The sequence below is a fragment of the Ceratosolen solmsi genome, unplaced genomic scaffold (assembly GCF_000503995.2).
Source record: "Ceratosolen solmsi marchali unplaced genomic scaffold, CerSol_1.0 scaffold27, whole genome shotgun sequence".
NCBI lineage: Eukaryota > Metazoa > Arthropoda > Insecta > Hymenoptera > Agaonidae > Ceratosolen > Ceratosolen solmsi.
The window spans coordinates 5,353,911-5,425,999 of NW_011948426.1; the positions used below are offsets into that span (position 1 = coordinate 5,353,911).

The 72,089-nt window shown below is 23.2% G+C and overlaps 3 protein-coding genes across 3 annotated transcripts; 2 read left to right on the plus strand and 1 right to left on the minus strand.

Annotated features, from left to right (window-relative positions):
* Positions 1 to 10,421: 10,421 nt before the first annotated feature.
* On the plus strand, positions 10,422 to 27,197 carry Pde6 (phosphodiesterase 6). Its single transcript, XM_011500868.1, is given in 11 exon segments — positions 10,422 to 10,752; positions 13,441 to 13,674; positions 17,969 to 18,326; positions 20,129 to 20,521; positions 21,707 to 21,781; positions 21,865 to 21,903; positions 22,326 to 22,514; positions 23,304 to 23,770; positions 24,242 to 24,678; positions 25,239 to 25,708; positions 26,803 to 27,197. Coding segments are annotated over 11 exon segments (3,249 nt in total). The 5' UTR covers positions 10,422 to 10,423; the 3' UTR covers positions 27,061 to 27,197.
* Positions 27,198 to 32,888: 5,691 nt separating this feature from the next.
* LOC105363236 (golgin subfamily A member 7) lies at positions 32,889 to 34,359 on the minus strand. Its single transcript, XM_011500869.1, has 3 exons — positions 34,271 to 34,359; positions 33,758 to 33,913; positions 32,889 to 33,458 (listed from the first exon to the last, which is right to left on the minus strand). The coding sequence occupies exons 1-3, from the start codon at positions 34,277 to 34,279 to the stop codon at positions 33,168 to 33,170; spliced, it is 456 nt and encodes a 151-aa protein (XP_011499171.1). The 5' UTR covers positions 34,280 to 34,359; the 3' UTR covers positions 32,889 to 33,167.
* Positions 34,360 to 36,443: 2,084 nt separating this feature from the next.
* Positions 36,444 to 42,670, plus strand: rad50 (DNA repair protein rad50). The gene is made up of 18 exons (XM_011500870.1): positions 36,444 to 36,801; positions 37,223 to 37,375; positions 37,445 to 37,886; positions 37,966 to 38,120; positions 38,189 to 38,387; positions 38,478 to 38,701; positions 38,806 to 39,171; positions 39,251 to 39,371; positions 39,448 to 39,823; positions 40,014 to 40,219; positions 40,294 to 40,631; positions 40,709 to 41,128; positions 41,210 to 41,335; positions 41,416 to 41,691; positions 41,759 to 41,892; positions 41,969 to 42,100; positions 42,235 to 42,494; positions 42,591 to 42,670. Exons 1-17 carry the CDS (start codon positions 36,571 to 36,573, stop codon positions 42,443 to 42,445), a joined length of 4,110 nt encoding a protein of 1,369 aa, XP_011499172.1. The 5' UTR covers positions 36,444 to 36,570; the 3' UTR covers positions 42,446 to 42,494; positions 42,591 to 42,670.
* Positions 42,671 to 72,089: the final 29,419 nt, after the last annotated feature.

The window sequence follows — 72,089 nt, forward strand, 5'->3', positions numbered from 1 at the left end:
ATAAGATATATTTATAGAAAAAAAATTGAGAAATGTCCAAAATCTAAAGATTTTATCGAAAAAATATAGAATAAATTTCAAGTACTTTGTATTTACGAAATATATTAATAATACTCAGAATTTAAAACATTTTATTAGCTAATTTATAATTTTCTTTTTATTTCTGAAGTGTAATCGAATTTTATTCTCATTATTGTATACATTTGGTTTATAATTAAACTTTTAATTAAACGAACTTGTTAACTACGTAAATATTAGATATACGAATAGTGCCTTTAGATTTATCTATAACAAGAAAAATGTATTATAACACAGACAAAATATTAAAAAAGTTTCATGTGATTTTATTTGCAATCGTTTCTAATTAAACTGTAAATGAATATAAGGATCCACACAAAATAGCATACATCAACTTTTCGATCATTGGATAATAAAAAGTAAATATAAGTATTGAAGAAGGGAATGCAAAAAATAGAAGACCAAGAGGAAGAAAAATGATGTGAGAGATTAAAAAGGTAATTTTTCATGACCTAAGCAATTACCAATGCATTTCCCGAAAGGCTGTTTCGCTGCTAAGTATTATCTAGCATATCTTCGACTTTACTTACTACGCACAGCAAAGAAAATCGAATTCCCATGTAGATGTGAAGAAAGACAACCAACCATAGTACTTTCTTTTCCTGTATCCAAGAAATATGATATTCATAGCTCATCCATTGGGATTACCCCATAAGGTAGGGTACCCCCCTGCCTTAACTCTTTATGTACTTTCGTATTTATACGAGTGAAGATTTACATTTATTCGTATATGTGACTAGTAAGAAATTAAATTTTTTTTTCAATAATTCTAAAAATTTGTACAATTAAATAATAAAAAAATGAACAACTCGACTATCAAAAAAAAAAAAAAAAAAAAAAAAAAAAAAAAAAAATTATTGTATCATTGTAAAATGTAGTATCTGCATTGCAGATAAAAAGTAATGAAATGTATATACAACATATGCATCCTTACATTAGAGAAGTAAATAAAATTTTTTATAAATCATAGGCTTAGAAAATATTATATTGAAAATAAACCCATAACGCTTACTATCAATGTTAAGAGATACTATATAGTAATAACAATTATTATAGTTTTATTAATCTTACAGAGGTTTAATAATACGAAAAAAACAAGAAATTTTTTTATAAAATTTAATGCTAAATTATCTGTATTATATTATTCTTATTATATTATTACATAAAGTTCTTATTTATAAAACGAAAGTCTAGTAATACGTAAATATAAAATGAAATTATGTACTCAGTTCATTTTACGAATACAAAGTCAGGATAATAAAAAAGATATCTGATTATCCATTATAAAAAATTTCACATAAATTAAAATTCATAAAGGATTATTAAAGTACATTTCAATCTCCACTTCAACTGTAGTATAAGCTATATAAATAGCACAATTAATCATATAAAATAGTTGAATGTTTATTTCATAATAATAAAGTACGAACTAAAATTTAATAAAAATTTACTTTTAAAAGTATAAAATTTAGAAAATAAATGTATTTATTGAATGTTTTAATGTTTTATAGTAAAAAATAAAGCTCATACGTTTTAGTTATGAAATTATTTTTAAGAATAATAATTTTTAAATATAATAATTTTTGTAATAATTTAAGTAATTAATTACATTAATAAGAATTACAATATTTCAGTGTTCTCTATTTGCATATTAAATTTTTTTTTAACTTCTTTTGTAATAAAAAAAAAGTAGAGGGTATAATATACAGTTTTATCATAAATTACTACTTTAAATATGTATTTATAATTTTATTAAATGAGTTTTGAAGATAAAAAATAATATTCCATAATATCTATATATAAATAAATATATTATTATGTAATATTTCATTAATAAATTGATAAACGAAGATATATATTATTCAGATCGAACTGAAGAATGTTGTAGAATAAATATATTACCATAGAATTATTATAAATTATTATGTTTAGAAATAAAATAAGAAATTCAATTTTATAACAAGGATTTATAAATACTATCTTTAAAATAAAAAAAAGGAGAATTAGATGAGAGTCTCAGAGCAGTTTGTAATCGATTTATGTAAAAAGTTCATATATCATATATAATTGAATATTCATAAAACTACGATACCAGTGACAATAAATAATAAATAAGCAAATGAATAAATTGTAGATGTCAAATTTTTATAAATGTTAATTAATAGTAATAAATCCTATTCGTATTATGAAACCAAAAAAAATAAATAAATAAACAATCGTAGTTAATAAAGAACTTACTTCCAGCAGAAGAGAATACAATTTAACGAAAAAATCCATGTATGCAAAAGATTATTTAAAAATTAAAATAGAAACATGTAACTATACAAACTTTATGATGGAATGAAAAATAAAGATCGGATAACGCTGGACTTTATATAATTATTTTACCTACTTAATGAAAAGAAAAATGCTTATTATTTTACATAGGTGTTAGATATACAAATAAAAATACTCAAACAGAATAACAATTGATAAATATAAAATATAACTCAAAATCTTCATATTATTTCGTACGTTAATGTATAGGAGAATGTTCGTAAGAGAGGAAATAAAATCCCAAAAGACAGTAAAGAACGCGAGTAAAAAGTAATAGCCGTAAAAAGCTCTTCTCCATTTTAGTAAACATTCTACAACTATATATATATATATATATATATAAATATAAATATATCATTATAATGATCACATATATCTAAAACTGAAACAAAGGTATGTTAAAAAATATAATAAACCGGCATTTACAAGAATAAATATATAGTAGTATTTTACTTTTGTATATAATCTTTTTTTATATATATTTCTATATATATAAATCTATATGTATAAATCTACTTTTATATATAAATATATAAGACGTAATAAATCAAATATTAAAACATAAAATAAAATAGATACTGTAAACGGATATACATAGAGTAAAAACGGCGTTCTCATTTGAATTCGAAATACTATGATTTGCAAAATACATATTATACATACTAAAAATAACAATAAGAAAAAATAAAAGATAAAGATAAAACTGATTGAATAATAATACAATTTCTCCTTCATAATGTAATGATACTATACTTTTATAATATGTAGGAACAAAATTTAAATGTAATATATAATTACAATAAAATATTTATTTTTCCTATTAACATTCAATTTTTTAAGTAGATTCATAATTATATGATATTTTCGGAGAATCCCATTTATTTGCATTATTTTCTAAATGACCATCTGTTGATTTTTATTAAAATATATAAGACTCTATGAATATTTATCAATTCAACACTTATTATAACATAAAAAATCCAATTATTTTATAAAATATTTATTTAACATTGATTCAAAATTTATATATTAAAGAGAATAGGCTTTACTCATTTTATGTCAGAAGAGCTGATGTAAATTTTCAGACATTACTACTTACGCAGAATATATTGCAAATTTTTAAATATATTCTCAAATATAATGCAAATAATTTTAATAAAAAAATTCGTAAAATTATTAAACTATATTTTTAACTCTATTGTTTTTTAAACAATAACAATGAACATTTATGTTATAAAAAAAAAAAAAAAAAGAAAAGAAAAATCAACATACACAATAAATTTTGTTGCAATAGTTTTGTTAAATCAAGGAATATTGTTGTCACTCCAAGCCATTTACCACCTTAATGGCAGGTGACTAAGGCAAGGCTAAGCTTCAATATATGAAGACAAAAAGAAAAGTAAGGGAAGTAAAGTTACTCGCATGTGATAAAGAGGGCAAGTCAATGAAAAAGAACACTTTATACGACGTTTAATTACACGTAAGAAAGAGAGAGTCTATTCATGGAATCGATATTTCATTTGGCGTCTGATGTAACATTGTACAGATATCGCATTCAAAATTTATGCATTTTGTTTTAACTACTCAGTGTACATAAATATAGCACAAGTTTAGTAAAATATGAAAATTAATTAAAACAGTCAGATAAAATAAGGAAAATTGATATGTTTAATTTAACGATTAGAGAAATCATTTTATTTAATGTTTATGTTTCAATGTTGTTTATTTTATATTACAAACATTTTATTTTATTTTACATTTCCTTTTTTTTCTTTTAATAGTTTTAATAGATTAGAAATTATTTAACAATTTTTTAGTGAATAAAGAAACGCATATTTCATTGTTATTTTTCACAATTGGCAACGAATAGTTTCAATTTTATGAATCGTTAGATGAAAGATTTAACCTTATGTATACCAATGTTCGTAGTAACATTATTATAATAAATAATGTTCTATAAAATTAATGTTAAATATTATCTTCATATATTATATTTTTTTGCCAATTATACACATGGTTAAATTGCAATCGATGGAACATTCATGACGTTGTAAAAGTACTACAGAAGAGCGTTGCTTGGTAGCGAGTCAACTTTTTGAATTTTCGAAGAAGATTATATTTATTAAATCCTTATGCTTATTAGGAAAAATGATAATAAGAAATATTTGCCCTTACCCACACCTATGTTTCCAAATAGAAATATTACCTTTTCTAACCGCTAGTAGATAAGCCATAATATGTCACGTAGAGTAGTAGCCATCTAGTAGATATTTTCATACTATTACGCGTACTTTTTTCGAAAATTACATAAATACAATTCGACGTAAACACAAAATAAATACCGTCAAAACATAATGCTACAATATAGAATAATTTCTATGAATCAAATTAAAATATCTATTGAAATTCTGTTAATTGTAAGTAAATAAAATATATATAAAATAAGTTGACATTTCATTTACTATGGAATTTTATAAAGAATTTGATAATGTTAAAACCTGGCGATCGTATAATCCAATAAGAGTAGACTAACCTTACTGTAGCGTAAGATGGAACACTACTACTCTCTCCACTTAACAGTAATACGTATAATTAACTAGTATTCTAAACCCAAAATTTGACTTCTATATTTTAGACTTTGAACGTATAATTAGATTTCCTAATTGAAATCATTTGGAGAATATTAAAATTTCAATAAAAAATGTTTGTTTTCGAAAAAAGTTGAGACAAAAGTTTTATTTATTTAAAAATTTAGATTCAATAACAATATAGATATGAAAATAGAGAATAGTATTAGCATTTTTTTTTAAACATACTTAATTTTATTATAAAATATATTGTAATATATATATATATATATATATATATATATATATATGTATTTATATGGGTAATGGTATATTTTTGAAATTTTTAATCTATAAAACATAAGAGAGACTGCTAAATAACACTGTCCTTTTACGTGAAATGAAATATCAATATGTCAAATCCATTCGAACTTATCATTAAAAATAATTTTGTAAAAGAAAATTAATTTCCATATAAATATTTTCATATTTAATATTTTCATTTACGCATCAGTTATTTGATTATTTTACCAATAATTATTTTTAAAAATATGTTCATTATATTTGGAAGTTAAGATTATAAAGAACAAAACGTTAGTTTTATTACTATTGGTTCTTTTAATAATACAATAAATTCCTTTATTTATTATTTATTGCATTCTATACCTCAACAAATTCGAAACATTAATAATAAATTTTATGCATAGTGCATAGAATATATAAAAATAACAATTTTATAGTACAATTTTAATAACTACTTTTATAAAACTTTCTAAATACAACCATCAAGAGTATAAATATCTGAATACATGAAAAACTTAATTGGAGCATAATTTTCTGCTTTTTCATTACTTTCTTCTTATTTTTTCATGACCATTTTTTAATTTTATATCGCATAATATATTTTTTCTCCTTATTATTTTTCTCGTTATCTCGTTGTTATTAATAATATTATATTAACCACAGAAATTTTGCCTAATTACACATACTCTCACAATTCTATACCCATTTAGTCACTTTTTTCTCTACCATTTGTTCTCTTTTTTCTTCTCACTTCTTCCCGAAGTATTTTCTATTTCTTCATTTGAAATCAGATAGCAAATAAATTTAATAAGTTTTAGTTAAAAAAAACCTAGTTAAATAAATATATTATACTTTAATTGCATATGTATACAAATAACACTCAATTTTTTCATTTAGTCTTAATGTAATTGAGTTCAGTTTTGATCTTTTAAAAATTTAATTTAATAATCTTTTAACAGTATATTTATTCTAAGATAATTTAAAAAATATTTGTAATAATATAGCAATTAGAAGAAATAATAAAAGTAAAGAGTTTTACAATATTTAATTTATTTCCCATATATTTAGAATAAAAATAGAACATCACTTTATCATTAGAAAAGTGAATCACTGTTTAATTTAAGTCTTTAATATTTAATCTTAAGATGAATGAAAGTGCTTATTTATTTATTATATAATTATTAAATTAAATTTGACACAAAGTATAAAGTCCTAAAAAAGATTTATTTTCGATCTCAAACTGCATCTTATATAACTATGAAGTATTCGCGGTACAGTAAAAAATATCATATTTTGTCAGTTTTATAAAAATAAATTAGTACAAGTATAAGGAATCCATTCGTAATATCCTTTAAGAACTCATTAATTAAAGTGATACTGGAAAAATGGCTTTAAGGTCTCATTTGTATTTCAATTGAAGATGAGAGGGCTGACAGCTTTATTTTTATTTTGATACAAAAATATAGGATTCGAAAAAATTACATCGAAATAATATATAAGGGAAGCAATAAATATAATTAAAAAATATTAGCAAATTTAATATAAGCATTGAATTTTTAAAACTTAATCCCGTATATTTTATGCGAAACTGGAAGTAAATAATAAAAATTATAAATGGTTTTCAGAATATTCAATAAAGTAATGAAAACATAATTATACTAAAATTTAAACTTCTTATATATGCATATTGGGCATACGCACTTATGCACTTGCTCATACATGCTCAAATATGTGCACATATGTGCATATAAATTACAAAAACCAACAGAGTTTAAATATATTAAGAGTTTAAAAAAAAAAAAAATAATAAAGAACATGGAAAATCATACAATAATACTGTACAGGTATTATGAAGTACAAGTAATATGATTATTTCATTCCAACTATTTTATATTAGATATTACCTTTATTACGTAGGGGTCATTAAAATAAAGTTTATATTAAAAAAAAAAACTAAATAAAAATCATATAATAATGAAATATCGAAAAATTAAACAAAGCAAAATTTATAAATTATTTAAAATTTTCTAAACTCTATTACAGATAATCAACAAATACGGCTTGCTTTTGAAAAATCATTGCCTTGTGAATTAGAATCAAAAAGTTCAGAGGATTTATTTAAAAAATTAGTAAAGGATTAGATATAATGAGAAATCATATAAAATTTTTCATCTTCACTTATTTTGTTAACTTATCGTCGTATTGAATAATAAATAAACAAAAAACAATAAAATGACTTCTAAACACCGAAAAGCTGAATTATGAAGATGAAAGTATCATGGCGGCTATTTACTGTTGCCACTGTTCCTGTTTACATAGAAAGGAAGTGAAAAATCATGAAAATTTTGAAAAAATTAAAAAAAAATCTATATAAGATCACGGATTATTAACCGTGAACAACTGACCGGTGGTTACTATATACACGATTCAATGGCGAAACGTTTCCAAAGTAGATGATATGGAGATCGAGGATGAGCTGGACGAGAAATCGGTAACAACTATGGATGAGGTAATTGGTCTTCTCATTTTTCATTTCTACTTTACTTTACTAAAAATACTTTTCTATTAATTATCATAGAAATTTTCAAAAGCTAGTTCAATGATGTCATTACTTAAATTATGATATTACATTATGTAAGAACCGCATTTATTTGAAGAGATTTTATCTGAAGATATTACATGAGATTTTTTAAGTACTAATTACTTTAAAAATTGTTTTGTATAAAATTTATATTAGATAGAAATTAGATTACGTGTTGTAAAAATATTTTTATCTATCAAAGAATTCCCTCGAAGTAATTATATTATCCCGTATCATAAGTATTTATAATCAAATTAATTTTATAAAATCAGAACAGTTATACAATTTTAAAAGACTTGTGGGATACTGAATTAATTGAATAGAAATGCTATAATGCATACCATAAATCAACTGAAATAATGTCTCATTACTATTCAAATCAATACACATCATCATTTCAATCTATGCAAATAAACAGAGTTGTTATATTCATACTAAATGCATACTAAATATTATGTTCTTATAAGTTGCGTATTTGACGTTGTTCAAGTCTATGATTCCATACTTCCTTAATAGAGGGTTAAAATTTGATTTCTGTCCGGATATTATTTTTTAGGTCTTTATACTTAAAGTATCGCTATTATATGAAAGAATTTAAATAGATGTTACGATGATCTGATAGTTGAAGAAAACTTAACTCAATACAAGATATTATATTATAATCAAGCTTATAAATTATATTTTGTTAAACTTCAAATTTTAATTATTACATTAATATCAAATTATTAAAATATTTTATTTGAATTATATTATAAACTTTTATTTGAAAATATAAAATAACATAACTGGGTTAATAATAATTACATTAAATGTAATAATTACTCCTAATGATTACATTTTAATTAATATTGTATATATTAATTAGTAGGTCTAATAATAATTATATAAATTTGATTATGAAACTTCCATTACGTATTATTTTATTATATAAAATTTTGCTATAGTAGACTCTGGACAGATTAATCAACTTGTTTTTCATTTTTTATTTTCATATTATGCGTGATTGATGTGGAAGATTTTAATATATTATATTTGAATGAAATAAACAGAAATCTTTAAAGAAATACATCCATAAGTAAATATCAATGATATTTTAATTATGCAAAATTTATAATCAAAGCATAACACCATAAATTATAATTTAAATATTTATTATAAAAGTTATTAAAAAATATAATCCATTTACAACAATGATTTTATGTTACTTTATGTTACTTATGCTACTATAACTAATGTTACTTTACCCCGTATTTTTTATAAAATAAAGACGAACTATAAATTGTAATTTTATAAGTTCTTTATTTTGAATCGATCCACATTATTAAATATGAAATCGTATGTTATATTTTTAAATTAACTAAAAATATATATTTACATTACTATATAAAATATATATATATATTAATGAGATAGCAGTTTTAGTTTTATATATACGTGTATCAGATCAATATCCATAAATTATTATATAAGAAAAATTACTGAAACATTGAGCTGAAATAATAAAAATCCTGAAATATTAATTTTTTATTTTATTTGTTTTGTTAACAATTTTTTTAAAATAATCAATATATATATATATATATATATAAATTATTATATCTTAAAAGGTAAATTTTTCGTATATAAAAAGAATTTTAATATTAACAATTTTTACATTATAAAAGTAAAATTTACTATGCAAGTAATTATGAGTAGTAGTTTTTGCGATATTTTATTTTACAGAAAATCGTATATAAAGAACAAGAAATCGAATATATCATTAAAAAAATATGACGTATTCTAGATCATCATTTTAATTATTTAGACATCGAAATAGGTAAGGCCAAGTTGCTAGAAAAATAATATTAATAGATGTGGCGATAATATCATTATTCTCATTTTTTTTTACATTATATACCTTTTTTATTTTTATCACGACGTTTTTTCCAATAATTACTACGTGTATTATATTTTGATAAATTCTAATAAGTGCTTAATTCAGGAATAAAATACATAATCTTTATTTTATAAATTATTTGTTGTAAAACGCAATGTAATTATTATTTGTTGTAAAACGCAATCATATTTATTAATAATCCTCAACAAATATAAAAGATAGTCAGATAAAATATAAAAAATAAAGATACCTATGTTTGAATACTTTATTTTCTAAAATGATTTCATCTATTAGATGTTGAAAGTTGATTGTATTATAAATTCATTTAAATATGTTGAAAAAATATTTTCCCTAATTTATTTGGATGAAAAAATTAATGAAAAAAGTAAAATAATACGTTTTATTACAATAAAATGTTGCAATGCATGTATGAAAAATATGCAATATTTAGAATTAAAGATTTTTTAATTTTATCTATTTAGTTAGTTAACTTTAGCGGAAACATTTATTAACATAATATGAGAATTATACATGAATTGCATTGATGCTTTAATATATTATTTATAAGAAATTAAGAGAGAATATAATCACGGAGGAAAAATTTTAAATAATAGAAAAACGATTAATTAAAGGACAAACTTTGTTAATGCCGTGTTTCAGATAGGCCTGGATAACAACAACTTCCAGAGCTCAACAAATCCAATGAAAATCTCGACCATGCCGATGTCCTCGAACGTCGTAGAGGAGAGAGAAAAATGCTTAATGCAGTGCTCATCTGCACTCAACGACGGCGAAACTTATGATAATGACGATAGGAAGAGTAAGGAGTCTTTTCTGAAGTCCTGCCGTTGGCAAGAAGAATCAAAGTTATCCTTAAATTCGGGCATCAAGACTGAAAGGCCAGGCAAAGAACCGGCCGATGAAGAAGATAGAGACGGTGATAGGCCCGATGTCACCGCCGGATTAGCCCAACTTAAAAAGCTTTCTTGTCAAGAACAGATAGGTAATCTCAATATGGAAAAAATCGGCAGGTATTTGCATTTTGAACTTTCCAATTAATTAAATTATTAATTTAAATGAACCATGATATTTCATATTTGATTTATAAGCTTATGAAATCTTTTACTTATATATGACTTGGTAAAAGAATCTTATGTTTAAGTAAAACAAAATAATATGTCATTCGTGAGTTAAACATTTTGCAAAATACGATTTTTATTTACATGTATTTAGCTACGTATTGATATATTGGAAAATCGTAACTTCTATTTTTCATATACATAAGGTTCCATTTGTATTCGAAAATGAAAATCATTGATGTCGTATTTAATAAGTACATTGTAATTAATAAAGTAATGAGATAAAAAAAATAGAAAAAGAAAACATTATGGAAAATATAATACAAAAATGGTGCATTTATAATTAAATAATAAGTAATATTAAATTAAATTGTTTTATAAAGTTGATTTATAAAAACATTTGAAACAAATAATGAAATTTTTAAAAACAGATATAAAATGGAGAAATTTATACATATTATTAAAATTCAACTGTATAAAGGATTTGGTTATAAAAATAAAAGTAATAAATGTTAAATTTAGAAAAATATGGTTAAACAATTATTAACTGAATAATTCATTAATTGTACAAATTATCTTAATTTCATAACTAAGGTATAATATTTTTGATTATTAATAAATTGAATATATTAAATAAATAAATAAATATATATATATATATATATATAGATATATAATTATGATTAATAATTATAATGATAACAATAATTAATTAATAATTATGTTTAAATAAATAATATTCTATAACTTATTATTATATATGTATTATTATAAAGTTTATCATTAACTTGAAAATCATAAAAATCATTCTATTTAAAAATTAATGAACATAAATTTTCGTTCAAATTAAACTGTTACTTATAGTGCAGCGAGAAAAAATTCTGAATAACTAGCAAAACTTTAAAGTGAAATTCTAAAGAAAATTAGTTCTATTCATTCTTTATTTTGCTTCTGTAACATGAACTATTAAGTAAGTATTTCGCGACTAAAAGACTTATTAAAATTAATCTCTATTTTTTATATTATAAATATATTATTCTCTATTTTAACGTTATTTTATGCAATTTTTAATATGGCACAAGCAATAGTTTTGTATATTATGCAGGAATAGTTTATGTAAACATATAATTTATCTTTCCTTTTATTTATGTAAAAAGTGAAGCATTGAAAAAATTTGAAGTGTAATTTATTTAATAAAAATTTTATTTCTTCATTGAAATTAAACTAAGACTTTTTTGTAATAAACAAAGCTATTTTAGTTAATAAAAAAGTACGTTGCATTCATAGAAGCAAGCGTGTATTCATTTATATTGTTTGTCTTATTATCAGTGACTTGTCCTGTATTTATTTATTTTTAAATAATATTATCACTTTATTAATAATGAGTAATATTAATATTAATTGAAATATCTGATTATCATCTTTGTTGATTGCATACATTATTTTATATTGTTTATGAAAAGATTATTCACTTTTACCCTATTAAATTTCGTTTTATTAAATTAATAAACATTAATTGGATTATTAATCTGAGAAATGAGACACGAAGTATATAAGAAAAGCGATTTTGGACAAATCGTGTTGGTAATTACGAGCGGAATAAAAAACAATCAAATAAATCAAACTAAGATTTGGTTATTTTTATATTCTAATTGTGAATTCTAAAATAATTTTCTTGTTTAAATGATTTTACGCATCATATTAATTTTAAAATGTTGTTCGTTATGATACTTTAATGATTATATATATAAATTTTATTATGTCATTTCATAAAATATATATATACACACGCGCGCGCGCACATACACACATATATATATATATATATATACAGGCTACATATATTCATAATTATTTATCGAATATATTGGAAAAACAAATCTATATATATATATATATATATATATATATATATAATATGTTTTTAATGTGATTAAAATACAATATTTGAATTTTTTTAAATAACTAATGGGCTATCTTATGAAAAGACTGTTTACTGTAATAAAATAAAAATTTATATTATACTATAAATATGTAATGTAGTAAATCATTCTGTATAAGGAATGTATGTACAATTTAAAATTCAGCTATATTTCAGCGTATATAATTAATTCAGTGTATAAATTTATTATATAAGAAATAAAATTCAGTTTATTTAAACGTTACTTTAGTGTAGTTCAACGTACTATTAATCAATAATTATCAAATTTTTAAAAATCATTTTATATTATGTAAATAAGTTTTGAATAAATTTATATTAATAATTTTTTTTCAATAATTAGTCACACAAATAATCTATGTAGATACGCACATTATTTTTTATATAAATAATAGAAAGTGGATATTTTCAATTTATTTTCATCAAATTCCAATATTCTATATTTCGATAAATTACTGAAAATAATTGTCGATACTTTAAATGAAAAAAGTCACTGTTCAAACAAGCTCAATAGAACATCAATTTTTTAAATAAATCATTAATTCATAGCAATGAATGCCGACCAAAACTTCATAAAATTACAATAAAACTCACCGATAGGATATACTTACAATTAATGCATAATATAATACATTAATTCAAATATATAATTATTGGTGTGTTTATCATAGTGATTGTTGCTTTAAAATCCCTCTCGCTAGATTCTTGGAGGCCAACCCAACATTGGCCGAAACATGGATTCGTGAACACGCGAGTATTGAATTGAAGCTGCGCCTGCAAACGTGCTGCCTCGTACCCACGAACTCTTCCTCCGCAAGTTTGCAATTCGAAGAGAGTACGCTAACGTGTAGTAAGCGCAATAGTATCACATCGGACTTGTTTCAGTCTTGGCTGGCCTCTAATTCGCCCATCAAACGTAGTCGCAGTCCTAGCAGGTAACCACTACCTTGTTCATAACATAAGAAATATGATTTAATGTTCATTTGACGAGGTTTCTGGAGAATTTAAATTATTTCTGCTTAAATTTGTACGATTATTGAAGTGAAACAAAAGAAAAATTAATCTCTAAATCAAAGTAATATCATGGTATTAATAAGAATTGGGAATCGAAATTGGGTAAAGAATACTTCTTAAAGTAAATTGTGGTCTCCGAAAGGTACATGACATATTAGTACTTAACTTCTTTCAATTTTCTAAATAATATTCCTATTTAGAATTTGTTCATTATAATTAAAAAGATGTGGCTACAGAAGGTAAAATTTTTTTTAGTTAAAATTTTAAAAACTTTACGTGTTATTTATGTACGAATGCTTTTTCTGATGACACGTGAAGAATAATAATGAAAAAATTAAATTTTATGAGAGAGACTTTATATAAAAGCAGATCCTTTGATTTATTCAAAGCTTGATAATCAAATCAATTGCGTATGTAAATAAGAGATAAAAATTAAAATAACTAAATATGAAAATTCAATTAAATTAAATAAATTATAATTATTTTCATAAAAATAAGCAAAGAATCAAAATTTATTTAATACTTCATGTTGATATTTCATTAGCATTGGGAAAAAATTTTTCGATAAATCCTATAATGTATTATTTTTAATTGAATAAAAGCAAAGAAAAAAGTTTAATAAATTTGTATAAACGAATCAAGTTAATATTTGTTTTTTTTTTTTTTTTTTTTATTATTTGAAGTACTCTATATAAGAATGTTTCTCTAAATAAAAATATAACTTTCGTCACACTCCCATGAACAATAATGAAAATGAATGTTATTTTTATATCTTAAAGGATTTTCTAATTTCTCTTAAAGTATTTGCATGATAAAATTTTGTTAGTCACAAAACAAAATAAAAATTTTTTTGGCCATATGTCTTGCTTTCTATCTCTTTTTTATCCGACGAAAAAAAAATAACATCGTCATTTTCTAGACCAATAAATACAAACTGACTGTATCATTCCGAATAATACATTGTCGATATCTCTTGAGCCCCACTCAATGGCATTTGTACTCGCAGATAGGACTGTTCACATCAAATTTTTTACATCCATATCATCTTTTTCAAAAATATCCATCTAGTATTGATAGATAAAAGTTTTTCTAGTACTAATTCTAATTAAATTTTTATAATAAAATAAGATTTAACTTGTTTAAATACTAATTTAAGCATTTTTTGAACAATTTAATAATAAGTATTATAATATTATATTGATATAAATTTAATATTTATAAACAAATTTTAGTATAATTTAAATTTATCTTAAATAATATTCATGTGAGTACAAAATTTAACGTTATATAAAATGTAACGTTATTATTTTTATTATTTCAATTAAGATCTCCTCGTAATCAAAATGTTATTTCAAATTATTTTATATATAATTTATATAAAATTTTTTATGGTTCTATTTAGATTTTATGCAAAATTATACGGTAATTATATATATTATAATTATAAATAAAAAATACATCATTGTTTTATAAATAAAATTTGTAAATTTTGTAAGATGTAATTAATTATGCAATACCTAATGATTATTAAATTTTAAATAAAAAATATAGTCTAAAATCACAAGACTGATTATGCAAAAAGAGAACATGTTTGAAAATATAAACGAGGATATTATTAAAATTATAATGATGAAGTATAAAACAATTATGACAGTATAAAGTAATAAAAAAGCAGTATAAAATTAAGCTATATTAGAAGTAACTAAATTCTTACTAATTTACGACTATTTCTATGAAATGTGTTAATTCAACGTGTAAGTAAAATATTAATTTTATAGTATTAAATTTTCATTTAATACTCAATTTAATGCATCTCTTTAATAAGATCCAAAGAAATATATGAACCTAATTTAATATTTATATATTTAGATGATATGTGTGCGCGCGAGCACATATGATAATATTTAATTTTTTTATTAATATTTTCTTATGTAGTGAAAAAGATATTTCATCTAATATACGTTATAGGAGTTGCTTTTTAAATACATTGTTAGCCATTTCGGGAACAATGATTATATTATTGATTTTATTACATTCTGATCAATCGATGCCTTTAATATTTTATGAATAAAAAAGTTAGAGAAGCGGGGAACGATGAGTAGTAGGTCGCAACTATCAGCAGTCGGTAGCGATACAAGAGCGACAGTTGTTTGAGTCCTTGTAAAAGTCAGCATACACTTTATGTTAATTAAGTTTAATAGAGCCATATATACTTATATTTCGAGAAAAGTATAATATAAAGGACAGGGAACATTGAATGCCGACATGAAAGTAACAATAACGTGATATTAAATCTCTATCCTATGCAAATTATAACTCGATATCTACGTGTAAGTACACAATATCATTCTCTATTGTGATTAAGCACACGCCCCCGGCGTCTATATACAAGTCACGCAAGGAATAACAAGTGCACCAATATTAAATATTCCGCGCCTGTAGTGGAACATACATATACATATATATATATATATATATACACATACATTTATTCTTAAGTAAGCAAAAAAAAAAAAAAGGAAGGAGCCTTTCATTTTATCTATTTTATTTGTAAATAATGTACAGAAATATAGATCAAAGCCCAAAAACCCATTTATTTTGCTAGTCACTATAAAACAAAGGTTAATAATAAATTCATAACAACAAGAGATAAATTGAATATTAGTATTTTTCATATTTTATTCACTTTGAAAATTATTATTAAATTTATTTTTGACAACGTAATATATCGTGGAAAAATTAAAAATAAAATTATTATGTTAATTAACGAAACATTTTGTATGCTTTAATACACATTAAAGCCGAATACGTATTATTATATATTAAAGCTGAAAATGTTAATGAAATGATCTGAATTATCGACTGCTTAATAAATGGAATTTTAAATTTTAGAGAATAGTTGAACATAAGAAAATGAAAAAACTGATATACTTCCACAGTTCTTTATTGTAGTAGTGATTAAAGCTTTGTAATATAAAAAGTACGTTTAAGATAATTAGGTGTAGATATGCTAAAACAAGTATAAGTACAATTCGGGATAATAAAAAGTTTTAATTTAATAGCTCAGAAAAAAAGATATACTTACTTTTAGGTTGATTAGAAAGACTTTGAACACCATCGATACTAATTACACTTAGACACTAAACTATAATATTCTTTTTAGTGCCATCGTCGCTGATTTGTTGTTTGTTAGTGTAAAAGAAGTCTAACTTTTAAAGCTATTCAAGTAAAATTACAGCCAGAGAATTAAAAAGTAAATTAATATCACAATGTTTTAATGTATTCTGGAGTAGAAATCAATATTACTATGTTGGTAATTTTCTAACGAATGAGAACTGAATGAGTTACGACTGATGCATTATTTTATTTTCAAAGATTTCAACTTCCATCAGTTACATAACTGCATAAACAGAGGAAGTGAGAATGAATTTATAAAAGACTTTGAGGTTTGCCGATATTTAAGAAATATATTAATTTTTATACGATATATTTCAATCAGTCCTAATTAATTTTGCGTTAAATAATTAAGAAATTTATACAAATTAAATTAAATTATAGTTAAGTTATATAAGATTTCAGCTATAAAATGACAATTTATAACGATGATATATATTTATTACTCTTTAAACAATCTTTATTCATATTTATTTATTTGCCAGTATTTAACATCGTACTGCTATTTACTCGTGCTCATTACAAAATTATGATCTATTATGATAACACCTATCACTTCCACTAGTAATATTTACTAAATAAGTTTGATTAATTTAACGAAAAGCCGAACGAGAAACGGAGATAAAATTATATCATTTCTTAGCTGATCCAGTTATGCAAGATGGAACGAAAGGATTATAAATTAATAAATATATAAATCAATTAATTTACTATTAGGGATTCTGTTTTAATTAATTAATTTTGCGGATTTAAGAAGTTTTATTGGTTTAACCTTCGTGGTAGAATCTCGTATAGAATTCGCAAAAATATTCAAAGAGCGAATAAATCTTTGGTTTTAAATGTCAGTCTTAATATAGCGTTTTAAAGCGCGATACCGCTTGATTAATTAAATAATATTTTAACATATATCAGTACTTAATTTCTATTAAATGAAGGCGTACTATCCAAGAGATAAAAAAAAATCCACTTAATTTTCAGAGTTTCTTACAATTAAATGAATAAATACCCTTAAAAATAGCGAAAATCTCACGTATCACTCAGATCGTCGAGCACGCTGCTGGGGCGCAGAGAGGAACTAAACAGGCTGGATGAAAATGACCTCTTTATGGAACTGATACGTGATGTCGCGAACGAACTCGACATTAACATCCTCTGTCACAAAATCCTTGTTAATGTGGGCATCCTGACTCACGCCGACCGAGGGAGTCTCTTTCTCGCCAAAGGACCACTTGACGATCGCTATCTCGTCGCGAAACTATTTGATGTCACTCAGGATACGAATTTTGAGGAGGCCGTGCAGCATGCAAGGAACGAGGAAATCAGAATACCATTTGGTGTCGGGATCGCTGGATACGTCGCACAAAATAAACAAGGGATTAACATCAAAGACGCTTATAAGGTGAGTTACAATTTACTCAGCACAATTTACTCGGCCCTTTCATACCAATAATCTTATATTCATAATATGATTATCAATTCCAATTACATTATCCAATCAATTGACTGCACAAACGACGTGATTTTTAAAGCACATTTAAAAATGCCAAAAAATAATATGAAAAATTCCAATAAAAAGTTAGCTGAAATATAATTTACCGACCAGACGAATACTTTAACGGGAAATATTGTCATATTTGCGACATGGCGCCAGGCCTACATGAGTGAAACCATATCCGCTCAAGTCATTCAGAGACTCGACATTATTTTACCGCGTTAATAGGCACGTCACGGAGGTCCCCGGGACATCGGGCCGTCAATGACCTGAGTACAAACGTGCGCAAAGTACCCAAAAGTGCAGCGAGTGCTGCGTCTGCGTACTCTGAGAATACATGTAGGTAGCGATACTATACGCATAGTCGGTGCGCATCGAAAATTTTGCAGTCCACTCGGCGCGCAAACGGTGACCTGAGTCGTGAGCGAAGGCTGGAGCATCGATGATACATGTATTAATAATGCCGTGCGCAGGATATCGTAGTCGGTTTCTCTCAATTGGCATTTTGAGAGAATGTCCTCGATGCTTGGAAGTGATCGCATTCCCATCCACCGATTTTGCGATCATGCCTCCAAGTCTTGTAATCAGGCGGCTGTGATTGGCTATTATTATGCCGCGTATTAACCGTAAACGGATGACATTATGCAAGGCAACAACTATAACTCGGTGACGTTATGGAACTCGCTAAGCAGAACCGGAAGAAGGTTTTTTTATCGCATCATTTGTAAGTGAACGACATTACACAATGCGATGGCTCAGGTATATTACAGGGATATTCTGAAAGTTCTTGTATTTTATTAGCCTGATAAATTCAAATAAATCCGTATAAACCTGTTGCCCAAAGTTACAAGTATCGTGGTTAAGCTCGTTGGATATTTTATTACTTTTTAGAAAGTTTGCAACTTGTATTTATACGTGCATATGTAAATATAACTAACTACATATATCTCGGTCTATCTCATTTTTATTTATTTATTTATTTATTTATTTATTTTTCGTTTTTTTACTCTCAATTAATATGCCCATACATGACGACTATTTTCAAGTTTTATTATTCACTCGGGGTAACCCAGTTTATACAATACACACACAAAGAAACACACGCACACACACACACACACACACATATATATAGCCTGCGAATGCAGTGCTTCATAAAGGATAATATAACGATTTTTATCTGATTAATAAATTATATAATTAATTTTATTTTATGATTTCTTAATACTTATCAAAACAAAGAAATATAAATAATCTACACAGAAGTGCATATTTTATTTACAAATCAATCATTGAAATGCTTACTTACTTTATTATTGTGCAATTTAACACTTTGAAAAATTAAATCTCGATTAAATATTAATAAAATGATATAGCTAATTAATTACAAATGCCAAAGTACGTTTTTATACAAAATTCTATTGTTGAAGAATATGAATTAAGGAAAAAGTTTAATTGATTGACATTAAAAATTAATTAGCTGTCACTTCAATTATAATTTATAATTTACATTTTGTATTTAAAATTAAATATTTAAATAAATATACGAATTGTATTCAATTAAAAAGCATGAAACTCTTATTTTGTTAATAATTAGATATGTCATGAAAAGCAGCTTAATAATAGATTTATGTTTCAAATTTGTATATATGCGAGATAATGTAGAGTAATTTTAACTTAAAAATAGAATTATATTAATTATTTTTTAGGATCCACGATTTAACAGCGCAATTGACATGCGCACGGGCTACAAAACGACTCTGATACTTTCAATGCCAATTTGCAATTATGAAGGTGATGTCATAGGGGTTGCTCAAATTATTAACAAAACAAACGACAGCAATGAGTTTACCGATCATGATGTTGAGATATTTCAACGCTATCTTACTTTTTGCGGTATTGGAATACAGAATGCGCAATTGTTCGAGCTCTCTGTTTTGGAGTACAGAAGAAATCAGATTCTATTGAATTTAGCACGTAGCATTTTCGAGGAGCAGAACAACCTGGAGTGTCTCGTCACAAAAATCATGACCGAAGCCAAGGAGTTGCTAAAGTGCGAGAGATGCACTGTTTATCTACTTGACTTAGACTGCGGCGAGGCGGTAATTATCATCTGCTCTTAAAAGCATCTTTTATTCGTTTAAATATAAATATAAATATTGATATTTAAAATACATATTTTTTATTTTTAACATAAGCTATATGGCAATTAGTAATCTAAAGTCAATTAATATATTGGTTGTTTAAAATTTTTTATAATATCCGTAGATACTGATTGTAATATATTATCAATCATTTCCTCTGTTTTCAGAATATCATTTTAATTTTTAAAAATCTAAAATTAAATATGCATTTGTAGTCAAATACATTTATTATATTATTTTGTGCAATTAATCGAGGTATAAATTAATCAAGTTAATTAAAAAAATTTTCTAACCAACATAATAAATATTACATTGCAAAAATTTAATTACAAAAATTCTTTTTAAAAAAAAAAAAAAAGAAAATCAAGCCATATTGATATTATGACCGATTCTCTGATAATAGTATAATATGCTTTTAATAAGAATGAATAATGAACGTTTTTAATTTGTAATTATACATTAAATTACCATAATATTAAGTTGGTAATATACCATCGCTAATTTTTATAAACAAATTTTATATAAAGACATAAATTGTTAATGAAACTGACTTATTGTTTTTTATAATTTGTATATATAATAATACATTTACGAAAATAATGAATTTATGTAAAAATAATTAAACAATTTTTTATAAATATGATTTTCAATGAATAATATATTTTAATAATAATATGTTTAACTTGGATATGTACGATATCATCATATATCGAGAAAAATATGATGTTTCAAATAATTTAATTATAATTTATTATATATCTATAGCAATCGATTGAATAAAATATCTTCTATACGTAATCTCATTATATTCCTTTCAATTATAATGGAAAGAAAGATAGATAGATAAATAGATAGAGGGAGGGAGATAGAGAGAGAGAGATAGAGAGAGAGAGAGAGAGAGAGAGAAAGAGAGAGAGAGAGAGAGAGACAGACAGAGGGGGAGAGAGAAATCAATACGTAATAATGAAACATTAATATTTATTTCATTTTGTATATTTATAATTAAATTTATGGTATTATTTTTACTTACACTTTCTGTGTTTCTCTCTGAGTGAGTAGATAGGCAATGAAAATTTTAATGTTCTATAAATTTAATGACTTAGTTCTATAAATTTAACATTCTACAATTTAATGTTGATTCAGGGCCATTTAGAGAAAATTGTTGAGAGACCTGGAAAGTGTATTCAGGAATCAAGGAAACCCCTTTCGAGGAGAGAAGTAAGTATTGAGTTGAAATTTACATTTAAAAATAAGACATTAAGTAATATGAATTGTATAATTAAATTAATTATGATGTTTAGAGTAATAATATTGACATGGAAGACATCTTACAACAACACGTAAGCTAACACTGTGTACTAATAAATACTCTTTGTAGCACGTAAGAAACATAAAATAAATACACTTGAAAATACAATATCTTACATGTGATATACGTAATAAGACAAAAAATATAAATTATCATTAATTTAATATTATAGTTAAAGTGAATTGAAATACAAAAATTTTGATCGTACAGTTGAAAGCGCAAAAGCACCGTTTTACTACTAATGATATTTTTGTTGGTTTGGCAAATGGGAATTAAAATTTAAGTAAATTAATTGCTTCTATCGTTCTATCGTGGGAAAATTATTTTTCTACGTTTAGTTTTGTACCAATTTCATAATTAATGTACCTATTAAATATTAAAATTTCAAATAAAAAACACAATGTGATTTGAGGTTAATTAAAAGTTTACAAATGTCGTGTATTATTTGTATAGGAGGACGAGAATAATAAGTTTACGATGGTTTTCGAGATGGAAAATGGTACGCAGGAAGCTAAAATTTACCGACCCACGAGTGGCAACCTTACGAGTCCTTTGGGTCAATTAGCTCGTTACGTAGCTGCAACTGGGCAGATTCTTAACATTGGTGATGTTGCAACTTGGTCTAAGCGTCAAGTCTTTCAAGTGAGCAAACTTTACTCATAAAGCAATATACCTATATGCATATTTATGAACTTAAATAGGACGCGCATTACAGGACACGTAAATAAAATACATTTAAATGCTGAATTCATTAAACTACATATCACTCAATACTAATAGTTAATTGTTAAGTTATCGTTAGTGTAGTTAATAAGTTAAGTAAGCTAGGGATGTGCTAGAATTTTAAGATAATACATGAAAATCCTTTCTTTTCTTTTTTCATGTAATTGCAAAAAAACAGACTTAAATTATTTTTTATGTTAAAATGTTAAAACATATTTTCTTTGCGGTGAGCTTTAAAATTAAGTTCAAGTATCCACAGAGAATCCAGAAGTTTCGTATCGCGAGTAAAAGTAATTAAATTCTCATTAAAAAAAAAAAAAAAAAAAAAAAAAAGAAGGATCTTGTCAATGTTGATAATTTCAACTCAACGGTTTATTCGACATTATTATACACGCACTTGAACTATAATTATATCCCTCATTCGTATAATCTTGTATATTTGTCCTCGGAAACTCTAATTTAATGTGCCAGAGGTCAAAATCATTTTTATCTCATAGAATTAATACTTTAAGCATTGAGATTTATTGATAAAGTAAGTACGGGGATTAATGAATCCATAAGATTTATAAAATCCACTCATAATATGTACATACATACATAGTAGTGCATGTATGTGTGTATATCAATAAAATAATTATTAGATTCAATATTCATGAAAATATAGTGGAGACTCGACGATGTGTTGATGGCTAATGACATTGAGTGCAGGTGGGTACGGAGCCGACGCGTAGCATTCTGTGTATGCCGATTGTAAATGGACAGCGAACAGTCATCGGTGTCGCTCAGCTCATCAACAAGGACAATGGCTTCTCTTTTACAGACTCGGATGTCACAATTTTCGAAGCTTTCGCGATATTCTGTGGTCTCGGTATTCACAACACCCAGATGTACGAGTCGGCTTGTAAGCTCATGGCGAAGCAAAAGGTCGCGCTGGAGTGTCTCAGCTATCACGCCACGGCGAGCAATGAGGATGCCCTCAAGCTTATGTCCGATGATATTCTACCGGCTGAGACGTACAATCTCTATAGCTTTAGGTTCATTGATTTCGATCTGACCGATGAAGAAACCTGTAAAGCTACCGTAAGGATGTTCAAACAGTGCGATCTCATCAACAAGTTTCATATACCTTATGACGTTCTCTGCAGATGGATACTCAGTGTTAAGAAAAATTACAGGTGAATCGAGCTAGTCTATTCTATCATGCGCACTTGACTTTCCTCCGCCACCCACTACCTCGCAAATATCTTTATTTATTTCCAAATTAACGAAGAACTTCAGAAATTAAGAAAAAAAAATTTGTTTAATTCAGTATTTTTAAATCGAAGAGATAATACGTTAGGAGAAAATGTATTTCAATTAAGATTTATATTTATGAAAGAAGTTAGTATGATATGATTGACTTAAGATAAACTTTCGAAAGAAACAAAGTATTTTTCTCAATAAATTCTTTATATAGTGTCGCAAAAAAAAAAAAAATAATAAATAATAATAATTGCATTTAAACCTCATACTTCATACATATTTAGATAATTCTATTACAATATAAATAATAAAATTTCTATATTCAAATGACTTGAGAAATTTTCTCTCTCTAATTATCGAATTGACTTTCTTCTTTATATTGAAAATTGTTTAACTACCAATAGGCCGGTAAAGTACCATAACTGGAGACATGCACTGAATGTGGCACAAACAATGTTCGCGATGTTGAAAACTGGTAAAATGGAGCAGTTTATGACAGACATAGAGATTCTGGGGCTCCTTGTTGCTTGCCTTTGCCACGACCTCGATCATCGTGGCACCAATAATGCATTTCAAACAAAAACCGAATCGCCCCTCGCAATCCTTTATTCAACAAGTACAATGGAACATCATCACTTTGACCAGTGCGTCATGATCTTGAATTCCGATAGCAATAATATTTTTCAAACGCTTTCTATGGAACATTACAGAAGAGTGATGAGGGTTGTAGAGAATGCAATATTATCGACTGATCTTGCGGTCTACTTCAAGAAGAAAAATTGTTTTATGGAAATAATCGATGATGGCGAATTCGATTGGCAGAGCAAAGAGAAAAAGGAACGTAAGTATTAATATTCGTTTAATTATAACGTATCCTATTCGTATAATTTCCTTCGTTTTAATAATAATAATAACAATAACAATAACAATAACAACAACAACAATAACAATAACAACAACAACAACAATAATAATAATAATAATAATAATAATAATAATAAGTAAATTCTGCATACATTAGTAGGCCATTAGTAGATTATTAAAAACTTTTTATGACAATAATTTGCTTGCAATAAATTCTATCAGTACGAGCATTCTTCAATATAGAAAATTGTCCCTACAAATCTTTACCTTTGTCATTGTAATGAACGTATATTTTTAATAAAATAAAATGTAAACTACTTTTGTAAATAAATAATTTCAGCGAACTTTATACAGTTAATAAATACCTCAAAATCGCAGAGCCTAATGGATTTCGGATCGTCTGTAATAAATAAAAGAATAAAAGTCTGAATGAATTTTTTCTTTTAAATTACTTTATTCCATTGCGGTGAAAGTTCGCGTCCAAATTCAGCAAATGAGCAGTCCTCATTTGAAATTGTTTCTCGCCGTGTATTGTAGTGCTATGCGGCATGATGATGACAGCCTGCGATGTAAGCGCAATTGCCAAGCCTTGGGAGATCCAGCATCGTGTGGCTAAACTAGTAGCGGATGAGTTCTTCGATCAAGGTGACCTTGAACGGCTACAGTTGAACCAGCAACCCGTGGCAATGATGGATCGAGAGCGACGAGACGAGCTGCCGCAGATGCAAGTCGGTTTTATTGACGTCATTTGCTTACCTTTATACAAGGTAATGGCCGAAACATTCCCCTGGATCCAGCCACTGTACGACGGTACCATGGATAATCGAAAACACTGGCAGGATTTAGCCGAAAAAGTAGAGATGGGCCTCACGTGGATCGACAGGGACACTATCGAGGAGCCAGTCGAAGAGTTCGTATCAATGGAGCCGAAAGATATCGAATTCACGGTCACGACGCTTAATTGTACTCATACTGATAAAAAGGACACGGTGGGTTTTTCTTAAATTGTTCCATCATTTTTTCTTTCTTTCCTTTCTTTTTTTGGTTTTTTGTTTGTTTTTTTTTTATTTTTTTTTTTGTTTTGATCAACTCAATCATTTTATTAAAAGATTAAAAGATCTCTGATATTATTATTTCCATTTTGTTCAATCAAGTATTAAAACATTTGTTAATTTATTCGATCGATATTGTTGCAGTAATCGAACATTTTTAATAGGAAAAGGTGTAAAAACCTTATAGTATTTTATTTAATTGTAATCATCATATATAGGTTTATGTATTAATAATTGTTGAATATTATATGTCTTAACGTGCATTATATTTAATTATTCAATATGTTTATTGACAAAAGTTTATTACTTCGTTGTTTAATGATATCATTGAAACCAAATGATTACATATGTAACACATTTAAAACGTTATTTTACTATCTCGGAAATCTATTTCCGATTGCTATATATTTCCATTTTGTAAATACACAATTTTGGATATTATAACAATAATTTTAATAAATTATAATATCGTTCAATGAAACGATCATATTTTTAGAATAATGAGACAAACAAATGTGTTTATTTAATAGAATAGAACAACAACGTTCGAAATAAGTTTATGCTGTTTTCTCATACAATAAACAATGATCGATTATACGATAATACAATAAGTAAACAGTTTTGATAGGGATTTACTGATAATATAATAATAGATTTATTATACTGTTTGACGTAATATAAATAAAATAGTTAAATTATGAAACATATATTAAGATAAAAATGTAAATATGAATAAAAAATTTATTTGTATTTTTCGTAAATATGATGTGCATTCGTTTCATGCATTTGAAATAAAAAAAAAAAACAAAAAAAATGATAACATTCTACACGACATTTGCTTGTAATGCCACATTTAAAGGCCATAAAGTACTTTAATTATATATCTATATAAAATAAGTAATTGATGTGAAATATATTATTTCAATTCTGAGTGACATTGAATAGTTAAGATAGGGCTATACTTGGAAAGAAGGAGGAAAATAAAAGAAAGAAAGAATCGATTTGAAGCCCGTAATTTAAGTTTATTTCTTTTCTTTTCACGTTGACAGTTGGCACAGGAAAGGAGTAAATCCACCCTCGGTAGATTCGCTTCTCTCCGCAAGGGCGGGCGTAACATCAGCAAAGGTGTGCGCAGTCGATTAAGTAGATCTCTATACTCGAGGAGCAATTCTGAAGGTACGTCGATCAACGTCCAGGGCAGTGGTATCGGTCAAGATAGTCAGGCGAGTCAAGGAGCGGCAGCAAAACCTACTAAAGTTCTTATACCTGAACGGAAGAATAGAAACAAATTGTGTCTGCTCATATGACGATTGACTTCAACGACGCTAGAGAGTATTCCCGAATGAATAAGGCAATGGCAGTTGCGCAAATACCGACAATTAATTTTTATTCTATCTTTGTACAACAGTAACAGCTCCATTTGTCATAGAATCGTGAGCAAACCAAGTTAATCAAAATCATGTGTGATTTATGAGTGTATACAATGATACGTGTGCGATGTAGGGTAAGACTTTATCGATTCTCACTTCTAAGTCCTCGAGATGGAATAAATTTTCCCGTTAATTAATACGAAAATGAACTCAAGACAAAAAACAAACATTTTGCTTTAAAATTTTTTTCAAAATAATTTGACATCAGCAGATAACAAAGTTCGACTGAGAGAATTACAAAATCCATTTCTAATTATACGTTGATATTCAACAATAATTGATATATTACTAAAAAGAATTGTTTTAATAGATGCAATTTTAATTTAGATATTTTCCATTATTTTGGATGAAGCCTATAATTTATAAAAGTCTGATATAAAAAGATTTTATATTTTTTTAATATGTTTATTTACAATATTATACACCTAATGTATAATGCTTATATAAATTTTTATGTTAGCAATAAGAAAATTCATTATGTAATGAAGAATAAAAACATTTGAAACTAATATAGAAAACGTTATACAATGAATAAAAAATAATTACTTTTAAATATCTCATCTCTATTGGAAATTCAGTTTTTGAAATGTCAAATAATTTAAAAGCTGGAAGAAATAAATAAAAGTCAATTTTACGAAAAATAATTCTAACACATATACATGTAAAATAAAATATTTGAAGTCATAGATATTTAATCTTTTATGCATTAGTTTATTAACTATAAAAGCTTAAAAAACAGGGTCAAAACAGGGTTGTGTGACGCTCTACTATTTTGTATAAATTGTTAAATATTTTATTTTATTCTGATAAAATATGCCGAATGTGCTTCTGTTAAAAATTATTAATTTCTAATTTTACTTATTCCACAATTAAGATATTGTACATATTTTAGAGCATACATTTCAATTTTATTTAAAAATAATAAATTCTTTGAAGCATATTTTATTCGATTGTCTTACATCTTAGAATACCTACAGATAATAGAAAGATAATTAAAATATATTATAAATTTGTCAGTGCTTTAATTAGACCCACATTTAATTTTTCTGGGGAAGAAATTCAAATTATTATACTTTGATAAACATAAGCAAAAGTAATTATTATTTATTACATTAACAATGAATCAAATTTTCTCTATATTTCTATATAGAATTGGTCATTGATCGTTTATTTAAATAGCATTTCTTTATTCATCAAACATTGTTAAACGATTAATTTCATAAAAATTTTAAGTTATTTTTCAAAAAATTTAAAACAACTTTATAAAATATTAAATGAAGTAATTTTGTATTGAAAATAATATTTTAAGCATAAAAGATATATTAATTGGTATAAATATTTTTAAAATTGTGGTATTTTATTATATCATATTTTTTATTACAAAAATATCAAAAATTGAATTCTTTATTTTTTAATGTTTATTAAAATAAAATTTATGTTAAAAAATAAATGAATATCACATGTTATTTTCAAACATTTTTAATTAAAAAATTTAAATAATTTGCTTAAAACTGATTAATTTTTTGCCTTTGAAACATTAAACATTGTGTACCTCTTGATTAATTTTATTATTATTATTATTAGTCTATTTTTCTTCATTTATATCTGATCTTTAAGATATTTTAATTATTAAAATATTATACGTTTATAAGAATAAATTCTTGTTTATCTTTAGAAATGAAATGAAAAAATATATTATTGGCATTTTTGTAATAAATTTAATATAAAAATTCTATAAATTTTAAACTAATTTATGGAAATGTATTAAATGAATTGTTTTTTATTTGAAAAAAAAATTTATGAAATATCTAGTATTATTCATTTGTCATTATTTCATAATTGATTTATTATTTTTCATTTTAGTAATGTAAATATAACTTATTTATCTATTATATACTATTATAACTTATTTATATTTGTTAGACAGTGCTACTAAACATTCGTAATATTTTAGCTAATTCAATCACAAAAAATGTGTTATTTATTTATTTATTTATTTTTTTTTAATACATATTGAAATCAATAAGAATAGTCAAAAAAGAAATTCTAAATCTTGAATTTTATGAAAAATAGACTAAATATGATAATAAGCTATCATAGGTTTCATAAAATTAGAATAAGTGTAGTATGCTAATAAATTTAGCTCTCTTTCACGATATTAAATTATGTATCTAGGTGATTTCAAAGAGGACAAAAGTAGTAAATATTATATGCCAATTATATTTGTAAACAAAATAAAAAAAAAATTAAAGGAAAATTTGATTTCCAATGAGACAGAACCTTGAATGTAAAATGAAAACGTTTGTAATTATTACAAAATAAAATAAGAGAAAAAAATAGAAATCGAAATTTTACTAAATTGTTTAGTAGCAGTTTGTTAAATTTTATTTATTGTTAAGAATGAAAGGTCATAAATTAAAATATATTCTAATTGCAGAATGATTTCATTGAAAATTATTTTTTTGAATAATGTATAGACTGTGAATCAAAAGTAAGCAAAAAGCATAAGTATATGATATAAGATGTATAAATACTTAAATAGAATACTGTTTCTCGATTTTCTAAGTTTTCCAGAAACTCCAATATATATATATATATATATATAAACGCTTAATGAAAGGTAGGAAGCGAATAAGTATGACTATTATCATGAATGGTGCCATACCATTACAAATAAAAACGCTGTTGTAATAAAAGATGGTTACGATATACTTGTTTGAAGTTAGAGAAAGATAAAAATGAATAAAATGAATGGAATACAATGAATCAAAGCAAATAAAGTTTGAATTTCGACAATCTTTTTGTATTATTTTAATGTTGTAGAATTTTAAGAAAATAACGAGTATGCATATAAAACAGGTCGGCGGACCAATTAAAAAAATAGGCGAAATGGATTATAAAAAGCTCGTAAATTATGAAAATTATTAATAGATGAAATGTAAGGGATAAAATGCATGAGCTACTTGTCCATTTCTTCCTGTTTAACACAATTTAAAGCAAAATTATATTCTGCTTGGTCAATTAAATAAAACTGCGTGTATTGAAAAAAAAATAGATATTGTAATACTTAAGCACCTATATACTTGCGAGCGAATATAAATACGAAAGATTAAGTATTTGATTATTGAAATGTCAGTATCTACTTTTTTTTTAGATCTTATAAAATAAGAAATGAAAACATTCATTCAATTATAGCTCTACCTGATTCAAATATTTTCTTTTTTTCAATGTTAAAATACACAATTATTCCAAGTAAAAATATTTGTGATGAGAACTTAATAAAATTTTAATGTTAACAAAATACAATTATTCTTATTCTACTATTATTATTTTTAATTCTATTCGTAAAGCTAAATAAAAAGCACTTCATATTACACTACTATAAGAAATTATGTAAAACATAAATAAAATAATAAAATCAAGAAATATATTTTCTAATGTTTTATATATATTTGTAATGTTTGTACTATGTTTGCAAAATACAGCTAATTTTTTTTAAAGAAAGTAAGGAAATAATTATCAGTCTGTATTTTGTCTACGATAATTTTATTATAAAAAACAAGAAAATTGGAAAAGAAACAAATTATTAGTTCGAATGAATAATTTAATTTTAGTGAATGGATATATAAAATTTAATTTATAATAGCAAATTCATTATAATTGAATAACAATGAATATAATAATAAAAATGAAATTTAATTTATAATAGCGAGTGGTTGAATTTTGGTTGAAAAAATTAAAAAGAATTTTAATTATAAAATTCAAAATATTGTTAAATATTTAACTTTTCTTATAATTACAAATAATTTTAACGATAAGATTATAAGATTATTTTATATTTTATTAAATATAATCTTAAATATTTTAAAAATAATATCTTAAAGCTTATGAAGAAATTTATTAAAATAAATAGCCAGTAAAATGTATCAAGTTTTCAATTTTGGTTAACAATATGTTCTTTTTTAAAACCATTGATTTATTAATTATAACATAAAATAAGTAGTATGCAATACTTTCTTGTTCATGCGAAAATGTTTGTAAGAGTAATATAAAAGAAAATTAAGAACAGTATAAAAATTATTTTAATTATAATAAGAAGAAGAATGTATGAATATACTTAATTTAATTGGTTTTACTATCTTTTTTGAGATTTTTTTTTGGTTGTGTGAATGAAATTTGTCTGAAATATGTTTTTTTTTTTTAATAATTACTATATGTAAACTTAAAACTTAAGGCTCAAAGGCCGTTCTATTTGTTACAAACTATACAAAATAAATGTTATAAATTATATTTAATAATTTTGCTTCATATACTATTAATTTGTTCATAGATGTTCACTCTTCTTATATAGTCTAAATTGTTGACTGATCAATGAATATTGCAAAAAATCTTAAAAAATATTGTAAAAAGATGAATTTCACAAGTAATTTGCATGAATTCAAAACACTATAATATACTATATACAATATTTTAATTATTGTATTAACAAAAATTGAGAGCGACGGAAGATTGAATTCGGAAGTATAATATAATTAAGCTTCTGATATGCGAATTCAATTATTAATATAAATACTATACATATATTAAAATAGAGATATTAAATAATAGTCTTATACAAAAATAAGATAAAATTCAGTGTCATGCTATGCACTGGAATAAGTTTTTATAATTCTTAAAATAACATACTAATATAATTTTTTTAAATACACTGTTTCTTATAAATGCATTAAAATATTCATTTTTTTCTTTTTTACAATTTTATAGAAAAATGAAAATTATAAAATATTGTACCGTAGTACATTCATGTTATGGTAAGATAAGATAATAATAGAAGCATGATTCCTTGTTTTGACTTTTCCAAACGTTTCACCGTTAAGAAAATTCCCGTAAAGTAGTATGTATATATTCTATAATAATGAAAAATTCATGAATATCCATAATTATATTTAGTTGCCTAGTGATCACTAACACGGGGTTTTGACGAAATTTCACAATGACCCGTCGCCCATATATGATGGCCACAATAATTCAAATTAAAAAGTTTTTGATTGTTACAATTTCTGCAATATTATATCTGTTGAGTTATTGAAAGATTTATCGAAATAAATCTATTTAAAAAGTTTTTATACAGAAATAATTGTATTTTTCATAAAATAAATCGTATGAAAAGTACTGAATAATGACGAAAGAATTTAGATGAATGTAATGTTAACTCTAACAAAGTTTGTTCTGTTTTTTGTTTATCAATGATTTATATTTAATTTTTAACAAAGCATTAATATGTAAATAATTATGAAACGTTATTAAAACTAGAAAAGAAAAAATTATATAAAAACATTAAAGTAAACTAAAATTTTTAACAGTTTTTGAAAATTTTTGAAAATATTTACACTTTAAAATAACGGATACAATATTTTACAATATATATATATATATATATATATATATATATATATATATAATATTGTTAAAGAAATTATTTTGTTATACAAATTTATTCATTAAAAATAAGCAACAATAAAATATGCAGAAATACTTAATAAAAATTAACAAATCATATAAATTATTAAAATTACTATTTAATAGCACTAAAGATAATTTTGATATAATTTACTTTTAAAGTAAAAAAATGTATTAATATTCTCTTTTGGTTCTTTTAGTTTTCTTATTATATATTAAATGTTTCTATATATTAAATACTCAGGTACCTTTAATATTTAAATAAAATGGCCACCATTTATAATGAAAAATGAACGATAACATAATTAACAGGATCAATTTCTTTCAGTTCTCTAATGCACATTATTAAACTTCGAAACTTCACATAAATATCAAATATTTTGGATCACAATGCGTGTGATAATTTATAAAGGGAAGACACCACACATTTGTAAATGTAAATGTATGGATTTTTCTTTACGTTTTAAACAATAGCAGATGCACAAAGGTCACATGAAGATCTCAGTAGATCGGCTAACATGCAGTCACGATGCTGGCCTATCAAGCACCGATATTTCTATTAATCTTAAACCACGCGTTGTTGGGTCAGTCAGTAATAAACCACGTGGCCTGTAAACTCTATCGTTCTGTTCACTCACGAATTTGGCAATTTTACGTAAGCATTTCTCATAATGTGTCTCTGTACAAATGTATATGAGATAACCAGTAAGACATGCTAAGCAACCTTCGCAGTATGTTGAACAACTAGCTCGTTCAGCTTCGGCAAAATAATTATTAAGTTGATTGATTGTATATTCAAAAGATTGTCTGTCCAACTAAAAATAATATATCGATTCAATTTACAAGGCTTAATAAATATTATGTTTTATAGCTTACAATAATTGATACCATTAATGGAATATTATTTTAATAATCCATGTATATGCCTGTGTATGAGCTTATAAGTGTGTATAATTACGGTTATAATATAAATAATATAACTTAGCAATAAATTTTATGTGGAGTAAGTGTAATTTTTTATTAGAAAAAAAAAATGTCTTTGATTTGCAATTGTTTTGTTTGACGGTATATTTAATTAATATTATTATATTTTGATGATACAATGACTACTTACTCTATCACCAAGTTCTGAAGGAAATCTCGTTTGAAATTTAACCATAGTTCCTTCGCTATAATCCCTTTGAATATAAACTTTTAAACAATTTTGAGGAGGCCCTCCACCACCTTGCCCTCGACCAGCTGACATATCTTCCAAAGGGGTATGATTGCTCTATATTAAAATTTAAGATTTACATAGTTAATTTATTACATTATTACATATATAAAAGTTAGATAAAGAAATTATAAATCTACTTGATAATACAGTTCTAATTGTTATTCGTAACAATACTTTTATTAGTCAAATACCATTACCATCCCATAAGCTTGATAGTTTCATTCTTAGTTTATTTGAGAATAAAAATATTGGAAGCGATTAGTAATTTAATTTACATTCTTTTACAATTTTTTAATCACCAGACTAATAAATTCTTGTATAAATTTGAAATTAATATGAAACACAATGTTAGATAAAGTATATGTGTGAAAAGAAATTTAAAAAAAATGAAAAACAAATAGGATAACTTACCATCGGCATCTTGAGCTTCGTTGTACAAGTGGATGATGAACAATTAAATAAAAATCTTTGCAATGGATTATAGATATTTTTACCGTTCAGCGATTGAGTAGCTTATTAATTTTAGAAAGAGGTGCTGTTTTAAAATACAATACCAGCTGCTAACACGTAATTAAATGGATATTTCGTGCACGCAAAATACAAAAAATTACTTGGGTGATGTATGCTTGTAAGTTTACAACTTTGCATAGGATTTGCAGTAAGCAGAAACCTATTGCCAATAACGGAATTGCTTTGTAACTAACGTTATCACTTCACAATCTTCTCAAAATTAGATGTCATGAATAAGACGATTGTGAAATTGTAGCAGTACATCATTAAACAATGTTCACCCAGATTAATAATATAATGCTGTTAAAGGGCATCGAAATATCTTTACGAATTAAATGAATTAAAATATATTTAATGTTTCTTATCATTTAATAATCGACTCTGTAGTCTATAAAATTTGTCCATAAAAAACAACCAATCAAATATTACTCTAATCCTTTAAATAACATGTCATTGAAAGCGGGAAATTCAAATAAATATGCACAAATATGTTAATCAAGAGGCGAATATCCTGATCATTTTGTTCTTGTACGATGAGCCAAGTGACAGGTAGACAGGCCTTAATTGAATATTTTTCATAATAAAAAGAAATACATACTATATGATACACACTTGTATCACATTTTTAGCTTTATTAATAATTTTATTAAATACCTTCTATTAGCTACTCCATCCGCTAAAGTTTAAACAATATAAACAAAATATGTCGACTTTTTACCTTCAATCAATTATTCAATCCATTATTATTTATCTTTTTTAATGCAGTATTTTTATTGTTTTCATGTAGTTCTCAAATATTAAAAATTATTTTGGCATGGATAACATTATACATTTGCAAAATATTGCTAATGCATTCTCGTGTATTGGCAATCCTTATGGATATGCAATGGATAATTCACTCCGAATTTTATACCAACGTCAGAAGTGGGACAAATAAATGCATAAATCATTGAGCCCAACACGATTTTGCCAAAGTTTTTGACAGCATTCGGTTTGACTTGCATCATAATGAAATTTGGTGTATACGTATGAGTCACAATATTTATTTTGAAGCTAAAGGTTGTTTGTATACAATGTATATAAATGAATAATTAATAATTGTTGTATATGCTTATAAATAATATCTATCTGCCTTTAAGAATTTTCTTAAATTTCTTAATTTTCTTAATATATGAATTGTTAAAAACTAAATCCCATAAAAATTTTTGTCAATTCCAAAGAGCACTTCAATAAATTATTGTACCTGATTGAATTGTCGAATAAACGTGTCTTTAATCAGATTAGAGAAGCGTTATTCAAATATAAGATTTCAATACAATTATTTATATCATTTTGAAGTAAGGAAAATTAATGAATTGATGATAGCTCGAATAGATAAGCAAAGGTATTATCATATAAATAGTTTAGAATATACATTTAACGGCTGATATAATTAATCAATGTGTTTCAAGCCTACACCTCTAAAAACCAGAGTAGTCTTTTAATTATTATTATTTCATTATTTCTGTGAAAACACCATGGAATATTTGAATAGCATGTGAACCAATGGTACTTACTTAAACAAAGGCATAAGAAACGGAAGTAGATCTCTTATCTACCCATAAGACGTAACATTTCTTGACTCTTTATTTTCATTGATACTGAGATAGACAATTCATAGAGTAATATTAATTTTCTGTTAAATTATTTAAACATCCCAAAAATCATAATCACTCTTTTTTTTCTATTTGTATTTCAATATTTCATTTTTATCAGATCTTGAATTTTAGTTTATTATTTAACTGCAGGATCAGAATTGCGACGCATGCGTATAGAGCATATCTAGACGATATTCATAAAAATATTATTTAAATAAAATAATGTTATACACGTGCATGCTTACTGTCAATTTTATGCATTGCAAGTATTTCGTATATGTAAATCGCCTTTATAATGTCATATTTTAAAATGTATGTAAAATATTCGTCTAAAAAATGGAATAATTGTGAACATTTGTTGGGTGTATGAAATGTTGGAATGTTTAAAATTAGTAAACACGAGATACTAAGAATTTAAGAAGTGTTGGACGTTAATTAAGATTTCATTTAAACTTGTTGAAATTGTCGAATGTGAATTTGAGACAAGCTTAATTTAAAATTTGGTATTACTTTTGAAAAAATCGTCTTGTTTGAAATTCCAGAACCATTTAAAGGCGATTAAAAATGTCAAGTGTAAGGGATATAGAGATTCGAGGGATTAGAAATTTTGGTGACGAAAGTTCAAAAGCCAGAATTCATCTTTCGAAACCTCTTACGTTAATTCTTGGGGCCAATGGTACCGGCAAAACAACGATTATCGAAGCTCTTAAATTTATCACATCGGGAGAATATCCGCCTGATTCTGACAGAGGAAAATCTTTTGTTCATGAGCCAAAACTTACTTTAAATCATACGGTATTTGTGCTACTTGAATTTTTATACAATGCATTACTTTAATTTTACGTAATTTTGATAAAAAGTAATTTTTACTTTATGCCATACAAATTCATTTTTACATAGGTTCCATTCTATATACTAAATATTAATAACTATATTCTTTAAATGCAGTAAATGCAACTTTAATGGTAATTTTATTAATGTATTCAAATGATATATAATTAATATTATTGGTATAAGATGTAATTTTAATTTACTTATTATCTGTATTCCTGTATAAATTCTTTTTGTAATAATAAAAATATACCAGATTGTAGAGATGAAATAATAAAGCAAAATTATAATCAACGAATCTATAATTTATTACGATTATTTAAAAGTAGATTAATGTGTTAAATCAATTTATTTATGTTGTCTTATTTAATTAATGCTTGTCTAGGTCCGTGGTCAAGTAAAAGCCAAAATAGTAGATAAGAATGGTGATAAGCTTATAGTTACAAGAACCATGCAAGTTTCGCGCCAAAAAACTGGTGCTCTGAAGTTCCAAGCCCTAGACAATACCATAACAAGAATTGATGAACAGACCAAGAAAGTAAGAAAAATATTTGTATTCTAATTATGTAGAACGAGAATAATTAACTAATTTGATAGTTTTTTTCAGAAAGTTCAGATAAGTAGTCGATGTACCGATGTCGATCGTGAAATATTAATTGCGATGGGTGTATCTAAGCCAATATTAAATTATGTCATCTTTTGTCATCAAGAAGAATCAAATTGGCCATTAGAAGATGGGAAAAAGTTAAAAGATAAATTTGATGAAATATTTGATACATCAAAGTATAATAAAGCAATGGATACTACTACAAAACTTATTAAAGATTTGCAGATAGAATTAAATGAAATTAAAGCATATGAAGTAGGGTTGAAAGCCATGGTAGATGAAGTACATGCCCAGGAAGATAAATTGAAAGATTGCGAAAGAAGAGAAGAGGAAATAAATAATAGAATAAAGGAAATTGAGAAACTCATCATGTCTGTTGACGATAGAATTAAAGATCTTGTTGTAATATACAATAAACATGAGGATATTGAGCAATCATTAAGTAATATTAAATAATAATCAATTTGTAATTCTAGTAAATATTTATTTAATATATTAAAGTTAGATGTTTTAATTTTTAGAAATAGTTGAAACTGATTATAAATTAACGAAGAATTATATTCAAAGCTTAAAGAAACACATTAAAAATATATATACAGGTTCTAAAGAAGAATTAATCCACAAAATAGAAACATTTGATTTGAATCTTTCTCAAAAAGTTGTAAAAAAGCAAGAGGTATTTGATTATTAAATTAAATTATTTTAAATTAAATTATGTAAATTATTTTTATTCAATTTTTTTAGTATACAGATAATTTGCACATTACTGAAAAGAATGAAAATATTTTGTCAAAAAAACTTGCAAATGATAGAATTCGATTAGGTTCTTTAAAGCAGAAAAAGATTGCATTTGATGAAAAAGTTATAAAACGTAATGAATTATTATCTAAATCTTTAAGAATGTGGAACGTATCAGAATCTGGTTCTACCATTACAGAAGAAGGCAATGTTTAAATTCTACACATTAGTAATGAATAATTAATTTGAATAAATTAAAATAACTTGGTTGACTTTTGCATTTTAATAATTACAGAAGTAAAAGATTATATAAATGAAATTAAAAAGAAGTTTGAAGAATTCAGGTCATCTATGAACAATAAAATAGAAGAAAATGAACAGGAGGAAAGACATGTACAAAGAGAAGTAGATGCTCATAGAATTGAGAAGACAGCTATAGAATCTGAAATGTCTTTAAAAGAGAAAGGAAAAAACGAGATTAAATTAGAAATTGGTGAATTAAAAAGAAAAATTAAGGAGGTACCGCTTCGTGCAATATAAATTATTTTTTAATAATATTTTATATACAAATTTTATTGCTTACAGTACATATGTATATATATTGATAAAATGTTAATTTTAAGGCAGGAGAAGCTGGTGATAAATTAAATAGCATCGAGCTGAATTTAAAAAATGCTAGTAGGAATTACGAATCACTTCTAGAAGATTTCGATGAGGATTTAATAAAAAAGAATTTACAACTCGAAAATATAAAGAAAAAAGAATTACATATTAAATTAAATCTTGTTGAACAAGAAATAAATTCTTTACATCAACAGAGTTCTCAGCAAGCAGAGCTAGAATTATATCAAAATAATTTACGTGATAAAGAAAAAAGTATATTGGCTTTGCAGAATAAACATAAAACCAATCTTAATCTTCTTTTTGATGGTAAACAAATACCAAACAAAAAATTAAAAGAACATCTAGAAAAAATTCAAAAATTATTGGTACTTAACTGTTTTCGTAATTAATTTAAATATTAGTTTTATGCTTAAAATGTAAATTTGTTGTTATAAAATTTTTTAGTTTAATGAGAAGGATAATTTAGTGCATAAAATTGAGGAAGAGCAGCAACAAATAATTACATATGAAACGACTTTAAAATGTAATCAAGAACAATTATCAAAAATGATATCTGAGCTTGATGGTATATAATTTGAAACCTACATAATCGTCTAATTACTATGTTTATCTATTTTTATTTTTTGTCCTTGATTTTGTAGCTTATAAGGAAAAGATTTTTTCCAAATGTCAAAATAATGACTACAATGAATCTTTATTACTCCAAGAAAAGAAGCTAAAGTCGCTTCAAGATCAAAGAGGCATATACACAAATCAATCTTTACTTTATGACACATATTTGAAATTACTTAAAAAGAAATCGTGTTGTCCATTATGTGATAGAGAATTTAAAAATAATTCAGAAGAAAAAAAATTAGAGCAAAAACTCTATTTAGAAATTAAAAAAAATCCTCAATGTTTGAAAGATTGTGAAAAAGAATTAAAAGAGGAACAAACTCGTTATGATGTTTTGCAACAATTAAAGCCAATAACAGAGAATATAATAGAACTTGAAAATGAAAAATTACCTCATATTAGGTATGAGATCATTTTTTATCATAACTTTCAAATTCGATTCTTTATTTCCATATTCTACTAACTCCATAGTTGAGATGTATATTTTAAAATATTGATAGTTGGTTGATTTTTTTGTATATCATATTAAGTAAGTTGTAAATAGTTGTAAGTTATAAATTTTTCAACTTTCATTTTCATTTGAATTTTGAAGAAAGTCTATGGAAGAAATTAAAATAAATCTTGGTAAATGTGAACAAAAAGTTGAAAATATGAATTTGATACTTTCTGAACCGGATGAAAAATTGCATATATCTAAACAAATAATGAGCGATGTGGTATTATTAGATAATTATATTAATGAAAAAGAGAAATTAACACAATTAATAGAAGCTAAAAAAAGTGAAATGCTTAAAGCAGGTAAGAGTATTAATTTTTAATTTGAAGATTTTTCTATTATTTAATTTTTTATTTCGAAAATGAATTACTGTAAGGTAAAATTGGAGATAGATGTATGGAAGATGTACAGATGGAGCGTCAGGAAATTAAAAAGAATCTTTCCACTACCGAACAAAATATTGATAGTATTCAGTCAAATTTACAATTATCTCAAGAAAAAATACAAAAAGCACGAGAACAAAAAAATAAACTTAACGAGGAACTTTTACAAAGTCGTCAGTGTATGCAAAGCTTAAAACAGTTGAAAGATAAAGTTAAGGATTTGTATGAAAAAGAAAATTTTCTCGAGGAATCTTTAAAGTCCTTAAGACAAAAGCTTGTTGGTGCGGAAGAAAAATTATCTATAAATGTTGAAGAATTAAATAATCTTAAGGTATGTAATTTAAAATTGTACGTTCAATTTATTGTAATTTTTATAAAATAAAATATATTAGAAATTTATATGTTCAGCAAAAAAATCGAAATGAGCAGGATAAAGCTTTAAATTTTAAGTCACAAAGTACAACAGAAATGCATGAATTAAATACAGTTCAGAAAGAAGTACACACATTTATAATCGGCAAAATTGAAGAAAGTTTATTAAAAGTAGAATTAGATGTAGAAGAAACAAAAAAGGAATATGAAGATATGAAAGTTAAAAGATTAGAATTAGAAGAGCATATTCGATTTTTAGATGATCAGTGCAGATCTCAAGAAACAGGTAAAAAGGAACTTGAAAGTAATTTGGAATTAATTTCAAAAGAAGAAGATATTGTAGCTCTAAATGATCAACTTATAAGTTATAGAACATTATTAAAAGATATGAAGTTTGACGAAGTTAAAAAAGAATATAAAAAATTGCAAGAACAAAAAGAAAATTTTGAAAAAGAAGTACACATTGAAAAATATTGTTTTTAAATTGTAAATATGACTTATGAATTTTGTTTAATTTATATTAATTTCACTTTTCAGAAAAGTTCAATCAAGGGAGCTCAAGGTGAATTGAGCAATTCCATTCAATCGATAAAAACGAATTTAAATCAAGAAAAATACAGAATGGCTCGTCATAATTATAAGGAAAAACAGTTACAATTAGTTGTAATATTATTGAATATATTTGAAAATATGATTTATTCAACTCAGCTCGTGTATTAAAATTTACTGAAAATATTTCTTAGGTACAAGAAGAAGCCATTGCCAATTTAAAAATATACGTCACAGTATTAGACAAAGCTATGATACAGTTCCACGAGGAAAGAATGAATACTGTAAATAAGATAATGGGCCAATTATGGAATTTAGTATATAGTGGAAATGATACTTCCTCCATTCAAATACGTGTACAGACTACAGAAGGTATTGGTGATAAAAAACGATCATATAACTACAAACTCGTTCAAGTAAAACGATCGACTGAAATGGATATGAAGGGGAAATGCAGCGCTGGACAAAAGGTAGTAATGAATAATCATATAATATGAAACTTTAACGTTATACAATTATAAAATATGATTTTAATAGGTTTTAGCTTCTATTATTATTAGAATGGCTTTGGCTGAAACATTCTGTACAGATTGTGCTGTACTTGCATTGGATGAGCCAACGACAAATCTAGATGAAGAAAATTCAACAAATTTAGCAGTAACACTTTCAAAGTAAATAAGAATGTTTTCAAAATTATAAATATTATATAATTATGTATGTAATTTAATAGTTTTTCTTCAATTTTAGAGTAATACAATTACGTTCACAACATCATAAAAATTTCCAATTTATTGTTATAAGTCACGATGAAAAATTTATCTCGCATCTGTCTAATTTAAGTGGAAAGCAAATGTTTCAAGAGCTCTATAGAAATATTGAGTAAATAATTATAATTTTTATAACATCATCTTTATCATAATAGATATTTATTTTATGTTAAATATATGAAAAATTTATTAAAATTTATTATTTTTCAATAAGCAATTTATTATTAAATTTATATTTTATTATAGTGGATATAGTTTAATTAGACGAAGAAACATGGATGATTTTATAAAAAATAATTCACAGACTGATAATTATAATAAATTAGAAGATGACTCGGACGACGAAGACGAAGATCTAGACGAAGAGCAATGTAGTAGTAATCGAAAACGAAATTATAGTCTAGAAGATCTTGTATCCAAAGATCTAAAAAAATCATCAAAAAAAAAATTACATTAAAAATATAGACAATATTATATTTATATAATTTTTTAAAGAAACAACAAATGTAAGCATTCATGCATTAATTTAAATGACAATTTTGATCAAAAGTGTAGGACTTATTTTTTCAAATATTTTCAATAATCAATTAAATTCTCTTCAGTTTTATAAGTGTCACGGATAACGGTAACCCAGTTGAGTGTATGTGGCGAAGTAAAATATGATATTCAACACAGTAAATAAGTGAACAAAATATAAAAGTAATTATTAAGCGAAGATCCGTTTTTGTAGATAATCAATGTGAAGTTAGATTCTTAGAATAACTACAAAATGATATAAAATATTTGAAGACTCAGAGTCTTTGATTCAAAAAAATACGCAGAAGGACCATATGCGATGTTATGCATTGTTATCATATATATAATCTGAAATTAACCATTTAGTTTCATAGTTTAGTTTCATAGTTTAGTTTCATGTGTATGCATGCATATCGATAATATATTTGTTGGAATGAGAGTGCATTTAAATATTAATAGTAACTATTATAATGTATAGAACTATTGTGCTCCGATTCTCTATACAATAACTACATTATTTTTGTATTTTTATAGTTCATGAAAAGATAAAATTTTAAAAATCCTAAATATAGTTTAAACACTTAATTTTTTATAATGTAATATAAATTAAATTTGCTTTTATTTATTCTGAAATTACAAAATAGATATTATAATCATATAATGATATATTTATTTTTATATTTATTTTTTTATACATAAATTATTAAAAAATTATTGCAATTATCGTAATATTGTAAATCTAATTTTTTATATTAATAAATAAAAGCCTTAGTGATATAAAAATGTTGTTTTCATTTATTTCCTTCTTACCAAGTCTATGTACGTAGTGTTTTATTAAAATATTATTTTATTTTTCTTATCAAAATCAATAGAAATAAGCATCAATATTATTCAAGATATTATTCTTTAATTTCAGTAATAATATCAAAGATTATTTGGATTTTTTTATGTATCGATTTCCTTGATTTAAACTATTTATTTGTATGACAAAACTTTATTTTCTGGTTTATTAAATAATAAAATGAAATTTTATCAATCTTCATTAACAAAGTTTCAAATATTATTGAAAACATTATATTGCTATATATCATTTTTAGATCGACATAGAAATATAATTGATCATAATAATAATATAACATAATCACAAATAATACAATAATGTACAATAAATTACATAATATAATAATATAATACAATAATATATTTTATATTATTATAATAAATAGCATAATATGATAGTTGAAAGATAATTTTCTGATTTGTAAATATTCATTATTAGAGGGAGATTTAGAAAATCAATAAGTGTAAAAAATTTTTATTATTTGATGTAAATTATCAGAAATAATATAATGTCGGATTAATGAACAAATCTTAGATTTTATTTTCTTAATTTTTGAATTTTATTATAAGTATTTAAATTATTAGTAGTAACGATCCTATAAAATAGTATTGATAAAAGATTATATAATTTTATGTTTTGAAAATGATTTTTAATGCCTGTTCCTTTTTCATCATTTAACCTTATGTGACGCTTATATTTAAAAGAAATCCAATTTTATTATTTATCTTAGAGTAATATGGAATTTATAATATTATTTTCTTAATAATTAAATAATACATAGTGAGTTCCATTTTATATTTGATGTACTTTTAAATAACGTATTTAAGCTATATTTTAAATATAATTGATGAGATGGAAAGTAATTATATAATTAAGTGTCTTAATTTAAAAAATGAAATATAGTTAAATGAACGAAATCATACAATATTATGATGATTAATATTATTTTTTAATAAAGTTTGGAATGAAAATATCTTTACAGGACTTGAGACTTTTGTTGAATAACAGATAGTTTAATAGTAATTAGATTTTTTTGTTACTATACTTTTATATCTTTGTAAACTTGAAAATATGTTTCTAAACAAATAGATAAATTTTTTTAAGTTCAAATATCAGTTTATGTAACCATTATATTTTTACTAATAAATAGAACTATAAATAAAATAAATTTCTATTTTTATCCTTTATATTACTAAATTTAAGTATTTAAGTACTTATAAATATAATATATATATATATATATATATATGTAGTACAAATATGAATATATAATATATGTTTTAGAAAATATTAATGAAGTAAACTAAAAAATCTTTTTTAAAAAATGACTTTGTAATAACTATACTATATTTTTATGATTCAATGCTTAATAAATTTTACGATCGATAGTTAATGATTATTTTACAAACCTAAATATTGAGAAAAATTGTCCTATTATTTGTAAATGATACTATGATTTATGAAAACTTTTTACTATAGAAATATACTATACTATCTATACTCCGTTAAAAATTGTAATTTATATAAATAGCATAAAATTATTTAATCTTAATTACGAATGCTCACGGTTTCTTAAATTAAATCTTAAATTATATTGACAAATGTTTATGAAGATTTGAATGTAATTAAGAATTAAATATTTTTAGAGACTGAAGAAAATAGTAATGATATTATTAGATAAAAATTAAAAGCATGTATAGATAGCATAAATAATAATAACTTAAAAGAAATTAATCAATAATATTTATTCACTGTTTTCGTAATTGCGTAATGATTATGTAATTAAATAACCATTTATACCAATATGGTGCTATACTAGTTACATCTATGGTTATCGATAAAATACTATAATATATCATTTTATATATTTATAAACTGGATTATAAACCATGAAATTCCTGCGTTGCTAAACAAACTTTTTAGTACATAACGTAATCTGTAATTACTATATAAAAATTACTAATTTTATTATTGTTTTTTCTCCAAATAACTGTTTTATTAATATTTAAAATTCTAAATATTTTAATACAAAATGTTATTTCAATCTATTTGTTTTTTACGCCCTTTAAGAATAATTTGTTTAAACAATAAGAAAAAAATATTTTTAAATTAATTGCAATACATTTGTTTATACTATTTTATATTTTTTATTCAGTTGATAAAAGAGTTAGTTATAAAATATGAGCTTCATCAATCAATTTACTTATATGTAAAGGAAACATTATATGTCAATATTTGGGTTCATTTCTCAATAAGCTATTGTCATGACATAACTATTTTTCAAAATATAAAATATTGTTTCTTATATTAATTCTCTAACATCAATCTAAGTATGCATAAAATTAAAAAATTATAAAATATGTATGTTTCAAAACTGGAAATAAATGATGTTCTTGGTCGTAATAAAATAATAAATATGTGTATTATAAACTTATAACTTATTTTTTTTATAAAATTATAAACTTCGCACATTTAATAATCGTTATAAAACAATTAATCTTTTAATTACGACGTATTCTTAATTTATTTCTCTCTCTCTCTCTCTCTCTCACTATATATATATATGCATGTGTAAAACTTTATATAGATTTATAAATATAAAACTGAATATAAACTATTTACAAAATTGATTTTTTTCGTAGTGCACAATATTTACTTTTGTCTTTGAATGGAAATTATCTTTTGATTTATTTACTTTTCAATGGCTATAGTTTTGTATTTAAAGAAAAATGTAGAATTAACAATACATTAAATTATATATGTTGTCTGTATATGGTGTGTGTTATATACATTAAATATAAGCTCATCATCTTTCATATATTGCAATATATTTTTTAATATAATTGTATACATTTTTTTTTTAATTTAACTTTACTAACATTATAATGTTATGTATTATCGTAATATTAACATAAATTCTTAGACTGCGATAATACTTTTAGCAAAATTTAATAAAGAATATCCTTATTACAATTTTTTTTTACTTATTCTTTAGTCTTATCACTGTTCATTCATGTTTGTGTAAACTCATATTTATTGTATATTTTTAACTTGTAAAAAAAGTATTAAAGTATTAAAATTTTTACAATAATACAATGCATTGCTATATTTTTTAATTATTAAGTTTTTGGAATTTGTAGTGACAGCGACAGATAGCTTTAAGATTTATTCATATCTAACATATATATTTATAAAACGTGTATGAAATGCTCACTTTTCAAAATTAATTATAACTTTATTATCTAATTTAGAAGAATTTTGTTACTAAATTAGAAAAAATAAATTTTATGATTAGTACAGTTTTAATTTGTAATTATTAAAAAACTCTTAATAAATGTACCTCCAATGTTGTTAAAAAACCAATAATGTTAAATTTACCGATCGAAGGAATATAATTTTCTATTATTATCTAGTATATAGTATTACATCTACATACTTAATATAATTATTTGTAATAAAATATATAAATTTTATTATACTATCACTCATAAAAAATAATATTTATTATACTAATCAAATTTTAATTGCTGTCTTTATTCTCTTAAAAAGTATGAAATTATTGTGAAATTATATCTATTTTCTGGCTTAGACACGTTAACTGTAATACTTTATATTATTCAAAGTTGTTTATATTCTATATAAAAAAATATATATGTGATCGTTGAAAATGAAATTTAGTATGCCAATATATTAAATGAAATATTTTCATTCGTTGTCCTTAAAACTAAACGAATTTATTTAAATATTTAAAACATTCGCGAGACTTCCGTTTTAATAAAATTATCTTACATAAAATATTTCAGAAGAACTGGTTTCAAAAGTATTGTTTTGATACATCAAAATAACTCAATAAATTTTAAGAATAATCGTTCTATTATTTATTACATTTTATTTATACTCTTTTTATATATGATTTATAATTAAATTTTGACTGAAAAAGAATTTCTAAGTGTCCATGTTGCATGGAACTGATTTACACGCGCGTTCACACACACACACACACATATATATATATATATATATACACACATGGAATAATGCATACATAGTACGAATTTTTGTGTTTACGATCGAGACTCACCGTCGACCTTTTATTATCGTAGTTTTATGCACGATCGTCAACTAGGCATTGTCGGCTCATTCGTTGTGTGCACGAACAAAATTTATAATTTGTTGCAAAAATCATCTTCTAACTTTTTAAACTTATTCGATTTTTATATCCAATGTTCGGTCAGTTTTTTTTAGTTCTACCCCGTTTCACAATAAAGTAAATTAAAATCAACAGATAATGTACAAGCAAATAATGATATTTTACAATTAAATTTTAGTGAAAAATATGACACTGAAATCATCTAATATTATGTGTATTAAATCTTTATTTCGACGTATAGGTTTTAATATAAAAACCTAAATATATTCAGTAATCTAATAATAAAGGAATATTTAAAAAAATTTACGGATTGTACTTTTTCTTAAATTATTTTTTCCACATTAATCAAATAAATATTGCTATTCAAGAATTAATATCTAAATCAAATATATGAAGTTTAATTAATATTTAATATAAAAGTATTAAATAATTTCGTATTTTAAATAAAATGATACATTTTAAAATATAATATACATTTTAGAATTTTTAATAAAAATTATATAATCAAGATTATTTTTAATAAAACGTTTAATGTAATAAAAATATTTTTTGATTTTTGAAAAATAAATGACAAATACACTAAAAATTATTGCAAATCTTGGACAAAATTATATTACTTATATCATGACAATTGTTTTAATTATAGTTGAATTCAGTTAGATTGAACATATAGTAAAGATGCATCATTGTAAATGACTATCGAAGATTTTATTTTCAAAAATAAAAATTATTATTATTATGATATTAAAATATTATTAATATTAAATAAAATTTCATTTAACATTAAATGAAATATGAAATATAATAAGAAAATAGTAATATAATAGGAATAAGTTCCTATAAAAATCTTCATACTGAAAATTGGTGCACAATTTATATTTAAAATTTCTCCTTTATATATATATATATATATATATTTATTGTTGATAATATACTATAATATAATTATACTATATTCTTATATTATGTAATTTAATATTTATGAAAAAGTGAAGATTTAATTGAGTTGTAAAATGAAAGTGTATTGAAATATTAACTGATAATGTACAAATAAGTTTTGAACGCCAAGTGTAAAGGAACATATCCTGCTCATGTACTGTATATGTTGTTAATTGACCTGCTGACTAAAGCAGCTGTAATTATTTGTTGACAAAGGTATACGTTTATAGAGCTCCTTCCTCTTTGTTGGTTATTATATTTACCCAATTTAAAAACTATATTATTTAGTCAGTTGTTTTACTTAATTGCATACGTTATAATTTAATTGAAAACATTTGATTTTCTATTAATAATTTATTAATATCAGTGATAAAATAATTTATATTTTATATCTTTGCCGCAAATAGATCTAACGAGAGATGTATTATAATAATAATTACATTAAATTTTTAATGAACGTTAATGTTAATAATTAATATTTTTGTTAAAAATGTTGATATTATTTTACTAACCATTATTAATCATTGGCTTACTATCCATAATTCAGTTATGTTGTATTTTAATTTTTAATAAAAATGTATCAGTATTCATTAATTGTATTGATATATAAACATTTATAATAATAATATTTATGTACGTTATATAGTGAAATAAAATTATAGACTATTATTTAAATTAAAAAAGAAAAATAAGATGAAACATACAAAATATTGTATTTATTGAAAAACAGAGTTTATGAATATTAGTTAAGGTTCATATATTTAATTTTTTAACGTTAATAGTTTAATATTTTTTCTATAGAACGTATTCAATTATGTAAAAAATACGTAAAAATAATAATAGTTACTTGCGCAAATTCAATTGAAATTTTAATAGGTCAGATAAAAATGAAATAATCTATGTGAAAATATATACACTTCAAATAGTATGGATATATTTTTATTTCATAATTATAAATTCTCAGCAGTTTTTGCGATATATCAATACATAAAATAAAATAAAATAAAACAAGATTAATATTTAGTACATAAATGTTCAATTAATGAGTAAATAACAGAGTTTTCATTATTTATTGAAATTAATGTTTTTAGATACATTAGTATTTTAAATAATTGGTTCTCCAAGTTATTATTTGGGTAATTAATTGTGCGGATAAATTTAATTGCACATATTAATAATATAATGAAATATCACTTTTAATAAAAGTATAATTATTTGTATGAATAGTTAAATATATGTATACCACAAAAAGTTTGGTTAGCTGAAAGAGGAGGGAGAGGCCTCTTTAGAGATTATGAAGTCACCTTCGTGAATTAATATGCATATATATATATATATATATATATATATGTGTGTGTGTGTGTGTGTGCATATGTATATGTATATAAATAGCATATGAGTGGATGCACAAGAGAAATATTGAAGAGATTTTTGTTTAAAAATTCTCTTCCTTTAATTTATTGAGTCATTTACAAATGGCTAAGGCACTTTCAGTAACACATTTAATAAAAAATAATTTATTGTATTATAAAAATAATTTTAATTTTAATAAAAATATTTAATAATCGAGTTATTACATTTGTTGTCTTAATATAATTTGATTTATGTAAGCCTTTATGATACTTTTATTATATTAGACTATTGTAATAAACAAAATATATCGTGAGATGATAAAGGTTATTTGTTAAAACTTTAGAAACAATTTTACATTTAAGAATAATTAAAGTTTAGTAGAAAAAATAATATTAATAATTAGCTGTTATATTCAATTAAAAATTAATCAAAAACTGTGATAAATATATTTGGAAATACAATTAAAATTGTTTCAAAAATAATTTTTTATTCATTAGCTAGCAGCTAACTTAAGTTTTCATATTATATTTGTACAAATTTCAAAATTATTATACAAGCAACTATGAAGATATTCTGGTTTGTTTATGTTCATCTTCAAAATGCAAGAAAATTAATTTATAATTTAAATTAAGGAATTGTAATAAACACAGAAGGTAAAAAAGAATAAAAATAAAAATATTTAAGTGAATAATATGAAAAGCAAATTGTTGTTGTTTTTAATATAATAACGGAAATTATACGTGCATGATGGGAAACAAATATGCAATTAAAATTTAGTTAAATTATTACATTAAATCATTAATATTTTATCGATAAATTTAGAATCATAAATAAAACTATGTGCTTACTATATTTTGAGATAAATGAGCGAAATTTATGCGCATAGAAAATAAAATAAGAAATAATTGCATATGCGAAACTATGCTATGCAGATAAATGAGAAAATAACAGTAAAGTAGATTCTTCAAGTTTTCCGGACACGTCTTTCAATTCCCTCTAGCAATTTCTACGTTGTTTTTCTTATGCGCTCCTAAAATATGCTTGCTAATCTAGTGTTTTATTTACCTATTATCATAAAGAAAGAAAGTTTTTATGTTTTAATGCAACCTTTTAAGCATTATCTTTATTTTTACTCTATTTAACTAAACAACAATCAATCGACTTTAATTAAATAACTATTACTTGAAGAAAATTAAGTATTGAAAAAAGTTAAAATGTGAGCATACAATTTCCACCTTTTAAAAATGAAATAATTAAATAGAATTTATAAAATTATAACTCTTCTAAATTAAGGACTATTTTACAAAATTATTTGATTTTGTTACAAGTCTTTTCATTTTTAGCTTTTTATATTCTTATATTTGATTTATTTTCATTATTTTATTATAGAAATAGAGTATTGTCCTATAAAATATAAAATTTTTTAAAAAATGGTCTTTATAATTTGTCTTAATATTTTTAAGATTAATATTTCGAAGATCATGTGTTTTTACTAAATTAAATTTTATTATTTAAATCATATTAGTTATATTATATGTTAATACTATTTTTATTTTATTTTTTAGTTTATTGAATTTATTTTATATACTTTACAATAATGAGCATAAAAAGAAAATTAATTATGTTATGTTACTACAAATTTTGAACGTAAAATGATTTTGTAAAATAGTAACTAAGCAATATGATTTTGAAATCGTTTTACTAATTATTTCATAAATTATAAATTTTTTAAAAATGTCTCACGTTTTATCTGTATTAATACACAATCCTTTAATCGATAGATTATTTTAAATTATTTACAATTTTACTAAGAAGCGTTATGAAAAAATTAAAACTAAATTATATTTAGTTATCTATTATAAGAAAAGATTTTGAAAGTACCAGTAACGTTTTTAAAAAAATTTATACCATAAAGTTGAATAGAATTATACTATCTTAGTGTTCGATATATTTTATAAAAAATAAACATCCATATACCTGAAATTTAGTAGGTAATCAAAATAGATCAAGATCTGGCTGAAAATATATATCAATTTATTTTAAATAACTATAAAATTTAATAATTTTATATAAAATGAAGGAGTTTTTTATTCGTACACAGAAGTGTAAACATTAAGTGTTAAGTTATTAAAGAATCTTTTTTAAAATAAATATAAACATAAAAATTCCAAAGTACAATTTCGATTTTCAAAAAACATTTTTTCTTCAACAATAATTTCATTAATATCTATGAGCGTTAAAATTAAGTTTTATATATAAATTAAATTAAGTTTTTATTTATATAAAATAAATGAAAAATTAAGGGCATTTAGAGTTATTATTAATTTTATTGATTTTAATTATCAATTTACAAATATAAAATATTTATGAGTTATTTATCATGATTATATATTGTAATTAGAAAACAAAATCTAAGTAAATTAATAGAAAATTATTTGCATATCTGATGTGTTATTTTTAAATAAAATTAATTTACCAATATAATGGAGGGCCAAATAAAGAGTAGAAGTGAAGTTACTTCTTCCAGTTCTGTCTTAATAGACCAATACATTAATCAACTATCCTCAACAATTTGAAGTATTTCCGCAGAAAGAGAGAAATCAATGTTTCCCGGTAGCTTTTTCCATCCTTCTATTACGAGAGTTTTAAATTGTGAATATAATGATAATTTATTTCAACTGATTTTTCCAATTGATATTTTTCAGCAATATATTCACACATTATACAGACATACAATACAGTGAATTGATTTATATAATTTTTTTTATATAAATTTACCCACGTTTATTAATTAGAATAGATTAGAAAAATAATTTCTTATTAATAAATGTCTATTATTTTCTATTATTTCTATTATTTAAAAAACTATTATTAAATGTCATACTAAATAGAGATGTATTATAGCGATGCTATTTAAGTAAAAACTGAATGAAATAAAATATTTCCGAATTTTTAACGTCCAGAATATTTGAAATTCCAAGAGTTTCAATTCTGTAGTACAGTGACTACATATTGAATTTAAATACATTTCATATTTAGTATAAAACGTAGATTTTATTGTTTTATTTTCTACCATATTTATTCTATGATAGTATTATAAAATATATATAAATCAACTTTTAAGTAAAATTTATAAAATGCAAATAGATTTACGCGTATTTAATAAATTACACAATAATAAAAAATACTGTGAAAAGTAAATTATTGTTAATTAGAGACTATTATAATCTAATATTGCTATATATGTAATATTATTTTTGATAATTATAAAAAGTTATCCGACAAAGCGCACATTTATTGAAAAAATAATTTTACTACAAAATTAATTTTACTTAAAAGTGAAAGTATTTATAACAATAGGCGTGTATTGTTAAAATAAAAAACACTGGGAGAATGACTAATAATAATAACTTTGCCATAATAACTTTTTTACATTTTAAAACTTTGTTACTAACTGACTAAAGATTGCTCGGTACTTGGCAGGTTTAATTTTTATCTTTTTCTTAAAAATTATATTATATCAAGTTTTTCTATACTATTCAATAACGGGAAATCTTGAAAGATTTAGAATATTTCTTGTGATTCTCATTTAATTACAAAATTAGTTATTACATTGGAATATTTAGGCCTGTCGTAGTGTTTTAAGAGATATATTGATGTTTCCAGCCTTACTTATTTCATTTTCCCCTAATGTAAAATAATAGATATCGGAAGGTCATCTGATAAGTGACGCTTGCTCAATTTCATCTGACCACACTGCCACATCTATAAGTAATACATAAATGCACTAATCTAACATTCCTCTTAGAAACTCGTGTGAATCGGTCAGCCGACTGTGTATACAAACATACGCTTACACCAGGCATTTTCCCGTGGACTCGCGTGCACGTACGTACGCACGCACGCACGCACGTATGCATGTACTCGACAGCGTGCATGCACACGGGCAAATCCACCTACTATAGATGCATCCTTACGTACACGCACATACATATTTGGCGGTACGATAAGGCGCTTGCGCGCTCTCCCTCTGCTCGCTGCGTTCAGCGGGTCAACGGTAAAGTTCTCGCAGTGCGCGTACATTCAGTCTTGTCGCAAGTTTGCTGCACGGGTTTGTGCGCGAAGGCGCTTAATTCTATCCTGAAGCTAACCGGCTTGCGGCTTTGCCAAACGCGCAAGTGGTAACAGACATGCTCAGATCAGACAGAACATCCTAGCTGTTTGACTTTGTTTATCTTTGCAACTTCCTAAGTTTACTTAAGTGTCGTGCGTACAAATATTTGTTCTTTTTTTTTTCATCTCTTGAGATTTGAACTCGATGCAGAAGCTTTATAGATTCTTATAATTTATCCAATATTTCTCTACATATTTGTTTAATTTTGATTTTCTTATTTTTTACGATTTGTAATCGTCTATACCGGTGCATTAATATCTACTGTGAATATATCATTGCTTATCTGTCGACCTTCTTATATTTAAATAAAAAAATTATATACTGTGATTTGTATCATTTTACCATATCTTCTAATGTAGATACGTGCAGCGTGGTTAGACAATTGTGCCATTATAAGATGGTGTAACAAATATATAGGAGAAAGACGGGATAATGTTTCGATCAGTAGATGAATTAATTTAATCAGTCGTAATAATAAAAGAGTGCTGAGTGATTTTACATATTTTTTAAAAACCAAACACTGTAATTTACGACGATATCACAATGGATTGTATTTACTGGACTCCGACAAGAGGTAGGTGTAGTCAGTAAAACTAATCTATCATAACTTTTGCAATTTTAAATGTCATATAATAATCATAATATATTATAGTAAGTATATATTTCTTTATAATATTTCTTAATATAAATATAGTATTTTTAAACATATTTAAATAAAAAAAGTCTTTAACATTTTAAGTTCTTCTTTTTACTTTCAAATTTAGAAAATAACAAAGATATAGGATAAAATTTTGAAAATTAATTTGTTATTGATAATATTATATTAAAAAACAAAAACTTAAATAAATGCTAGAATATGTAGCTGAATAAACAAAAAATTGAATTTGCTTTAGTTATATTAAGTTACATATCAAAACTTAAATTTTTAAAAACAATACAAATTGTGCTTGAAAAAAATACAAATAATTTCTATAACACGAGTATTAATATTCATTTTTATTAGTTCAATAATTAATATTTTCATCACTTGAAGCAATAATTTAATCTAAAAATTAAATATAAAATTTTAATTTATATATTTAATTTAAAAATGTTTATATTAATGATTTACTTTTACCAATTTGTTATTTTTTAAATATTTATTTGACGTATTAATAGGTATTTTAATAGAAAACAAATTTTTAAATTATTTAAAATATTTTATAAATAATTTTATGTACGATCTATATTTACTAATTTCTTTTTAATAATATAAACGTATATTAATCAGAAATATTGCCATAATCGATACTAAATAATCGATAATAAAAATTAAAAAAATATAATTAAAAATTGTATAAATTTCTTTAACTCAGCTGACGGATTCATATGCAAAGCCGTGAAGTCTTTATTGTTTAATAGATAAAGTAACATAGCTATTATTATCAAATTATATAACAGACATTTTTAAAGTTTTTATATGCGATATATACAGAATATACATTAGTCATTAACTTTATAATTATTGTATAAATTTAATGATCTTTCTTTAGTACAAAAATGCAATAGTATGTTTTTTATTTATAGAAAAAAGCTGTTTTTCAAAATAATAATTCAAAAATACAATGTCATTCATATACTTACAGATCTATAAACACATTATTATTGATTAATTATTATTGGATGGAACTAATTTTTATAATTTTTATATAATTATAGCGTTTTTATTTTCAATATACCATTTTGAACTTTTAATATTAATTTTCATTTTTAAATTATACGCTTTATTATGAATGGCTTTTTATATAACTGGATATTTAATTTTTTTTTTATTTTAATATAATAATTAACAATATCAGGATTAGCAACATTTTCTTCAATAACTTCGTTTAATAAATGTTAATTAGTTCAAGTTGTTAGATATTTTGACGTTGAATTCCACATAGTTTGAAGCCTCATTTTAGATTTATAATTTGATATCAGAGTGCATCTGTTATTTATCATTAATTTAATTTTAAAGTAAATTTTGATATTTTATAATTTTTATATTAGAAATTATTTGAGTTTAGATTAAAGAAAAAATATGTCATCGAGAATATTATTAGATATTTCATTTTTAATTCAATATTTAATAATTAATATTTAAATCGATAAAAGTATAAATTTTTACAATTGTTCCAACTACATCTATATTATTATGTTTTATTTTTTATTTTTATTTATCAGTTGTATCATTCATGTATATATATATATGTATGTATATTCATTCAATCGTTACATTTTATTCAATAAACTTTAACTACTATTCAAAGAATATGTATTTATACTTTTCTTTCCATTTTCTTAATTATCTAAGATAAATCATGATTTATTGATTACGTTCAAAATTTGTCCGAACCAATTAATAAAACATATCTGCTTAATCTACGCATATATATAATCAAGATTCCTTATTTGGAGCTATCCATATAAAAGTATTTATTTTATGAATAGCATATATTTTTTTAATTGTATTTCGTTAATTTCATTAATTTTAAAGATAGAAAATATTACTGTGCTTATCCACTCCCCCATAATTTTGTTCAATGTCTTTATGAAATCAAAGGTATAAATATTACAAAACTTATTATTTATCTAATTCATAATATTATTCTTATATTGTAATTAACATATATATATATATATATATACGATGCTGATTGAAGTAGGCAATAATTTATGTTTACTAAAGATTGTTTTTAATAATTTATTGTATTTGATTCATTTATTTCATTTTTTATTAATCGGAAATTTATTAATTTCTTACTAACTAATATACCTAAAGTTAGTATTAATAATTTTCATTATTTTTCGAAATTGTATTTTGTATTAAATGTTCAGTGTGTAGAAAAAATGTTTTTATTATAAAAAAGAATAATAATTGTATTATTTAAAAAAAATGAAAATTCAAATATTCTTAGAAATTATTATATTCAATAATATTCAAATAATATATTTGAATTATAAAATACTGATAAGGAATAAAAATTTAAGATTGATAAATGGGAATAATAGAATATATGCATAAGATTTTATTTATACAAATATGTTTAATATTGTAATTATTAATAAAAATGTTCGACTACAGTACAATTATAGATTAATTACATCATATATTTTGAAAATGTAGCCTTATGTTACTTATTTATTTGAAAGATAGGAAAAGTTGAAGTTTTTTTCATTTTCTTTTTTTTGTTGTTGGAGATTTTATAAAAAACTGTTATTAATAAAATTTTAATAAAATAAAAAAATGATATTAATAGATACATTTATTATTTATATATTGGTATACTCATAATTTATCTATCTAAGAATTTTTTATTCGTATATAGTAATAAAAGAATAAAATAGAGTAGATGAATAAAAAGTATAAAATATATTGTAATTAATAATAGTATAAAGTTTCTAATTTATACCGATCGATCAAATAAATTTCATAAATGCGTTTCATCAATGACAATTTAATATAATAGTAGGAGTTATCTCCATTTATTAAGATTATTCAACAAGGATTGAGGAGAATAAACTTATTAGATACAACCAATACATAACAAATGTTTTCACGTATTTGAGAGAGAAGGATGATATCGATAGGACAAAAAAAAATAATAAAAAACTTTAATTGTTCTCGCGGTGTTAGGCTTAATCTGGCATTGAATCGTTCCCTGACTAATACTCTAGTGGGTAGTGAAGCGATTTCTTTTTCAGTTATATATTAGTAAGCTTTTTCCGTTTCTACGTGTCGGCCATCCAAGTAACTTCAATTTTTTCTCCACTTTCTTACGCACGCCAGGCAAGAGGGATTTTTGTGGTGACTGAGTTTCAAGTAGTCTCATTAAGCTTGGATTTCCGTGCTTCACAAAATTTATTTCAAAGTCGGTCGTTCTGGAGAAAGTCGTATAAAAACTGTTAAACTGTAGTTAAATAGATATAGATAACTGAATTACATAATCATAAAATAACTAATAATAAAAAAAAAATTTTTTAATTTTTTCTGGTTAAGCATTATTTAATACAATATAAACTAGATATATAAACTAGATATTATTATTTTTTGACTCCTAATTTTATATGAAAAAAAAACGAGAATTATAATAATTTCATTAATATTATAGTATAATGTTATTGTAGTGATGAAATAAAAATTATTGTGAGATTCTGCTTACAATTTTTGGTAAACTCATAGATGAATAGAGGTTAAAAAGGATTTAATTTTAAAGTATTATTTATAAGTAAAAAAATATGTGCTTTGTCAGAATCCAAAAAATTAATCATTTTAAATTTATATATTGTATGAAATTTAGTTTTATTCCTTACAAACTTGATATTATTCTAATCTACATATATATGTATGTTTGGCTAACTGATATATTGATCTAATATACTTTAGAAAAAGTAAAGTGATTTAAAATTTTGATTCATGATTTATTTATTTTAATTCTCAACTATATTCTTATCATCTACATTTGACATTATGCCACATAATACTTGTCCTTGTATGATTTATATATATTATATATTGCACTATAAAATTTTTATTGGAACTCTATAATTGGCTCATGTCACTAGTAATTATTTTTTTAAAATAATTCCGTTTTTATACTCCATGAAATATACAAATACTAAATAATTAAAATATATATAGAGTTAATTCTACTTATTACTTCTGTTTGTTACTTTAAGTACCGAATTAACTAAGACTTTTTATTTATTAAGTCAATCGTTAATTTAGTACTCATTAACTTTTACAGTCGAAATATACTTTAGGATTTAGTTTATATAGTATATATTTTGAAATTTTATTATTGTTATTTTATGTATTTAGCGCATTTGATCTTTAATAAGCATTTCTTTGTATTATTGAAACCCGATGAAATTTTGATTAATACAATATTATGTTTTGTTATTGAATACTTACAATAATTATTTAATACTTACAACGAAATTTCATTATTAAAATTATTTAATTCTGTCTTCCTAATATTCATTTCAAATTTAAAATCTTTTTGGCCTGGACACTTTGTTATGAAAAAAAAGATTTCAAATTTTTTTAACAAAATCATTTATATATCCCAGTTATATATTCATTATCATATTTCAACTATAAATATTATTCGATCATAATTAAAAATATCATTCAAATAAAATAGAAGTAGAAATATTTTGATTATTCTTATATTTTGAAATATTTCAAATTTTAATGTACAATTTTACTGTTTTTATCTCTATGTATGTCGATATTAGAATAATAATGATTTTAATTTTAAATCAATTAGATTTATCATAAAAGATTTGATAAAAATTAATATTTATATGCTCGCTTTCATATTAACTGAAATAATACGTATTTTTCAGTGCATACTTATGTTAACAGATTTTTACGTATTTAAAATAATCTAATCGTTCTTAATTGTTGATGTTACTTTTGATATAATTATAAGGTTAATTCTAATTTAATTTTTTGCTTTGGTTTAAGCAGTGGCAGTGATATTACATATTAAATAACTTAATTCTCTATTTCCTTTCGTTATGCCAGCGATTTAAAATTTATTTATTTTTTTATATTTTTATATATTTTTACATATTTATATATGTTTTTATAAATTTAAAAAATAAATTAGGTCTAAAATATTGTTAATTTATTTACACTTCTGAAACTATATTTATATATAATATTGTAAACTATTGAATATTCCATTTAAAATATAAATTATTTTATCGATACAATATAATAGATAGTAATCATAAACTCAGAGATACATTAAAATATTTAATAGTCAACATGTGACATTATTTTTAATATATGATTTGGTTCTTATACACTGATTTATTTTATATGTGTGTATATATATATATATATCCTTTTAAGAAAAGTTTCCGTTATCATATATTATTCTTTAATTTTAACTTATCAAGAATATGTCTTTTACTTCACTATTTTACTTCACTATCTTTAAATACAGGTGGGTGTAGAGTATATATAATTGATTCATCTTAATATAATATACGATTACTTATACAAAATTTCGAGTATAGAAAGCTAAATAATTTTGAAAGAAATAGATTTTATTTAATGTAAATAACTACACAAACTTCGTTTTCTAATACGATACGATATATATTAATTATATATATAATAAAGAACCTAAAAAACTAAATGAGTTTGTTACTAAATTTTAACTGAAACAGAAAAGCCTTTTTTTCTACAGAAATATTACATATATGAAATTAGTCTATTATTTTATCCATAAAAAACTTCAATAATTAAAATATTAAAATATTACAATATTAAACTTAAAGATTAAATTAAAGATTAAAATATAAAACATAATTAGAATAAAATTTCAAGAATATAATAGAAAAATTCTTTATCACCTTATTAAATTACATTGGATTTTAATATTAAATTGTTTTTATATTATAGTAATTTTAATTTATATTAAGTTGAATTCAAGTCACTCAAATGTACGGATTATAAAATAACTTTGCTTTTCTTCTATTAATTCCATTTTCAAAACCCTTATTATCATTTCTAAGGATTATAGTTACATAGACTTTTTAATAACTTCGAATTATAAGTGTTATTAAAAAAATGAATAATAAATATTATTTATTAAGAAATGCTATGCAGTCTTTTTAATGTGTATATTGTTTTATCTAACCGCTTTTGAAATAATTAAATTTTAAGTAAAATTTAATATTGTACAGTTTTACAAAGTACCCATGTACTTTCTTATTTTTCAAATGGTATAATGTTCTGAATCGACAGAATGAAAAAAAATATAAATAAGTATGTAAAATATAAATTTTTTTATTTATAATTTAAATCTAATTTTAATTCTAAATTAATTCATAATCTTATATCATGCCAATATTTCATTATATTATTTAAAATAAAATTAATTGATATGTATTAATTGATAAGTATATATAAAAACTTGTTTAAAAACAGGAAACAATTAAATATAACCAATTTCATATTAGGTAATATATTCTTTGTATTAATAAACATCTTATTTATAATAGATTATTAAGTTACTCAATAACTGATTTGATGATTATTTTAAATTTTATATATAATATCCTGTCTAGCATATTATACTTTTGCGAAATATATATAAAGCTGTGTTATACATATACACAATATATATATATACAGGACTATTGTTAAACAAAAAATAAATTTATTAAAATGAATATAAAAATTAAAAATATTTTCAAAAATTGAATATTTAGAAACGTTTAATAGTATGATTATTATTAATATTATGTGATTCTAAGGGAACTATTTAATGGCAATACTTTAAAAATTACAAAACTTTGTATTAACACAAGATGTGCTGTGCTCTTGATTGACGTACTTAATCAGACTTGTTTTTTATAAAATTCTAGTCAAGCGATATTATGTAGTTTCCTATTTCAAACAGAAAATTGAATAAGACTATTAGTTTAAAAATATAACGCTTGAACAAATTTATAATTTCATTTTTAATATACTTTATATTACTTCGTAAATATATTCACTGCTTTAATGAAACTATATAATTATATCCACGTAGATTATTTCACATGCAGTGCATAAAATTAATAAATTTTCACAATTTTAATAAGATTATTATATGTTTTTGAATCTTGTGGCCATGTGATTTCCATACGGAATAATGATTAGTCGAAATATAATAGTAAATAGTCATATTATTGCTTTAAACAGAGTAAATTTCAAACTGAAGTTGTAATAACTTTGAAATAACTTTCAACAATATTAATAAAGAATAGTACTATATATCACGTAAAATTTTAGTATTACGAATTTTTAAATTTATGATAGAACTATAAAATCTTGTAATTACATAAGGCGATTATAATTTCCAATCCATATTAAAATATAATTATATTTTTAATTGTATATTTGTTATTTATGACATTGGCTTTGTAATGAGAAAATTACTCTAAATAAAGTAAAAAGTATTGAAAAGCAGTCCTTATAATTACAAGAGAATTAATAAACTAACGCTTTTGATACTATTAAATAAATTTGAATTAGAAATCTTAAAATGTATATAAATATATGAAGGTAATTTGAATCTTTTAAATTATAATTATCTAATATATAATTTAAAAACCCTATAAATTATTATAATGCAATACATTAAATTTTATGTATAAAATGTTTGCCTTTAAAAAATATAGAAGAATTCACCTATGTATCTCTATATATAAAATTAAATATAAATATAAATATAAAAGTTAATATAAATATAAAAATAAATATAAAAATGTCTTACATGGAATACATGCAAACCACAACCAATAATCTAATACACGAAGGTGGGCGTCAAACCCTTATTAACATGTCTCGACACATCAGATGCCTTACATTCACATAGAAGAGATAATAAATGAGAAAACTTCTATTTCATGTGAATGCAGATCTTTTATCCAGCGCTTAACTTTAAAAAGAATCCTTATATATAATCTAGAATCTGACGTAAACTTTACGCCCATTTATCGTCGATTTCGTTAGGAAGATGCGATCGAATTATGGATTGTATTTGCGTCCAATTTTAGCTTTATATTACCCCTATTCAAACTTCATTTTAGTATTTAGTCATTATAGCGTTTACTGTATTTTGTATAATATTTATGGTTGACATTAGATTATCATTGGCCGTCGTCGTCGTCGTCGTCAGCGTCATTATATTATTCTTCCTAAATATGAAGAATGCATACTTCTAAAATGCATTTATGTATATTTAATATTTTGATTCTATTTGTTATTATATATTTTTTTATAACTTATTTACTTCAGTATAATTTTCAGTATAAATTATTCTAACTTTAGATGGAATCCGCAATTTTTTTGAAATTTTTAGTTTTAATGAAATAGGAATGTTTTTATAAAATCAACAAAATACATTAAAATAATAAATATAGTAAGTATATATAAGTATAATATAAATATAAATAGTAATTTACGTATAAATATAAAGTTTTTTTTACATAAATTCCTTAATAAATTATGTCTTTTTGAATATTTGATATGCATTAATATCAAATTAAATAATTAGAAAAAAGAATTTTTAATAGAAACTAAATTCTTCAAGTTAAATAAATATCTACTAATTATTATTACAATAATAATGAATATAAGCAAAGTTACGAGAATATAAATATACTGAGTAATACCGAAAGGGATAGTTTGTAAATTTTAAGCATGATTACGTGTATTTATTATATTTAATAATATTAGTTATAATTTAATTATCATATTTGATTAAAGTATAAAAATATATTATATAAGGAATAAATTTTCAGTGCTTGTAATATTACATTAACTTTAGATTGCCTGTATATATATATATATAATTACGGATACAATTTACCTAAATCTGTTTTATTAACTTTTGTCCTAAAGAAGTGGAGGTCAGTAGCTGGATACGAAGGTTAAACAATCTGATACAACCAATCGCATTTTGCTTTATATCTACTTGTGCCTCGTGCGTAGCAGCGGTCGATCCTGCAAAACTGATTACTTTTTCTAAAGAGTAATGAAGGAATGGAGGAAGGATGGGAGAAGCTCGTAATGAGAAAAAGAAGAATTATTCTTTGTTAGAGTGAAAAGTAATGCAGAGTAGACGAGCAAAGATGTCAATGACAAGGGTTCAGTGATAACTTTATAAAAAAAAAAATATATATATATTTCTGCTTATTGAATATAAAATAAAAACATTTTGATGATTAACTAACCTTGGGTAATAAGAATTACGTATATTTTAAATTAACTGATGAAAGCGAATACAATTGATATACTATGTTAAAATATATACTATATTAAAGGAGCAAGAAATGTTCCTATATTTTTTTATCACTTTTTTATTGATCCAATTAGTTTCTAAATAACAAAATTCCACTTTTAAAAAGACTTTTTTTTTATAATTTATAGCATTTTACAATTTATTGTAAAAACCATTTTTAATAAATGTCAACTAATTTAAATACAATTTAAATTAAAAATAATATGAACATTTATCATTTCTAAAATATTTTTATCTATATCTATATTATTTATATAAAATATAAGTATAAATTTACAGGACTATATTATAATAAAACTATACTAATTAATTTATAATAATAGATTATAGTAATTAAAGATACGTTTGAATCGAATTAAGGGATGAAAATATAATAACAATGGTAAAATACCGTAAATCAATTAGATTCAATATGTTAGATTATAAAGTAATCAATATTCTATATTATCACAATATATTTTGTATAAATTATTTCAATTTATTGTACATAGACATTTTAAAGTTTATTACAAAATTTTTTAGCTTAATTAAATACTATAAAATTGCTATTCTACGGACGAATCGTTTAAATACGTTTGATTACTTATTTAAATAAAAAAAATTGTATATCCTATGGTAGTTAGAATACATTTAAATGAGATATATATATAATTTATATGTATTGTGTAGGCTACTTAATGATAAAGATAATGTTTAAATTGCCTTCTAGAAAGTCGCTTTTATAGTATAAGTGCAAAATTTGGAAATACAGTAATGGAAATTAATATTTTTAATATTCGTATCGTTAGACATAAAATATAACCTAATTTTTTTTTTAAAGTTAAATTTATTAAGGTGTAATACTTTATTTAATATTTTTTATTTTTTTTTTTATACTTTTAGTTAATAAATTGATTCAAATGTAATAAATTTAAATATAAATTCATTTAGTATATTCTATCTATCATCGTAGTAAACTTCTGTACTTTCCGCAATGTTTTACAAACAGATTTCTAAAAATTTATTTGGATGATAGCTTCGATATTCTAAAAAATAAGCTATCGTTTAAATATATTTTATTATATAATAAATAAATACTTTTATGATACAAGACAATATAATTTAATGCAGACGATCAATGAATAACTGTAAAAGTAATGAGGGAGATATACAAGATCGTGAAAAAACTATTATTTGGAGACTTGAAATTTCACAAAAATATAAAAAGATGTAAGTAGAAGCACAAAGAACTTTTGAGTGACAACTTGAACAAACATTTACTCATATTCCAATAAAATAAAGATAAAATACTTTCACGTTAATATAAATCCTCAAAGCGTATATTATTTTCAGTATCCTTAAAATACTATTCAAAAAAATATAATATAATTCTCAAATTTATGTACATGCCAAATTTGTATACATGAAGCTTTCTGTAGATATAGTTTATCGTTACTTAAATATTTGATCTGATTATAAGCAGTTTTTTTAAATTTATGATGTTAACAGTCCATCAAAAAATATCTTATTAGGCTTGTGACTTTAAATTTCCTATATTAGCTTTGGTAGTCTCTTGTTTCGCTGAGAAATTGAATATCTCCTTTAAAAATTTTGTACACTATCTTCTCAATGATATTTCAAATAACGTTAGTTAATAATCAATTAGACACTAAGGATACTATATTACCGTGAAATGTCATTCGATACTAGTGATATATATGTATCACTAAATAAAATCTAAATAACTCATTTTTATCTTTAACAATTACTTCATTTATAATGATTTCTTCTGATATTAATCAAACTTTTATCTTATAAAAATTTTATGGAAAGAGAGATGTATTACTGATGAATATGCCATTTACCAAATAAATTACTAATTATTTAATATTAACAATATTTTGATTTTGAATTGAAGTAACTATAGTTTATATAACAAACTGATTAAAATAGTAACATAATTATTTTTGCAGCTCTATTTTTAATAAGTAGTACGCTGTCAAAGTTTTTTAACCCAATAATAGCTTTTTATATTTAGCTTATCTCAAATTAACTTTTCATTATTATATATAAATACTAGTACACCGAGGAATTTAAATTAATATACTACTCTATGTGCTAACAATATCTTAAAATATATGTTATATAAATCGATAAATAACTTCACTACGTAAAAATAAATCTTCTTTTTTTAATTACCTCTACGATCAAATTGATTATAATTTTCAGTTTATTTAATAAATATAATATCAATTGTGGTTAATTACTAAAAATAAATATATATACTTCACAGAGCATTCATAGACAATTTATTTTAATAATAAGTAAATCTTTTCTTTTCGTAGAATATTCTTAGAATAAAGATTTTTACTAATTTTAATTATTATGTTTTCAAATTCAAGGATGCCAATATATTTTTTATTGAATTTATTTATTATTTCGAATTTTATTTTCTTTCGAAATTGTAAAGAATTTTTTAATGAATCTTGAAATAAAATTGTATATCTTGTCGAAATAATTATACATATATACATATATACATATATATAAATATTTATATATTACCAATTTTAAGAAAGAAAGTTAAAAATACATTTTTCTGCAAAATTTTACTGTATAAAAATAGCATTTCTTAAGCATCTGTTTGAAATTCCTTTATATACATTTATTAATTATATAATGTTCATATTGAATATAACTACAATTTATACATTGTTATTATTATATTAATTTTCATTGAATTTTAATTTTGTGGACTCTCCGTTTATTTATATAGTCGATTTTCCATAATTTCTTTAAACTTATTGATTCAAGTTCGTCTATTTTTAAAGACTTTAAGAATTCACAAACTTGTAATAGATTCAATAGTAAGTTACCGAATTTTGTATTTTAAATTTAAATTTAAAACTTTAACTTATTTCTTCCATAAGTTTGTTTGCTTATGTTAAAATATATGGCAAAACTCGAATTTATTTTACTCGAAAATATTAACGAATCTTGCTTCGGTATAATTTAGGTATTTTCAAAGCTGGTTATGTTTGATATTAAAAATATATGAAATTATACATTTATATTATTTTCTCATACTAATATTCTGGGAAATAACAAAATATTTATTATTTGATAGTTGTAAAATTGTATTAACTACTAATAAAATTGATTATGACGTTTTTCAAATATCAATATTAATATATCATATAATTTTTATGATTCCAAATTTTTAATTATCCTCAATTAGAAGATACATAGGACTATTAATAGTTTATACGATTATTATAATTCTACCATCTATGTGGTATTACTATTACATAATTAATTTTACGTAAGTTTATGTTGTAAAACTAAAAATTCAGTTATGTTGTCATAGCTGCAACATGGCATCCAACTAACTGAATTTTATCAACTGTAATCTCATGAAAAACTATTTTATAATTTTTATAATAAACAGTACTAAAATATTTTAATTTTAATTATATTATGATTATATATCATTTTAGATTTAATATAGTTACTATTTTTTTCGGTCTAACAGGCGTCTAAATAAAGTTTTTTAATTAATACGATACGAAATAGAATGTAATGTTTAATTTTTTAATTTATTAATATATTTTTAACATAAATCCATCAGTTTTTTTATTATAAATTTCTTTTATCATAATTGTACGATTTAGAATTTTATCATATTTAATTTGTATCCTTTCAAACAAAATGTAATTTGTTAAACTAAATTAATATATTTAAAATACCAATCATTTTCATCTTAAATGAAGTATGTCCTAGAGTTTTAATAACAATATTTCTTTTTACAGTGTTATTATTAAATTTGATCGATTTTATACGATAGTGTAACAAAGCAGACTACCAAGCTTCATCAAACTTGATTGATTGGACGGTGTCATCTCATGTTAGGTGGTGATTAGCCTGTAATAATCATTACCCCAATAGCATAAGTCATCATTGCCAATTCGATGTTCTTGCATTTCACTACATAAATCTACAAAACAATCTTGGAAATTATTTAATTGCAGATGTAGATATTTTAATATTATTTCAAATTAAAACCTCTCCTTGTAATTTTTTCATACAAAAAAAAATATCATATATCATAAGATAAAGATGTTGTAAATATTTTACACGTTGAATATCAGTGTAGAATCACAAACTCCCTTTATATTAAACTTATTCTCTATATTTTTTTCTTTTACCACACTTTTTGCAAACGCATTTACGTTTTTATAAAATAGTCATTACCTTAAAGACTTTATTCGTACTTTTTAAATTATAAGTAATCTGAATTTTTGTACAAAAATAAGAATACTTACGTTATTTCATTGTATTAATATTATAAATAGTAAAGATATTTTACATATAAAAGCTTTAATTTTGTTAAAAAATGAGATTTTTCAAATTTCTAAATTTTTTAAAGATTTTCCTCTCTATTTATACGTTTAAAGGTAGAATAATTATGATGAATGTTGATAACGTCAATTGCTATTGTATACATAAATGTACTTGAAGGCATTATCCCAGTATTTCAAATAAGATGCGAGTAATTTCCATTTCAATATGTAAATTTAACACTGGCATTTTGTTGCTTCCATTACAGTTACAAGAAAATTTACATATTGAATCGTAAATATTACAATCATATCGTCGTGATGATTCTAATATAATTTTTGTACTGCTTTAATGCCCATTTATTAGTTATTCATTTTCACTATAAAGTTAAGCTTCGGTTTTTATTTTTCGAAGTAATATTAATAAAATTATTGTTATATTAAAATTAAAATGTTTCTTAATGAAAAACATATTTTTACCAAAAAAACTTTAGAATTTTATTGGCTATAGTTTTTACTTATGTCGTTATTCTATATATTATACAAAAAAATAAAAATTATGCAATCTATAGTACAATCTTATATGAAATAAAAAATAAAATATGTTATAGTGATGATATAACGTATCGCATTATTTATTTTTCATTTAATCAACAATAATAATTAATTCTTTTACGTATATTTTTCATTTATTTATAATTTTTTTAATTTAAACGAATGTTTTAACTAAAAAAATATATTGACGGCACATTATAGTATTCAGTCATTATGAAATCTTAAATACTAAATTTACATGAATAAAGGTTGGATCTATCATAGTGAAAGGTTATGAATTTGGTTCATTTGAGTAAAAAATATTCTAGTAGAGTGAATTATGATAAATTTTATATATAAAATTGAAAATTTAAGCCCTTCACTTTACATTTGAATGAATTACCAATTATTATTAAAGCATAAATTATATTTTTAATTTTTAGTTTTCATCAGCAAAATTATTCTCTAATAAATCATTCGGATTTAATAGAATAATTTTTCTACGACCTTTAATACTTAATTTGAAAATATATTTGAATTGATAATTCATAATTTTTTCAATTCTAAAAGGCCATCTTTAAAATCTTAAATTTAAAATACTATTGAAATTAAATTAAAAATAAAATTGTAAAAAATAATCTAACTTATTACACAGAATTTAACTTTCGTCATAATCATCTTGAAGTAAATAATTTGAATATTAAATATATTTTATCGCAGTATAAAAATTCAATTTACCTAGAAAATATCCATTATATTTGACATATTATTTCAGCGAAGCATTCCCTTAAGATTCCTCTTTCCACAGACTGAATAAAAGTTATAATAAGGTGAGAAAGAAAACGTTTGACATATGTTATACCTATTTACTAAAAAATCTTGTTTCGTCAATTACATGCAATTGGCCCTGTGGGTATAAACAATCAAAAATATAAAAAGGTGTAATAAATATGTTTTTAGATTACGTATATGATTTACTATATTTCTACAATCATTAATGCAATTGGAATCAAAAGAAAAAGTTACAAAAAATATTATTCTATTTATATTTATTTTTATTTATTTTCATTTATTTATATTTATTTATATTTATATTATTATCAGTCGTTTTATTTTATTTTATGTTTGTTTATAAAATCAAAATTGAAAATAATAGTTGAAGCTGTTGATAGAATATTCTCAGAATCGATTTTATACGTGAATACCAGTGATTAATCTTCGTCTATGACAGATCGTTGATATTTAGGTTTGAAACGGCTAGGCTGAAATTTGTAGTGCTGCCCGGGAGTTGCAACATCTAATAGTTACTTGCGTACTTTTTTGCCTATCAATTATTTTATCAATCTTCGATAGTTTGATAATATGTTTCTTACATATTATAATTTCGAAGTAATGTAAAAAAATTCTTTTTCTTATTAAATGTAGAATTACAATTTTATTGACTATATTGTAATATTTATGCATGTAAAATATATTTCAAAATAAGAAAATGTATATGTCTATTTTTTTTTCTTGTAATTTATCATATACAATATACTACATAAAATAGTGAGCATTGAGTAATTATTGTTAATATTTTAAAAGATATTTGTATTTTAGTTAATTTAATAAAGAAAAAATATTAATAAGATGAATTTATTTTAGGTATGTAGTTATAAGAATAAACTATTATATATGTATATGAATTTAATATTATTTTATCAATTTGATGTTTATTATAAGAAATTAATTTTTTTTGTATAAATGAGTGTTAATTTTAATTTTTATAACGTCTTACGAAATTAAATATTTTATAAAATATTGAGACAATAAAGAAAACAAATAAAGAGAAATATAAAGTCTTTGATAATATTCGCTGTACGTGATTACGCATTGATATACAGGAGAAATATGTAACTTAAAATACTTTTCTTATTATTTCGTAAGTATAATGATGAATGTGTATCGTTATTAAGTAAATAATTTTATTTAAAATTGTTGTACTTACAGTAAGTAAATATGAAATATTTTTATTAAAGCAGAGTAGAAATAAATAAATAAATAAATAATATATATATATATATATATATATATATATATATATATATAAAATAATAATAAAAATTGCGTCATTTATATGAAAATTCATATTTTCATTCACTCCATTAGGAATAAAAATATGCATTGATTAATAAAACTGGTGGTAAAAGTTCCAAGTTACTTAAATAGTCTTCTTAATTAGTACGTATTTATGATTTTTCTAAAAGGCATTTACATGTTGGATGTAGCGAAGGGACATACATTGAGTGTGATTAGAGTGAATAAAGTAAGAATGTGAATTGTGACATGAAGAATCATTTGAGCGAAACGCCATGGGCGTCAACTAGAGGGAATATGCTTATAGGGTAAAATCGATCTTTCTTGTATATATATATAGAACTATGCAGGTCAATCGCACAAGATATATATTAGGGCGTTTTCACGCGAGTTCTAAACCGATATTTATATCATTGATTTTTAATTTTTCGGAATGACATGTGGGAAAATTCTATTTAATATTTTTGTTATGATAAGTGTATATTAAAATAATATATCTTAAAGTGAGCTATCGCTTGAATTATCTTAAGTTTCATGCATAAGAAATATTATCTTACTATTCAGAACGATAATTTTTATTCATAAATTATCATTAAAAATGAATTATAACTAATGAATCAACTCATGGAAGTTAGATCGAGGTATATTTTGCTTTTCAATTTTTTTATTTTTTCATAATATGTCTGCATTATCCTGTAATCGTCGAATCTTTGGTACTGATATGTAATTCAAAGCTAGACAGTTATATTTCTGTACAAATTATAAAAATTTTAAATAATAACAATTTTTTTTATAGTAGATATATATGTATATGTATATTGAGTCGCATTATAAATCTAATATAAATAAATATATATATATATATATATAAAAATTTATGTTGGAATCAATATACATACAACTGAATTACTATTGTTTGTATACATATTTTTAATAGAATTAGTTTTCATTCTTATTATATTAATTTAAAGAAACTAATCAAATTCATATATTTTCGTCTATAAAATTACATTTGTTTATAATTTGTTAAAACAAACATTAAAATATATCAATTGTGAGATAAAAAACTGCTCATAAATTTATATTTATGATTTATTTGAAAATTATTTATTATATATAATTATGTCTGTTTATAAAATGTTTATTTTTATTTTATATGAATAAGACAACATATTATGTGTATAAGTAAAACAATTAAAAAAATTGTTGCTGCAATTTTTACATTTATTTAATTCTATATCTATTAAAAACTGAACTTATTTTTCATAATTCATAGAATTTAATTGATTTTTTGGGATATTTTAGTATAGTTTTTACTAATATTGTTAACAATATCTTAACAATCTCTAAAAATCTTATTTATTATTAT

Bases quoted from the DNA above. Each gene is read 5' to 3' on its own strand.
- LOC105363236 (XM_011500869.1), bottom strand. The intron at 33,459-33,757 runs GTAAGTAGTCAT...TATTATTTTTAG, and splicing joins CTTCAGAACTTGGTGATAGA to TTGGACAGACAATCTTTTGA.
- rad50 (XM_011500870.1), top strand. From the start codon at position 36,571: ATGTCAAGTGTAAGGGATATAGAGATTCGAGGGATTAGAAATTTTGGT. The intron at 39,824-40,013 runs GTATGAGATCAT...TGAATTTTGAAG, and splicing joins GAAAAATTACCTCATATTAG to AAAGTCTATGGAAGAAATTA. The intron at 41,336-41,415 runs GTAATATTATTG...AATATTTCTTAG, and splicing joins AAAAACAGTTACAATTAGTT to GTACAAGAAGAAGCCATTGC.